The sequence below is a fragment of the Gymnodraco acuticeps genome, unplaced genomic scaffold, assembly GCF_902827175.1.
Source record: "Gymnodraco acuticeps unplaced genomic scaffold, fGymAcu1.1, whole genome shotgun sequence".
NCBI classification, from domain to species: domain Eukaryota; kingdom Metazoa; phylum Chordata; class Actinopteri; order Perciformes; family Bathydraconidae; genus Gymnodraco; species Gymnodraco acuticeps.
The window spans coordinates 3,618,764-3,683,750 of record NW_022990947.1 but is presented as its reverse complement, the minus strand read 5'-3'; the positions used below and the strand labels follow the sequence as shown (position 1 = coordinate 3,683,750).

The 64,987-nt window shown below is 42.4% G+C and overlaps 1 protein-coding gene across 2 annotated transcripts; it reads right to left on the bottom strand.

The window, feature by feature from the left end:
- Nucleotides 1-11,628: 11,628 nt before the first annotated feature.
- On the bottom strand, nt 11,629-35,945 carry LOC117558621 (transducin-like enhancer protein 1). Of its 2 annotated transcripts, XM_034234911.1 has the most exons (20): nt 35,211-35,945; nt 34,775-34,875; nt 33,717-33,780; nt 33,008-33,052; nt 27,558-27,621; nt 27,315-27,421; nt 24,008-24,224; nt 23,616-23,632; nt 21,360-21,473; nt 21,092-21,145; nt 20,745-20,894; nt 20,468-20,606; nt 19,755-19,954; nt 17,090-17,157; nt 16,254-16,503; nt 15,389-15,636; nt 15,000-15,147; nt 14,730-14,880; nt 14,067-14,143; nt 11,629-13,628 (listed from the first exon to the last, which is right to left on the bottom strand). In XM_034234911.1, the coding sequence occupies exons 1-20, from the start codon at nt 35,232-35,234 to the stop codon at nt 13,521-13,523; spliced, it is 2,346 nt and encodes a 781-aa protein (XP_034090802.1). In that variant the 5' UTR covers nt 35,235-35,945; the 3' UTR covers nt 11,629-13,520. The 2 variants fall into 2 exon arrangements, with proteins under 2 accessions (XP_034090802.1, XP_034090801.1); XM_034234910.1 differs by lacking the exons at nt 27,558-27,621; nt 33,008-33,052; nt 33,717-33,780; nt 34,775-34,875; nt 35,211-35,945 and having other exon boundaries at nt 24,008-24,225; nt 27,345-27,410.
- Between the last annotated feature and the right edge of the window lie 29,042 nt (nt 35,946-64,987).

Here is a 64,987-nt window from a genome sequence, read left to right as displayed (position 1 = left end):
CACCGCTGTCACTGGAAAACCTCGTACCTCCAGGTGTGGAGTTTTTAAGCTGGTTGTTTTCTGCTCGTGCGCACCTTTGATGTTTTCACCCACAGGTTGTGTGAAAGATTTGCTTCACTGTCAAACTTTTGGAAAAAATGTTGTTATTGTTGTTATTTTGTCTCTGTGTCTCCTGAACTTTTGAGCCTTGTCAGGACCGAAGGTTTTTTATCTGTTGTTGGAAAGAAATATGACAGTGAATCAGATGTGGCTATTCTTTGTGTCTCCCTCCCTCTTAAAACCATCTCTCCCTCCATCTCTTTCCACGCTTCACATCTCTCACTATCTGCTATTCCCCTCACTGTCTCCTCCTCCCCCCGCACTGCTTTCTCCCGATCCGTCCATCTATCTGTCTGTCTCTCTCTATCTAACTCTCCTGGTGTGTGTGTGTGTGTGTGTGTGTGTGTGTGTGTGTGTGTGTGTGTGTGTGTGTGTGTGTGTGTGTGTGTGTGTGTGTGTGTGTCTGTGAAGATGCGACAGTGATACATGATTTGCTGCAAGTATTTCTGTCAGAGGACATCAGATCATCAACTACACACACACACCCATACACACACACACTCGCTATCATACACATATATGCAGGCACACACACATATGCACACACACATATATACACACATATACACACACAGCGTCTGAGGAGATAAGGGAGTCTTTGAAGGTGGAAATTAGTTTTGGCGCCTGGCTGCTCCTGTCTTGCAGGTCATGTGACTAAATCCTCCAGTCACACCAACATAAACTGATAAGACAGCTTCTGTGTGTGTGTGTGTGTGTGTGTGTGTGTGTGTGTGTGTGTGTGTGTGTGTGTGTGTGTGTGTGTGTGTGTGTGTGTGTGTGTGTGTGCGTGCCTGTGTGCGTGTGTGTGTGTGTGTGTTGTGTGTGTGTTGTGTGTGTGTGTGTGGCAGTTCATTGTGTGTGTCTGTGTACATTGTGTGTTTGGTGTGTTTGTCCTGCTCGACTGTGCACATTTACCTGAGTGCATAAACGTGTGTGTGTGTGTGTGTGTGTGTGGGTAGGTGTGTGTGTGTGTGTTTATAGATTCCATTTATATAGTGTACGTCTCTTGTGGCAGGGCAAGGTAATTGGTGGCAGATAAACAGCGCTTAACACACACACACATACACACACACACACACACACACACACACACACACACACACACACACAACAAACACACACACACTCGCACAGTAATCAGAGGGGATTTACAATGTGTAGTTTGGAGCCTAATTGCTCTTCAGGTCCCTGTGAGAGTGCTGCCAAAGCCATTAGCCGCTGCTATTCTCAGAGTATTCAGTGTGTGTTGGGTCTCTTGAAAATGAGCGTGCATGTCACTTCACTGTATTTATTTATGCATGTGTGTGTGTGTGTGTGTGTGTGTGTGTGTGTGTGTGTGTGTGTGTGTGAGTGGTGTGTGTGTGTGTGTGTGGGGTGTGTGTGTGTGTGGGGTGTGTGTGTGTGTGTGTGTGTGTGTGTGTGTGTGTGTGTGTGTGTGTGTGTGTGTGTGTGTGTGTGTGTGTGTGTGTGTGCTTTGTTTCAAGCATGTGTGCTTGCTCTTCTGTGTGTGCCCTTCTTTGCTCTTATTGGTGCGCGCGTGCCCATAGCTTTAGTGTTTTTCTCAGGGACTTGGCTCTCCTCCAAGCCTGAAGAGCTAATTGGAATTAGAATAACATTCCTCAAAGGCCGCTCGTTTAGCGCCGGTGTTGAGTGCTAACGACAGAGTAGTGGGTGAGAGAGAGGCGGGAGAGAGCACCCTAACGATCTGCGCTAACAATGTTTTATTCTGATTTTTAATGAGGGGTAATCACTCAGCTGGAGAGGAAGAGCAGCAGAGGAAAAAAAGAGAACGTTGAGAGAGGGATGGAGAGATGGAGGGGGTGTAGAGGAAGAGAGGTGAGGAGGAAACAGTCATTATCTCCTCTCTGAGCTGTGAGTCACAGCCCGTCTTGCAGTGTCTCCTGGGGAAATTAGTGATGCACTAACTGCCTTTATTCAGAGTCAGTGCTACCTGACAGCACTGTGATGACAAACAAAGGCCTTTCTGTTTACCGTTTCATGTTATCAAAAGAACCAACTCTGAGGCAACCTTTATCATGGGAAGGCCTGTAGTTATTTCAATTTCGTTAAGCAGGTAGAGTTAAAGGTGTCCAGTCTGGTTATGATTGCATGACTTTCTGCCGCTGATGGGGTTGAGCTGGCTTCATTGGGAAAGCGTCAACATTCTCAAGGACATACTGAAACTGTTATAGCAAAATGTTGTCATCCGTAAGTGTCAAAGACGTGGTGCTGAAAGTCTGATGACAACTACACTTGAAGGTAATGCAGAAGATATTGGTAGTTGTGGCTGGATTTGTTGACCTCTAAATTGACCTCTCTACTGGTGTTTTGAATGAAGACAAGGTTGTGCACCACAGCTATTGCACAAGTAAAGTGACATATATCTCTATTTTGGCCTTTCAAAGGATCTCAAATGGTCAGCAGCACACATCTGTGTGACAAAAATCAACCTAAAGTGAATTCTATGTGAAAGCATTAACAATTTTTTGGTTTTGCTGAGCAAGCGAATCTACCGATTGGCATGTATTTGTTGACTATACAAATGCAGCTGCTTTCAGTCCATAAACCCACACTACTCCAATTGTATATTATTTAAATTCATACTTTTTGTATTTATTTTTGTATTAATCAAGTTTTTTGTTGTTATCCTGCTTTTTGTCCTCATCATTGTCCTGCTTGTCTTATTGTTATTAATTGTGTGGTTAGGCCAATGACCAGCAACAATTATGAAATACTTTTGGAACTTTTTAGTAAAACAAATGTCACTTATGTTTCTATACACTCATGGCAAAACAACCCAGATTTAACTTAGTTAGTGTTTGTTTAGGAACTCATTGCACCTGGTCAAAGTTCAGGAAAGGTGGTAAAAAGCCATGTTTACTGTATTTAATGCAAACCACAACTGTCCCATCTGACCAATGATTTATATATTAGCCAGTCGAAAACCATATGCCATTGTTCAATTAGACTTTTAAACCCTTTAAACCCCAATATCCCACGAGGAAGCCATCAAAAGCCCCTTTTATCGATGGACTGCAAACTCTTAAGATTTTCATTCAGTCCAACCGATTACCAATCAATAGAAAGCATGGAGGGGTTGGAGAGAGATACAAAACAGAAAGAAGCTTGAAAGAGATTAGATTTGCAAAACAGTGTGAGAATAACGGAAGCAGTAAAAGACAAAAGAGAGAGGACAGCCAAAGACAGAGGGACGTGCAAAGAGAGAGAGAGAGAGAGAGAGAGAGAGAGAGAGAGAGAGAGAGAGAGAGAGAGAGAGAGAGAGAGAGAGAGAGAGAGAGAGAGATGGAGTGATATGGCATACAGCCGTAGTGGAGTGTGAAACAGATGCTGCTCAGTGGAGAGTGAGAGGTCAATGGAGCTTGTAGAATGCTTAGAAAGGGCAGAGGCTGAATCGATTCACACACACACACACACACACACACACACACACACACACACACACACACACACACAAGCACAGCAAGCACACAAGCACACAAGCACACAAGCACACAAGCACACACACATTGGTCTACACTATCTGAGAGTGTGAAGTGGGAGGAGTGGGTGTGAGGAAAAATAGAGGAGGGAGTCGGGGGGACGTGGGTGATAGTGACAGGGGAGACGCAGAGGTGGAGATGGATCAGGAGAGAGATAGAGGCTGATTATGGCTGAGCACTGACAGAGAAAAGGGCCCAAAGGGGGTGACACACACACACACAAACACACACACACACACACACACACACACACACACACACACACACACACACACACACACACACACACACACACACACGGTCTTCAAGTAAACACATGAGCTTACACCCACAAAGTGATGGAGATGGAGCTGCTAGAATGTAATACAGTTAAAGCCCCCTTCTACAGCTGAACGTCTGCGCTCCTTCCCCTGCTCTCCCCTCCCTCCCCTTGTTCTCTCTCCCCTGACAGCCTTTCCTCTGTCTCTCCTCCCCTGATCATATTCAACTCCCATCCTAATTCTCAGCCTTTATCTGTCTCCAACGTCCTCACCTCCCCTCCTTCTATTTTTCTCTTTTTCCTCCTCTTTCCCTCCCCCACATCTCATCTGCTTACTTTATCATAGCTTCTCTCCCCATGAGGGGATTCTCCGGACCCTCGGAGCAGAAAATGGAGGCTAGTGGAGAGAGACAGCAAGAGATTAAAAAGAATAAATCACACTGGCAAATATGTTGCACAGACACACATGTACACAACATACAAAATGTTGTCTTCAAGGGTACAGAGTAAAAATGTATTCTTATTAGTTTAATCCCCTTGATAACTATAAATTGACTTAAAAAAAATGTATTTCTAAAAATCAACTGTTCACGTATTTCTCCTATGATATTTCAGGCATAGACTTTTCAACACATACTGCCAAAACGAGTCTCATCACAGTTTCAAATCTGCGCTATTTACAAATCCAACACAAACCTTACTTCTAACTTCTAACCGTTGTAAATGTGGAAAACTGTGTCACATTCATCAAGAGAAAAAGGGCAAAAGTAAAATCAGTAATGACAACCAATGTCTCTTAGGCTGCATGTAGTTAACTGGTATCCTTTGATACAAAGACCTGAGGAATCCAGTGGTACCAATCATATAAAGCTATAACTTGTCAGGAAAAAGGCTGAATGTTGTCAGTATAATATTGTACTGAGTCGTATACTCTGGGGACTCCCCAGAGTATACTTTTCAAAATAAGCAACCAATCATGTAATACTAATGATACCTCCTGTTCAGAATCAGAATGTATTTGTTCATATTTCATTTGTGATGATGAAAAACTATTCCGAAAATAACAGAAAGCAATAAGAGGTCAAATAATGTATGAACCTGTCCTTTTTTTCATGTGAATGTTTGAGTGAGACACTGACAAATAAAAAAAGAATGCCTTTAAAGTAACTATACAACAAAAAGAAAGAAATGAGTAATGTTTCACAGTCTGACAAAAGGACGGGATGGGGGACAAACAGAGTTTTATCAGAAGAGGAGGATTATGGAAATCAGGTTGTGATATGTGGTGCGGTAATCCTTGCCGCAGCGAGCAATCCCATAAAAAGTGTTAGTGAGATTAACCAGCAGATTAGCCACGTAGCCGTGCACATATTTAACTGATTAAAACCCTTGAAAATCTGGACTCTGGAGAGGACTCGCACCGTTTAGGATCTGTATCCGCTGTTAGCTGTTTCCTCTGGCATAATTATGGAACATTTTGGGTGTTGCCTTCCTGATTGTTGTATGTGTTTGTGTGTACTAGACACTGAAAGAATAAAGATAGAGGATTAGCATCACGCAGAGGGAGAAAAAAAAGAGCTTTCATTTCCTTTCTATCCTGATGATTTATGAGAAAGTTTCTTATTCCTTTATCTTCTATCTATTGTGGACTATTGATGTGGGACCAAAGAAGTGGGACAGTCAAACAAGTACAGAGAGGCATAGACGTGTGTGTGTGTGTGTGTGTGTGCGTGCGTGCGTGTGCGTTTTGCATTAGCTGTAATAGTAGGTAATCGATGTCTCTGATGAGCAGACCCTAGGTTATAGGCTAATGATAATTCTTCAAACCTCGGGGCAAGCGTCCCTGGAGTTGTGTGTCTGAAAACTGCTTGCCACTTTTCTGATCAATTCCAACTGGGTGAGACCGTGAGAGAGAAGAGATGCATAGTTGTCACAAATCAAAAGATCAGTTTAGACACAATCCATGAAGGAATTTAACTTTGTTTTGTCTTTTAATATCTACACAATAACTTTGTAATGACTGCTTTCTACATTATACTATACTTTGACATTCTTTACCATTATTTGTTATGACATATTTTAGGTTATTATTACTTGTAATGACTTTTTATGGCATGCTATACGGTGACTTTCTTTATGATATGCTCTACCAGAGTTTGTGACTTTAAGAAGCGAGTATAAAATTGAAGGTCACTAAGGAAAGGTGCACACAACAAAATACCTTTTCCATATTTTTTCCCCAATTAACTGTCGAGTTGTTCACTAACTTGCACTACCAAGAATAGATTTCAAAATACTGCTGCTGGTTTATAAAGCACTGAATGGTTTAGGCCCAAAATACATTTCTGACCTCCTGCTAAATGATGAACCATCCAGATCTCTCAGGTCTTCAGGGACTGGTCAGCTTTCTGTCCCCAGAGTCAGAACTAAACATGGAGAAGCAGCGTTCAGTTATTATGCTCCAAATATCTGGAACAAACTCCCAGAAACCTGCAGGTCCGCTACAACTCTGACTACTTTTAAATCCAGGCTGAAGACTTTTCTTTTTGTCGCTGCTTTTAATTGAACTATTCATATCTTAGACTGCACTGTAACTTTTATCCATGTACTTTTTTTCTTTTAATGTTTATTTTATTAGCTTTTCTTTTTAATGCCATTTTCTTAATCTCTTTCATTTTTTGTAAAGCACTTTGAATTGCCTTGTGTTGAAAAGTGCTATATAAATAAACTTGCCTTGCCTTGCCTTGCCTTGCCTTGCCTTGCCTTGCCTTGCCTTGCCTTGCCTTGCCTTGCCTTGCCTTGCCTTGCCTTGCCTTGCCTTGCCTTGCCTTGCCTTGCCTTGCCTTGCCTTGCCTTGCCTTGCCTTGCCTTGCCTTGCCTTGCCTTGCCTTGCCTTGCCTTGCCTTGCCTTGCCTTGCCTTGCCTTGCCTTGCCTTGCCTTGCCTTGCCTTGCCTTGCCTTGCCTTGCCTTGCCTTGCCTTGCCTTGCCTTGCCTTGCCTTGCCTTGCCTTGCCTTGCCTTGCCTTGCCTTGCCTTGCCTTGCCTTGCCTTGCCTTGCCTTGCCTTGCCTTGCCTTGCCTTGCCTTGCCTTGCCTTGCCTTGCCTTGCCTTGCCTTGCCTTGCCTTGCCTTGCCTTGCCTTGCCTTGCCTTACCATTAATGACAGAACATAATTCAAGTTGACATTACTAAACTATGATTTAGAGCGGTCACATACAACCGATATAAACTGTGAATATAAACTGATATCCTGTTTAATAAATGATTACGTCACTTATGTCTACGTAAACCCCACCTCCCAGTCACTCACCTTATTGAAGTTTGAATGGAAATATTTATATTATATATTTATTTTTATATTTATTATTATCTGATTATGAGAAACACAAATAAAATGCATGTCAATATATTTTATATATTTCAAATTACAAGGAAAAAAGTTCATAATGATTCTTAGTCTTAGTTGTAAAGAATACTAATTAATGATCATCTCATTATTATTCAGTGCAGATCTGCAGACAGTAATTACAATACTGACAAATAATCTAGTACGGTTTCAAGAGGAGCAGTGTTTATAAAACCCTATAGAAAACTAGGATTTATTTTCAGAAGGGGTTTTTCTACAGAGAGACAGCGCTCTCCCTAGAGTCATAACCATACAAACACAGTGACATTACATGTAACATTCAATTCTTCTCTGAACCTCTGCAAACTGTCCTTTTACAAGTTTTACGGTTACAACATGGATCTACATCAAGAGGATTCCCATAGCTACATCCTAATGTGATTGTGACACTGCACGATAAAGATGTGAGTTGGAGGCTTTGGTCTGGAAAGCCTTTGCCTCCTGACAGGTAAATATGATGCAGTATTCCCCGGTGTTCCTCTGACTAAATGAAGCTTGTTCTGGATGTTGTTCTTAATTAAGACTTAGTGAATCTGACAGGGAGTGTTCCAGCAGCTGCAGGTTCTCGGGAAGGGGGCTGGGCTGATGTTTAGTGTGTGTGTGTGTGTGTGTGTGTGTGTGTGTGTGTGTGTGTGTGTGTGTGTGTGTGTGTGTGTATGTGTGTGTGTGTGTGTGTGTGTGTGTGTGTGTGTGTCAGCTTCAGGTGGAGATGGATATTAAAGATGGAAAAGCCTCACACACACGCACACACATACACCTTTATCTCTGTCCTATTGAATAACTCTCTGATGCTTTCCATATTCCATGCGAGGGATTATTACAGTTTACCCACAATCCCCAGCAGCTGATTATCCTGCATGTTGACAGGACAGAGTTAGAGTTTTGCTATCGCCCTTATGCAGCAGCCAGCTGTGTGTGTGTGTGTGTGTGTGTGTGTGTGTGTGTGTGTGTGTGTGTGTGTGTGTGTGTGTGTGTGTGTGTGTGTGTGTGTGTGTGTGGTGTGTGTGTATGTGAAAATACTGTTGTGTGTGTTCATATACTGTTTGTATGTGTGAGAGAAAAGTAAAGATTTATTCTGCATTTATTTTTGAACGAGTGTGAGAGAAAAAGGGAGGAAATTATTTTCTTCTTCTGTGTGTGTGTGTGTGTGTGTGTGTGTGTGTGTGTGTGTGTGTGTGTGTGTGTGTGTGTGTGTGTGTGTGTGTGTGTGTGTGTGTGTGTGTGTTTGTAGCCATGCTCAAACAGGCAGGTGTTTGAGGTTGATACCTCCAGCAGCGCTGATCACCTCAGCATGGCACCTCACCTTGGGAGGGAGACAGCTCTAAGCTCATTAGCACACACACACACATACACACACACACACACACACACACACACACACACACACACACACACACACACACACACACACACACACACACACACACACACACACACACAGGTGCCAAATACATTGGGTTACCTGGGGAGGTTGAGGGAAAAGAGGAAACGGCAAATAGGCTTAGGGGAGATAGAGGAGAGGAGGGAGAATATTCCCTGAGAGAAGAGGAGAGAAAATCCATTTACCAAATAAAAGATAACCAGGTACTTGTGGAAAACAAAGAGAAAGATGAGTGAAGGAGGTGGTGTTGGGCCTGGAGGGACAAAACGGGGGAAAAAAATAAGAAAAGGAAAATCATTTTGGAAGACTTTGGCAGAAGGTAGGAGAGAGGGAGGAGGGAAACATAAAGGAGGCTGAGTGGAGGACGAGAGAAAGGAGGAGAAAGAAAAAGAGGAGGAGGAGGCTTGAAGACAGCATAACAGGATGTGATGGTTTTAAAGGCAGCTTTTATTCACAAAGGCAGCAGCTGCACTCTCATTATCCACCTGCTTGTATTTGTGTGAATTCAATTTAATCTGGGTGCATTGTAGCTTACCTCCTTCTCCTGTTCTACTGCAGGCTGTATGTACAAACCCAGGGAAGAACATCTAAACAGCATTAGGCCTACAGGGAAATTAAGCCTTACTTTCATTATGCTGGATGAAAAACAACATCCTCAAGGTTGAATGCAGCTGAAATAAACTAGAAAAAATCAATCAATTAATAGGTTTAGAGATCATCAGCAGAAACACAGGCGAGAATGCTTATGGGACATTTTATAAATAGTATAGCCTGTCATTCATCAAGTTAAAGACACACTGGTAAACACTTGTATGGTCACGATATCAAATGACTATCTAAAAGTTGTCGTTCAAAGTGAGGATGAATCCGTGTCTGCAGTGTTATTATGTTTTGGGTGTTTCGATTTTTCAGCAATAATCGGTACTCTTGGTTTGCTTTCACTGCTCTTATTAGCAAACCAACCTGCTCTAAACCAAACGATACAAAGAGAGAGAACAGCTGGTGAACATAGAAGAGCATTAAGCAGCCAGATTATTAACTCAGGAGTTTGTGGATATGTTTAAAATGTGGGAAGAAACAAAGACTCTAAATAAATGCTATATTTGCTCTGTGACTGCAGGAGATAGACAAATGTTTGCAAACATATAAGTAATAACTTTATGAGGTATCATTTGTCTTTCCAGATTGTTTCATTAAAACAATCTCTTTTTTTGAAAGAAATATGTATTTGTTTGTTTGGCGTCGAAAGGAGCCAGTTGAGATGGTTCGGGCACCTAGTTAGGATGCCACCTGGGCGCCTCCCTAGAGAGGTGTTCCAGGCACGTCCAGCTGGGAAGAGACCAAGGGGTAGACCTAGGACCAGGTGGAGGGATTATATCTCTTCGCTGGCCTGGGAGCGCCTTGGGATCCCCCAGTCAGAGCTGGTTTTATTATTTAAGTAAAGTTGGTTTTATAGTATCGTATTTATGTAATAATTCTAACAATATACCATGCATATACACCATATCACACACTCTTTGTTCATAGATGTATTTCCGATTAAAATGATTAGAATAAGAATGAATATAAATGACTCCTCTACATTAAAAACTAAGGTGTTAAAATGTCTTTTTAACATGAGCACTGCTTGAAATGTCACTACTGCATGTCCTGATGTGGTCCTCGTAAATGTAGAAACACAAGTATAGTCACATCCGTACTGTACATATAAACTGAGCAGTGGGACGAGAGCACCTTTTTGTGTGGCGTTGAGATAAATAGGATTAGGGATTTGGGAGATTTAGGGGGAATAATCCGCCTGTGTATCGGAGAGCGGCAGCAGCGTTGATGATCAAAAGAGAACACTGTGATTCAGAGCTCAGAAATCTCTGGACGGACTGAAAACTTGGAGTGACATTTCCTTCATTTCTTTTTCTCCAAGGATCAGCTCTTATGTTTTCACTGTGACTGCTGTAATTGCCACATAATCACCTCATACTGTACAACACTGTGTGTGTGTGGTTGTGCAAGTGTTTGTGAATGTACGAGAGCCGGGGATTCAGAGAATTATGTATTCATAGTAATTCATCAGATTTACAGTTTACATTCAGGGGAGAGAGAGTCTGTTTGTTGTGGGTGTTAGTATTAAGCAGGGGATTGGACTTGGTTATTCAACAGAGTGGATTTGAACAGCTGCTCTGTTCTGCTACTATCTATACCTCCATATCAATACCACATATGGTTGAAGAAAACACACAAATCTCACCGGTAGCTCGTCTTTCCTGCACACTGAAACAGCCCATGATGGTTGAGTGTACCCATCATATCATTCTTTGCCTTTAATCACTTAAAGCTTTTCAGGCTGGAGCTGAACCGGAGAGCAGGAAAACAATGAAGGCAGGTCATGTGTTTCCACAGGATAAACAAAGCCACAGTGTTACTGCACGACAGTGTTACTGCATGACAGTGTTACTGCATGACTTCCAGGATTGAGCAGTAGTCCGGTTAAAGAAAACGTTTTTGTAAATGCAAAAGAGCGTTTCCTTTTCGAGACTGAGGAATAAAAAAATAAAACAGTGTTTGATTCCTTCTGAAGAAACCTGATTGTCATGTCGCACATATCTCCAGCTAAGGTTGTGTGTGTACATTCAGATTGATAACACCTTAATATGGAAAGTAACATTACAATAGGGATTAACAGTTCTGATCTGATGCAGAAGTCTATTTACTCCTTTATGCTGTAATAAGAAATGCATTTTTTTCAAAGCCAGTTGAGGGCAGCTTTTATCCTCTGTTGGCAACTGAGCATTTATAAGTTCAGTCATACTTCCATGAGGAAGGATAAGGCACTAGTTCACTTTAACCATGTTTTTTTTAATGTCTTGAATCTAAATATATTTCTGTTTCCAATGTGGATTCTGAAAGCCTCCACCAGTTATCTGTAATGGATCTAAAAGATTTGTATCAATGTCCTAATGTGTCCAACCCAGAAAGTCAAAGACCACTCCAGTTACAAAAAAACACATTTATTGTCTAGATATTTCAATCATTTTAGATTAGCTAGCATTAAGACCATTTAGTATTTCTCCTGATTAGACGTTTCTTTTCCATGTAAAAGATGTACAAAAACAGTTTGTTATTTCTAAAGCATGTCCTGTAAGAAAAAAACATATATATACACATTTTTACAAACATTCAACAGAGAAGAAACTGAAAAAAAAACCAAACACAAGGTCATGACATTAATGAGTTTCAAATGTCTGCAACTCCTTCCTGAAGCTGAAATATAACTGAATCTCTCTCTGTAGATCCATCTGGACAAATAATTGATTGTTGCTTGTTATCCTCAATTTTGTAAAGACAAAACATGACAGTTGTACTTTTCAAGGCAATTTCACAAGTGTACCACATTCAAGAAAATTAACAGAAACAGTATTAAAAGAAAAAAAAAGGCAATTCTGTTTTTGAGATGGTTTTTTTGTGAGGATGGTAGCCAGGACTTTCCACTTGTTTGAACACAAGGTTAATTCACTTGTCAAGAGGATCTTCTTGGAAGTAGTTGGTCCCTGTTTATGAAGCGTGGTCAACCATCCATACAGTAAGACATCATGTGTTTGAAAGAGTGATAAAGGCAGGGGGGTCATAATGTTTTAAATTAATGGGGCATTTTACATTATCTTTTCCTTTTAATCATTATAGACTCAACCAATGAACCTATGGTGAAAGGGAACACAGGCAATTTAACTGCAGCAGGGGGTCAATAAAAAATATCAATTTGATTTGTAAATCAAACAGGAGACAAATTATCAATTCTGAGGGTCTGAAATGTTTCCTGGTCAATTCAGTAATAGTTGGAGTAAAGTTGGGGCCGTCATGTGCATCTGATGAAACACTGTGGTTCTCCTAAAAGCATAACAAAGTCGATCAATGCAATTTGAGGATTTATTAAATCGACTTAACTGTTTTGCACTAATTGCCCTCTGTAGCAACATGCTTGAAAGCTTATTTTGTTTGTAAGCTATTTATTTTGTGTATGGTGGTGGCGTCTAAAATGGGTAAGAATGAAAACATACTTTGCCTCATGAGGTTTAAAATAACCCTTCACAAAAAACAATTGATTGTAAAAGACTGATGTTAGACAGGTCAGCGGGTTCAGTGTGTTTAAACAGTGATGGTGTGTGTGCCCAGCATGTAGGTGGACAGCTTCCTCCACAGTGCAGTTTAGTGAGTGAGGTCTCTCTGACAGAAACAGTTCTTTTCAGACAGTGTAGGCGTATCCAAACAGCAAACTGAGGTTCTAATGTCAAAGCGGAGAGATGAACCGGCTGTGAGAGAGGTCTGTTTGCAGCAAAATACAAACCAACATGTTCTGTCCTCCTCCGTCTCTCTATTTCGGTCCACATTCTACTCTTTCCGTCTGCCATTTGTTTCCATATTCAAGCATCTGTTTTGAGTGTTCATTCTAGGGTCTCTGCCCGCTGTCGTCACACAGAATCAAGTGTTCAAAAATCTAAAGGTCAGTGCCGTGTTCTCCAGAGAGCTGGTCCCAGTCACAACAATGCATTTGGTTCAGTGATTGTTTGGTCCCTGTAACTGATTCCAGTGCAGCGTGTAGCAGAAAGCAGCAGAGACGATAACATCCAAATAGTTCCTCTCCTTCCATTAAACACCCAGCTGCTCCAGTTCATTCCCAGCTGATATGGAGTCATGTTTACATACACAACAGATATGTGCGTGTAAAATGTTTGTCTCCTTTCTGCGTCTCCTCAGCAGTTGCAACAGTAAACAGAATGTGCCATCGAGGTCACTCATGTTTATGATTTCCACTTGAAAATGTATAGAAACATATCGGATGTGTTGGAAAGAACAAATGTCCTTGCTCTCTTTTTCCGTAGTTTTAGTAGATGACCTCGTAAACAGTGGCCTTCTTGTCCCCTGAACCAGTGACGATGTATTTGTCGTCCACAGATATGTCACAGCTTAACACCGAGGAAGATTCTTTAGACTGAGGAGAGAGAAGGATACATAGAACGGGTAAAAAGGTTAGTCACAAATGAAGAAAGAAAAAGACTATTCCCTGCTTGACTGTTTGAAATACAGTACTAAAGGTTTTACAACTCTAAAAATGTAAAGCTATACTCTTAGTGGAATCAATATTGCTGAATGATTAAAAAGATCAATAGCTATCACAACAAGTTTAATAGCGTTGTTACAGGGATACAGTAAATGAGACAGGATGGGTTTCCACACTAAAAGTTATATTCTAATGCATAATACAAACAGCAGGCATGTTTGTAACTTTCACTGGTCAAAGTAGAAAATGCTTTTTAAGGACAACACACACCGGTATGGTTTCAAGTTATATATTGCACTGAATGCTTTGCTGGTGGAAGGCTTTTCATCTCCTTAATAAATTAATAAATGGTGTGATGAATGTACCAACCTGGAATATGCTGGCTCCATAGGGTGTTCTCCACGCATTCAGCAGGTTGTCCTTTCCTGTGCTCACAAACCATTTACCTGGGTAGAGAAAAACACATTAGCACTACCACAATATCGCAGGGGGAATAGAATAGAAATAATGAATTTCCTGCCTTCCTCTAGCACCAATTTCAACTTGTAATTTTAAAAGATGGTTTTCAAGAAATACTTTATCCACAACATTATGATTTTTTCATCAAATACTCAGACCGTGTGACTTTGAGGACTCTTAGAAAACTTTTTCCTCCAAAGTAAACAAAGATTCCAAAAACAGAGAAAGTAATGACATCCAGAAACTGTTTGTGCAGGAGTGTGTAAACGTAGTGTCTGGGTAAATGAGACTAGGATCATAATGCACAAGTTGTGTGAGAATTTTACAAACATATGTTTTGATATCGTTTTAATGTATTGAAACTCAAGGCCCATTTCCCTTTAATTCATTAAGACTTCTCTCTGTTTATTTGATTCGCCAAAGAGACAAAACGTTTTTTTACACAGGGAGAGTAATTGGTTCACTAATCGTCATTTTGTAGATGAAGTATTCCTTTCAGGTAGACTACAAAGCCATACAAAATGTATAAAACGAGAGCTAAATCGACTGAGATCCAGACAGCCAGTTGCTTACCACAGGAGGCAAACTGCAGGGAGAGCACACAGCTCTCATGCAGGTGGAGCTGGTATTTGTCAGGCTTGGTGACATGAAGGACCTCCACGTTGCTGCTCTCCATCCCCACCGCAAGCCACTCTCCTGTCGGACAGTAGCCGAGAGAGAAGATCTGGACACAAGAGACAGGAAATGTTACATTGGAACGGCTGCTGACATTTAATTCAGTCTTTCTGGAGACACTCATTTAAATGTTTGAAAGAGTAATTAAATAGAGATATGAGTGTGTACCTGCGATGTGAAGTCATGCTGCTGCAGCTGCCGTCCCTCTCTCAGATCCCAGGAGCGAACGGTGTTATCGAGGCCTCCAGTCCACAGCTTGGTGCCGTCGTTGGAGATGTCAATACAGCTGGCTCCATCTGTGTGGCCCTGGAACTGCCTGCAGTATACACACATACTTTCTCAGTTAAATAAATAAATAAATGTTTGAAAAAAGTCATACTGAGGAGGAGAGATTGCTTGGGCCATTGTTAACATCAAAGACTACCAAAATGTGAATCTCTAAGAATATTTGTATCAGCATCCAAACAGCCAGGGCTGAGAGTGTGGTTATAAAGGAGGGTCCAAAGTGTGGATGATGGGTGAATGGAGAACAAACTCAGACTGAAGATCTCTCTTACCTAACCAGTGTCTGGTTGTGTAAATCCCAGACTGCAATGTTTCCGTCGCTGCAGCAGGAGAAGCAGACCTTGGAGTCGGGGCTGATGGCCAGAGCGTAGCATGCCGGCGCTGATGATGTTAACTCCGCTTTAATCCTAGGAGTGGGCGTGGCCAAATCCCAGATTGACAGCGTGCTCGCCTCACCTCCCACTATCAGCGTCCGACCATCAGGCAGGAGACGACAAGAGCGGATGTAATTGTCTCGGTTCTGGGGTGGCAGACAAAAAAGTTTATATATTTAATGTTTTGCATAAAGAAAAGTCATTACAATCGTCAATTTTTTGTTAATACTTTTGATCAAAAAGGTTTCTCTCTCCGAGTCGATAAAGGCTGATAAACTTAGTCCCAGACCAAACAAATTATCTCTCATCATTACCAGATGAAAATCACAGGTAAACAATTAGGAATGCAGTTTTGCTTTGGCAAGTTCCCCTGACTGTGCTCATTACTGATGGATCAGTGGCTTCCATGGTCACCGTTAGAAGAGCCAATCAACACTGCCCAACATAAACAAATAAACAACCCAACCCACCAACAACAAACTGTGTTTTATAGTAGCACAATCTTCCCGAGACCAACTGTGTTTGACAGCGAGAGAGTGACAGAAAATGAATATACAAATGTTTTTTTAAGAAAACATTTCTTTTTTTTGTCTACAATATTGCATGTCAAGGTTGTCTCGTGTTAGTTATGGAAAACCAGGTTTAAATTAACATATTTGGTCATACTTGTTGCCTTTCAAAGGACATGCACCATGACTGAAGAAATGATAGTTGTTCTCGCTCCAAAAAGCTACTTTATACAGTATTATATATATACACTCACCAGACAGTCCAACTGCGACACTGGACTCTTGTTTCCGGGGTGACTAATGTCCCAGACCTTGACGCAACCCTTCCCTCCTGTGTAAACGTGTCGGGTGGGGTTACTGATGGTAACGGCGCACACCACCTCTCCATGGTTCAGTGTGTTGATCTGACGGGCGTGGCGAGGAATCCCTGGGCCAACCAAAGCATCCGGGGGGAAAGGTACCGGCTGCATCTGGCCATCCGCTGCCACGTGAAAAGAATAAGCCCTAAAAACACAAAGAAGGAGGAGGAGGAGAGACGGTTATACATGATGGAAAGATGAAAGAGATGGATAATAACAGAATACAGTGTAAAATAAAAAGAGACAAGAAAGCTGTGCCTGAGAGGAGGTTTACATAAAGGTTCATCCATGTGGCTTCAGGCAATAAGTCATCAAACTAACAAGCAACTGCAAACTAGCGCTTCACAATATTGGAAAATACTGACGTTGCATTTTTCCTTGATATATATTGCAACTTGAAAAAATACAGGAATAACAACAGTAAAAAAATGTGGCTTCATTTAAAAGTAAAATCTATCTGATACACTTTAAAGTGACATTAAGAAGCTAGCTTTTGTGCTCCATTAAACTTTAAAGTGTATTAGTCGAACAGATATGAAGGGTGTTGACATGAGCCACACCCACAAAGCAAAGTTAACGAGTTGGGCTCAGTGTTTAAAGACTGATTGGTCGAGTTGTGGACATCATCGTAGAGCAATGACACACAGAAGACATTAAGTCCACACAGCAGGTCCTGCGATGCGACCATGCTGGATGGATGTATGGTGCAGCCCTACCACATTCACACTTACGGTTTTCCGCCAGGGATTCCTGACAGACTGGGAGGCATTCGCATGTGAGAATGAGGATCAAAACCAACCTTGAGAAGAGAACACAGACATGTTATGATCACAGTGCAAACACACACCCATTGGCAATTGCAAAATGCTCACAGGTCAATATTAACCCGTGACACACACACACACACACACACACACACACACACACACACACACACACACACACACACACACACACACACACACACACACACACACACACACACACACACACACACACACACACACACACACACACACCACACACACACACACACACACACACACACACACACACACACACACACACACACACACACACACACACACACACACACACACACACACACACACACACACACACACACACACACACACACACACACACACACACACACACACACACACACACACACACACACACACACACACACACACACACACACACACACACACACACACACACACACACACACACACACACACACACACACACACACACACGTTGCCCAGAAACAGCTGTGAGTCTACTAAACCTATTTAAACAGCGTAATGAACACTATGCAAATACAGTCAAGAGAAATGAGGTGATTGAACGAAATGCAAACCAGCACTGTATACATACTGAAATAATCGCACAGATGAGAGAAAATACAGCTGTGTAACTATTGACACTTTCCAGTAATCAAACATAACCCCACCTCTAAACTTCCTGATCTTTTAATCTGCTAAAACATTAATATGAAGTAAATGTAATTCTGATTTTTAGTTATTTGAGTTCTAAAAAGGTAGATGAAGGAAAGAAAGGAAGGTGAAATGCATGTATCAGTCACTTTCCTGGAAGAAACTCAGTATGTAGACAAAATATGAACTAAACTGAAATAAAAGTTCATAAAGCAGAAAGGATGGCAAGGACACATGAAAATCTCTAACACACTGAACTTTTCCTCTCGGTGGAATAAGGTCAATCGTAAAAAAATGGAAAGATAAACCATACAACCGCTGTAAATCTGCCTTGAGCAGGTTACATGGTTTCATGGCTGAGATGGGAGCACTGTGCATACAACAACTGTTGCCCGGGTGCCTGAGTGTGAACAGGAAATAGGAAGCGACTGTTGAACACACTTATAAGCCAAGACGAAGGCCAAAGCAGAATGCATGACTTGAAAATCAACTCGTCTTGTCTCACCTTTACCATGCAACTTCACAGAGGTATGATATATCTTGAGTTCCTGCCAAAGCATGCTCCAGTGAAAACTGACTTCAAACTTAATACCTTTTAAATAATGATTTTGTTTTTCAGACTTGTACTTCATCTCTAAAAAAAGTTGTACTTTTATTGTTGTGTTTAAATATGTCCCTGTACACCAGTGGTTCTCAAAGTGGGGGGCGCAGAGGCATGACAGGGGGGCGCGAGAGACCAGGGGGGAAAATGGTTATTAAAATAAAATAAAAAAAAAATAATAATAATAATCATATTTTGAAAAATTATTGATTGAAAATAATATAATACAGTACAGTACTATTACGTCTGGTTCTCTGTGTTTCATTAAAGCTCGGCTCTGTGTGTGTGTGTGTGTGTGTGTGTGTGTGTGTGTGTGTGTGTGTGTGTGTGTGTGTGTGTGTGTGTGTGTGTGTGTGTGTGTGTGTGTGTGTGGAACGAGCCATTTTGTGTGCACTCACTCATAGAGAGAGAGAGAGCGCACCGGTACCGGAGATCGTAGTTGTTAGCTTCTGGTGCTAGCGAGCTACGCTAACGGATATACTGTAAGGAGTTTTTTCAACAACAAAGTGGAGGAGAGTCCTCTCCTGTCAGACTGAGAGACTCAGTGAGCTAAAGGACTCTCAGTGTTATCTCAGTGGGTCTCAAACGTTTTGGTCACCATTAATGTAAACAATTATTTCCGAGGCACACGTTTATATGATCATTATAGTTATAAAAAAATAAGAGAATAAATGAAAAACAGGTATGAAATACTATATGACAGTAAAACAAGAATAAAGTTTAAAAAGGTGATTTGTAAAATATCCATAAAGAAGTAGTAAATCTGTTTCCAGTTCTGTTTCAAATGGGTGTTGAGAGATGTCCATAGATCTCTTCATTTTGCTCTCAAAGTGCACCAGATTGATGCTTTTAACTTCAATATTTAAAAATCTTCCCTGGGGAGCTTGCCCCCGGACTCCCCTATGTGAGGTCCACACATCACCTATAAAAATAGCACTTTAACCCTGCTTACACCTATATGCCGTGAGCTGATTATCGAGCCTTCATTGTAACAGTCGCGGGTACAGTACACTGTGTATATGCATGGGGAATGTTGCAGTAGAAAATTCCACTGTAGCGACCGGTACATTAATGGGAAACCCTAAATGTTTGAGCACCCTCTATGAAACGTCAAGCTACCCCACAGCACCCCAAAATAAATCTCTGGCGCCGCCACTGAGCCTGACTATTTGTGTTGGGGGGGGCCCGACTTTTTTTTTTCTCCAAAGGGGGGGCTTGACAGAAAAAGTTTGAGAACCACTACTGTACACCAACAGAACAAAGACAATCTCACAATATTTCATGCAGCTAACAGAAAATCTATTTTTTATTATCATTTATTATTTAACTAAACCACAAATCATTTTCACTCACCATGGGTGAGCGGCCGTACGCTGCCACAGCGGCCGCAGCTGCAGCACTCATCTGAGGGGACATGTTGTGCAGTCCAGCAGCGTAGGCCGCGGCTCCGGCTGCTCCTGCCAGCTCCCCGTTCATCGCCGCTGCGTGGGGCAACATACCAAACGCACCCGGGTACGGGCCGGGTACAGCAAGAGGGGTCCTCAAACCTGCAGCTGAGGAGGAGAGGGGAGGGACAGACACATTAAATACAGGTAACAACCCCAATGATCCCATCACAAGTGGACGCCCTTAAGCATGTCTGTGACAATTCTTCAGGGTTCTTACACCGTTTCCAAAGTCAAATTAAAGCACTTTTCAAGCAAGGATTTCCAGCACCTGTACGAACCCTGATTCTTGTCCATACAGATGTATCTACTTACTCTAGATTCCAATTCTTTCCTTGGCTATGGTGCAAAGTGAACTCCAGCATTAGGTATTTCCGACCGTAATTGAGATTATTTGCAGGATCAGATGATGAGGTGATTAGATTTATAAACAACATCATTTTAGAAGCAAGCTAAAAGAACTACATCATTTAACCAAGACCTTTTGACTCTTAACAGTGAGGCTGAATTTTCCTAGAGGCAATTCAGAAAACAATACTTATTGCCTTCTGGCGAAGATAAGCACATGAAATAACACAACCTATCATATCATTAATTTACAAACTTTTCTACTAGACTTACTGGCTGGATGTGGCATCTCCATGGACGGGGGTTTTGATAGACTGGGCCGGATTCCAGGGGTGGAGCTGGGACCAGGGGTGGAGTCACCTCTCGGTGTGGGCGTGCTTGACTTTAACCCAGGTGTGCCTGCCTTGTCTCGCTGCCACAAAGAGAGAGACATTTAGAAACAAACAAGAAATGTAACTACTGACACATGTTTCCTCCTATCAATCAATTCATCTTTCTTCTATTCAACTATCTGCGGAGACAGCTGAAAGTGGGTCTTGTCCATTCCTACCATTGCCATCTCTTTGGACTTGAGGGAGGAGGAGCTGGCTGAGGACGCAGTAGAGGCTGGACTACTGGGGTCTTTCTTGAGAAGACGGGCTTTATCATGGCCATTTTCTCTTGGGGAGGGGATAGGTGTGCCGCGAGGGGAGGCTGGATCCTGGTGGAGGGACAAAGATTCAGTTAACTACCTGAAAACATAAGCACTGCACTAAATGATGATAGCAACAATCCCATGGACAACTGTGAATATATTGTGGTTCATTTAAAAGAAACCATTCCCCACAGACAACTGTAATACCTATACATTCATCCTACAGGAAACAACCACAATGACAAATATTAAAACATACTGACCTCATTCGATACATCCACCACTAAATTATCATCGCTTTTCTCCCCGTCGCTGTCCTGCAAACCACAACAATCAGTTAGCAGGAGGTTACAAGAGTTAGCAATTAAATATTCAAGTTGAAAAAATACCAACTGAAACATACACTAACATTTGATGTGTGATTTTGTGTGCAATAACTAAAAAATTGTTTGCAAATCAACACAGATAAATATTGTTTTTCTTACATCCCTTTGCACAAACAAACATACAGTCAGAAAAAAGAAATCTTACATAGTGGCTCGAGTCCTTGTCCTCCACCTTGCGTTTCTTGGAGTCATTTTGAAAATCGGGTCCGTTTCGTCGCTTATCTGAGTTCCTGAGACTTTCTGGCAGCGATGAGTTACTCTGCAGATGAAAGCAGAGAGGAGAGTAGAAGGAGAGTAGAAGGAGAGCAGAAGGAGAGCAGAGGAAATAAGAAAATAGATAAAGAAGAAAATAGTTTGGAGGGAAAAAAAGAGATTTTTTTGCAGAGGTGAGACAATTTTGCCATTTATAGTTCAGGTTGTGCTGTGTTGGGCATATTTCATGAACTCTCTAAACCACCTGATCCATCTACCACTAATTACAGCAGCTTTTCAGTCGGGTTAGAAAAACAGACTCTTACTTGCAAACAGGTTAATAGTTCACAGTAGCATGAATTAAGCAGCACTAACACTCCAACAGAAACCCCTTTTCTCACTTGACCAGAGCCAGTCCCACACACGCCTCTGAAGCTGACGATTACATTAAGTGGCTCTTAAAATCTATCAGTACTCCCTCTCATGGCTCAGTCAGTGTGTGTGTGTGTGTGTGTGTACGTACGTGCGTGTGTGTGTGTGTGCGTGCGTGTGTAAATGACTGCAAAAGCCTGTGTGTGAGTGTGTAACTAAATGCATGTGTGTATTACTTGCATAACACTCATGCATCCCTCTACACACACGTGCACACAAGTGCACGCTCCCAAAAACACACACGTGCACACACACACACACACACAGCTCCCCCCTCTGGCCTCCTGACCAACGGATCCTATTGTTAATGGATTAAAGCTTCATGTTGAGTCCATTATAGTCTCAGCCTGTCAATGAAATGTGCATCCAACATACACAAACACACATGCGCGTGCACACATCTAGGGACGAGCGCTTGGGCTCTGAGGGGGGGGAAAGGGTAAATGAAGGAGGAATAGCAGAGAAGAGCAGGGGAGGAGGGTGAGAAAAAGTGGGAGAGGGAGGGGATGAGATTAGAGGACAGAGAGCATGAGGGAGGGGGTGAGTGTGGAGGAGAAGAAAGGGTGACAAGAGACGAGGGAGGGAACGAGAGGGGTGGGGGGGTTGAAAATCTGTATTCTGCCAAAGGCCCCCTTCCTTCACGCCCTTCCCTCTTCCTCCCTCCCTCCCCCCCTTCATTGAAAGGTTTTAGTGAGCCGAGCACAGGAGCACTGACCCGCAAAACATAAGCAATTTCCCCCCTCCGTCTCTCCCCTGATCGCTTTTAGCATAGTCTCTCCCACACACACACAAGCTCAGTGTCATATGACTGCTACCCCCCCTCCCCCCCTCCCTTTCCCAAGCCCTCCCCTCTCAGTGGTGGTGATATTAAACACAATGAGAGTCTTTAAGCGCGGGATCAGGGGCGGTGGAAGGGGGGAGAAGGGGGTAATCTGCTCACTGAGGTGTTAAATAGGCACAACAATGCAGGCTAGGCTGGAGGAGTGTGTGTCTGTGTGTGTTTGTGTGTGCGCCTGCGTGGGTGTGTGTGCGTGACCATGCTAAAAAGCTCATTTGGAGGAGAAAAGAAACCTAACAGTTCAGAGCAGATCTAGGGCAGAACTAAACAGGCAGGCCAAAGCTCTGCCCAAGAGATCCCTAAACACACACACACACACAATAATATACAACTTAAGGATGAAAGCTATTTGGGAGAGAAACCGAGGTAAAAACCAAACAAAAGAACAGCAAAGGGCTTTTATGCATAAGGAGAAAGTGGAGTCACTGCAGGGGCAATGAAAGTAATACCATTAAAATGAATGGAGAAAAAGGCATGCCTCAGCAACAGGTGCAGTTCACCTGATATATTAGTTTGAAGTGCAAGTCTTACTTTTTATGTGGATACATTTGCTCTTTACATACTATAGAGCAGGGATTAAACTCTGTAAATATTTTTTTTTTAGGACTTTACTTTGTAATCTACAGAGCCAAAATTGTTTCATTATAACTTTGCACTGCAACATTTAATGCAACATTTAGACTAAATGTTGTTAACTTAGAGCAGACGGTGTATATGTTTCTCCGGTTTGAGTAAAGCTTTCTGATCCCATAGACGTCTATCAACTGAGCTAAAACAAACTAATCTCACTGTTGAGATTAAGTCAAACTGAATGCAAAATGCATCAAAGAACAAAGTCAAACTCCCCAAAACTGAAGTATCTCAATCAGAGAGACAGGAAGATACACTGAGTGCTTTGTCAGAACAGTAAACATTGCTACAGAAAGAGGGAGTACTTACTGTGCCGGGCTCTCGGTCTATTGCAATTGGAAATGTGTACATGGGGTAGAGGTCATAGAGTTGGGTGTTCAGCAGAGCAGAAAACAAAAGAAAGAAAGGAAGCATAATGAGTTATAAATGGAAAGTGTACATTTAATAATATCTTTAAACAAGAAGATCCAAAAGTTCACACAGACATAATGAGTTAGAAGCAGTCCATTTATAATAATGTGAAATACTAAGTAAAAACAAAAAATCGTTGAGAAACATCATTTTTAAATTGCAGTTTTAATGAAATGGATGTTGGATTAAAAGCGATTCGTATTAAATCATTTTGTTATTCACAAATTTCCAGGCCAGCCACCACTTTGTGTTTCATGTGGTGTTTCTGTTGGGGGGGGTTGTTCGTTCACCTCTCAGGTGCTCGGGTCCTGAAGGGTGCATGTCTGCTCCGGACATGTGGGGCTTTTTATCACCCATTTCTTTTCCCAACATGTGTGGAGGAACACCACCAAGTGCTCCAGATAGAGCCAGGAGACCAGCTGAACCCCCCAGCTGAGAGGGGTGCAGGCCAGCAGGGTGAGGGGTGAGGGGCACGGGGGCACCACCGTGGTGTTGGGATAGGTGTTGCTGCTTAGACACAGGGAGAAAAGAGGAGAAAGAAATGTGTGGTTAGAGGAAGAAAAGTTTCAGTTACAGTTGAGTAGGTTTGCCCAACTTTACGTAGATTCACTTAGAATTAAAGTGGTGCTTTTGTATAATTCTTGTGCAAGAAACTAAGAGTCACAAGTGTGGATTCAATTTACTAATTGATTAGTTGAACAAATCAAGTGTTTGTCGACACAGAATTTATTTTCTTCCTTTCTTCCGTTCTTACTGTTTGATCTTTCTTGGTGTTGTAGGCTTAACTTGAAATATCAGAATCAGAATTTCTTTATTCTTCCAACAGCGGGGAAATGTACCATACATCTAAACTAAAAAGGTTTACCACAAAAATGAAGCAGTACAGTTTATTTTCAAGACTTACAAATATTAGATGATGAGCTCACTGGAAATTAAAAACATGTTCACATTTTTAATAGATGCCACCATGCACACACTGGAATGAACAAGGCTTAAAAATGTTGTACTGTAGCTGCCTTAGGTCCAAGCCACACGAGGACGATAACGGTCATATCCGCTTCAGTTCTCTATCATATAGACGGTCCGGCCACACGAGGCCGACATGGAAACGCATAAAACGATAACGATAACGGGTCCCAAGGTGGTTAGATCTGTGAACTAAATGGCAACCGGCTACGTGCTCACTGCTTTTGTAGCAGGAGTACAGCGCCACTTACAGGCCCGGCATATGTACTACAGCGTCTCCAGCGCTTTCGAGCGGTCTCGTGTGAACGGACACGTTTCTGGTGCCTATTGCGTGTGGACGGAAGACTTTTTTGAATCTTAAATCTCAAATGTCAGTGAATGACACTGAGCCGCCAATAGGTAAAGAATCAATAGCACTCTGTATCTAATTAATAGAGATTTATGACCCTATTAAAGTCTTCAACAGATGGGACTGTTCCTTCAGTGTCTGGGTTCAAACCACCTCAACAAGCTGCTGCAGTATACAAGTTGGTGAACACATATTCTCCCCCCACACACACCGACACACACTCTCCCCTCCCTCTGGGGTCAAACACTGAACAATACTGACAGCTGGGATCACAGCCCAGAGCCTGAGGATGTGGTGGGAGAAGCAGGGGGGAGGGAGACAGGGAGGAAAAGGAGGAATGACGGAGAAGTGGAAGGCAAGGGGGGTGCGAGCTGAGAGCCCCAGCTGCTGCCTGCACTGTCAGGTCGGCTGAGGGAGTGAGGCGGCTGAGGAGAGAGAGGAGAGGAGAAAGAGAGAAGAGGGTCAGAGAGAGAGTTTGGCTGGCAGCCCTGCTCTCTCTTTCACACCAAATCAGGCGCTCGTCTGAGCGTGAAATGCCTTTGTGTTCCAAAACATCATTATTGCCTCCTCAGACAGTAGCCGCGGGAATCCAAGCTCACTGATTCGCCACGGGGAAGGGAGGAGGAAGGAGAGGAGGTGGAGGAAAAGGGGGGCACAGGAGGCAACTCAGCAGGGATGGAAGGAGTGCTGAAGGTCAAACCGACTTTTATCTCACCTAATTGACTAACCCACTCCTCCTCTCCTGAGCCCCCGCCTTCTCTTTTTCTCTCTATCCATCCTTCACTCTTTGCGTCCTGCCCCGATGAATGAAAGCAAAACAACGAAACAGTCTTTTAGCCTCAACCCCCATGCCTGCCTGTACACACACACACAATTTCCAAAGTTGGCTCGCTTGCCCAACAATCAAACATAAACACACCCGCACGTCACACTCGGTCTCACTAACATGCATACACAGAGTCTAGATAAACAAGGCAGGCACACACACCCTCACTCAACCATCCTGCCTGTTGTTTTCTAGGGATAACAGAAATGCACGCTCTGCTTCCCCCAGACGCACACACCAACAGATGCAAAAACACACACACATGGATACACAAACAAGACCCCCGATGGGAGTAAATGGAGGGGAAGTATTGGTGGAGGCTAGGGGAACCTGGTTTGTCATGGGATGTTAGTGTGAGCTGGTGCGTGTGCATGCATGTGTTGTGTGTGCGTGTGCATGTGTGTATGCAGAGGTAGGGGCAACACGCTTCATTACACTCATTTAACTCACAAACGGGGTGAATGACAGGCTGGCGTGGGAGATGGGAGGAGTGGGTGAAGAGGGGAGTGTAAGGGCAACGCCGTGACCCCCCCTTTTACAAACACTGAAATCCTGCAATTAAGACTCAAACAGCAACTGCCAAATTCATCTCCCCCATCACACACATAGACCCCCATCAGTCCAAGCCAACTATAAAGCCCACCTCACATTTAACTCTTCAAACCCACTGCCACTGTATTTGCTAAGCCAAAGCTATGAGGAACCCCACCACGTCCACCCCCCCTTTTCCCACATTCCCCTTCAGCTCAACCCCCTGGCCTCACCTTCCCGCCAGTCAATCCCCTATGACTGCTATAAAGTATTCTGAGCTAGCCCCCCACCCAAAAAGATACCACCAACAGCTCCTCTCTGCCTCACTTTTAACCTAGGCATCATCGCCAAGGCGGAGTAAGAAGTTCATGTTTTTGTAACTTTTTCTCGCACTCCAATACCTTCACAGCTCGAGCCTGAATAGCTTGCCATGCTGCTTGATTCATCAAAGGCTGAGGACAGCTTTTCAATAAACACATCTCATCAGTTAACCCACTGATTAATATCCTCTGTACTCTGCTCGTTCACCAAGAAAAACATCAGTTCAATCTATCAGTTTTATTTTCCAGACCCTTAGTCCATAAAAAGAGAAACTATCTGCATCCTTGGAGTTTCATTTTCCTACCAACCCTTTCATTGGTCCTGTATTCAGTATAGGCCCATGACCTTGAGATTGGTTTAGTGAATGAGGAATTTAAAATAACTTAATTCCTTTTAAATGTCAGCCATATGACTACGATGTAAAGTCCATGTTAGTTAAGTACCCAACAAGTGCCAATATTTACGTTTTAGTAGGGATTTTGAATGTTTCAGGTTAAATCAGGCCAACTAAAATACAACTCGAAATGTTGGCTTAACAAACCGCAAACGACAAATCTACTCATTGTGTCTTTAAGTAAGAGGTAAGTAAAAAGGGTATACACACTGTAGGTGGAAGGCCTGGCAGTCCACGTACCCGATGACAGCATTGAGCTCTGCCATGGTCACCTTGTTTGGCTCGCTCCACAGCTTGGACCACCTGCGTTGTGATTGCTAGAGCAAACATACAATGTTCATGAAGACCAAATGTAAAAAGGTGGATTATATCAGAACATCTAGTAGAAACAACGAGTGTATAAATAGCATTAAAATAACAAACAGTCTGTGGCTCAAAGTCACACGTACTTACCTCCTGTGAGAGGGAAGGGAATGACTTGTGCACAGATGGTGTTTAGTCTCTTGGCAATCTCAGTCTGATGTCGGGAGAGAAGAAGAGACACACGGAAACAAATAGAGACTTAATTGTTAATAACATAATTACATTAATTGGGAAAGACAGCTGTTCACCAACACCAATACAAGCGCACACACTGGACACACACACACACACACACACACACACACACACACACACACACATCAGTGGGAGCTCAAGTTTCTCTTGCCTGTTGTTTTTATTTTCTCTCTCTCTATCCTCTGTGCTCTTGTGCCTCTTCCCATCAGCACTTCGACATAATCTCATCAGCGACTAACTTAATTTGCTCTCCCCCAGTATCCATGCCAACACATCCGCCTGCCCCCCAACCCCCCGGAGGTGGCAACAATTGTCTGAAACCAGATACCCCCACAGTGGCATCAAATCAGATAAGGGGAGTCATATTACACATCACCCAATCAAATTGATACGAAGGAGGCCAGGGTGAAGAGGGAATTGGAGAAGCTATGAAATGTAGTAATGGCTCTTCAGACACACACACATCTCACATCAATAGATACATTGACACACTCGCTGGATGTGAAAGCTACAGGGGTTTGTTGCCGTCATGTAAAATCATATGAAAATAACGTCTCCAAGTGATCATAAAGATATTTGGAATCCCACAGCGAACATCAGACCCAACCGTTACTTCACCTGGTTTAGAAATAACTGACTACTATGGCAAGTTTCCCCCTTTTACAGTAATGATTTAAAGAACTTCCTCTTTCAAAGTGACTTCCGATGAATACACTGTTCAAGTTCCCTACTTGCTTAACTAGGTCTCAATTTTTAAAGTTCTTCTTGCCTTCCTGCCATCCCTTTGTCATGAAAAGGTCATTAAGGCCATTTTCTGATGAATGATGGGTTCAATCATTTCTGAAAATCTAACATTGTGGTGACGCCCCTCTTGTTGCAGTAGCATAATTACTTTCATTGGAGCTCCTCACTCACACACACATTTATCAGCTCACCAAACAACTGACCCCGCCACAGTTCAGCCAATTATGTACTTGGAAGAGCTAAATAAAGTATTAGCCAATTAGATTATTAGTATCTAAATAAACAAGTAACTGCTTCAACCTGAACCTATGGTACCAAAAAAGGATATTATAATAATGTAACAGGTTGGTTAAATATGTTGCCAAGTAAAACTGAGTAAAGCAAGAAGAAAAAATAGTCTTCTTGTTATGAAGACTAAACACGATAAATAATTGACTCTTTGTCCAGAATCAAAGAGAATATGAGATAAAATAGAACATGTCTAGAAATGAATTGATCATCTGAAAAATTAAAAGACTCATTCACACATCTGGGTTAAAACACTAGGACTTGTACTATCCGCACAATGTTAAGAGATATCTATGAATAACTGCACACTTGTTCGAGTGAAACGTTTCTATACACATAACCCCACAACAGGGTGCTGGTGACAAGAGTGGTGACAAGTGGTGTTGAATACATTATGTGAAATGTTACCACAAACATGTCACTTGATAAAGACAGCAGACAGTCAGAAGCTGTCCTTTAAAGTCTGGTGATAAAATAAAAAAGGACAAAACTACGTTGCACCAAGGAAAGTAAGTTTCTTTCAACATAATTAAGTATGGGATAATCCACTCCTTATAATTCATTCCCAAGCTTTTATCAGCGGTTTGTAGCATAATGTGTGTCCGTAAAAAGTGTGTGAGAGAGCCACAAAGATGAATGCACTCGGAGCAAATAAGTTGTTGGCAAATGTTGCATAGAAAAAAAGATATTGCTCAAGTTATTAAATGTTCAGTGTCTCATGTACACACACTTCTGAATAGATTCTGGCGCCTCTGATAATCAGATGGAGGCGTCTGCTGGAGGCATGGATTGTGAGTGTACCCCGTCCTAGTGCTTTTAATGTGTGGAGACTAGGGATGTTAAGATTTACATCGGTGCACCGGCTTAAACTTTCAAAATGCGAGTGCACCGGTTGAAAGAGTGCACATCGGCTATAGTTTCGGTTTAACTCGCGATGCATCGATTGTAGCGTCTTTGCATCAGTAAAAAAAAGATTCATTCATATAATATCCTCTCATCCTGTCAGCACTCAGCAGAGACGATCTTTGGTCTTTGCTTCGCCACTACGGAGGCCAAAAGTCACAGTTATCAACAAACATGGAAGTCGAGGAGAAAGAGAAACACAGCGCACCGAAAAATACCTACAATCAAATCGTTTGGCAACACTTCGATTTTTCAAGAAAGACTTGAAAAATCGCTCGCAAATTGTAAACGATGCCGTGCCGCTTTAAAGTACACAAGTAGTATGTGGAACTTAGCGACGCACATAAAGAAGCGACATGGGGTCTGCGGCTGAAAAGAGAAACCTGAAAGTTAGACATATGAGTTAAATCACTCAGTGAGGTGTTATATCAGAGAGAGTGGGGTTTAGATTACAGCAGCCTGTGACTGCCAATAATAGTTGAAATGTCTTCCTTACAATTGTAAGCAGTTATGAAATACCTGTTTGTGAAAGGTTATTTGTATTTGTTATTGTTCATATAGAAACCACTGCTTTCTGCTCACTGGTGAGTTAGCCTATGAATGAGTGTTAAGCACATCAGACTGGCAGTTGTATGTGCATTGCACTATGGTAGTTGTTATTTGCACATTGTTAATCCTGGGCAATGCATCCTTAAATTGTTTAATTGTGAGGTGTTATAAAATTGCACTGTACTCTGGAACACTACTACAAAGAACTTGTGAAAAGGTACAAAAAAAACGGCATAATGTGCAGTACTAGTAGAGAGAACCAAATATGTGAAGCACTTTTTTGTTAATTTATGATATGCTGCATTTAAGGAATAAAACGAAATCCTCTGTCGTACCATATTGAATTGTATCATTATTTTGCATTGTGTTGAATCTCACCGAATCGCATAACGTTGAATCAAATCCTATCGAAGTGTATCGCAACAGGGGTGAATCGTATCGCCCGGTGCTTCAAGCATATCGTTAATGTATCGTATGGTTGGCAACATATCGAGATGCGCATCGCATCGGCCTCAGTGATGGAGATGCACATCCCTAGTGACGCAGGACGCATACCTATCAACTTCACTGTAACTCAATCACATAATATCCAACTTATTAGATGCCTACAAAGCTCTTACTAAGGAGCTATTTCAGGCAGACTATAGGCGCATTTCACACCAAGTAATTTCCCCAGGAATAGTTCCCGGAACTTTTATTTCCTGGAACTATCTAGTAAATCGCGTTCACACCAGAATAAGTCCCAGAGGGAGAGCTAGCTGACGTCACTTTCTTCTTCTGCTTTGGGTTTACTGGCAGGCCGCAAACAACTTCACGGCGTATACTGCCACTTGAAGTCCCCGGCCGGAAGTCCCCAGAGTTGGGGACTGGCTCCCAGCAGCTTCTACTGAAGCCTTCCGAGTAAATCGCCAGAAGCGCCGACACCTCCTCATCTCCACCGCTCCCATGTTTTATTTTGTGTTGCCATAAGTTAGTCTCTCTCCGTTGGTGCGCAGGGCTAATGCTAATAATGCTAATGCGAGCAAATAAAATGGCGGCTTCACAAAAACTTTTAAAGAGTTTTACGGGGCGCGGTTTGCAATTCGCTCAGCCAATCAGAAATTGGAACCTTAGAACAGGGACTTGTGAAAAGGTGCGCAAAAAAAAGTTCTAGTTCCAGATCTTTTTGGTGTGAACGCAAAATCCCAGGAACTATCGGAACTATTCCCGGGAAAAGTACTCCGGTGTGAAAGCGCCTTATACCTGCAAGTCCATTCTCAGAATCCTAGGTTGTAAGCCTATAATTAGCCTTGTATAATGGCTCACCAATTAGGTCGTCTGAGAATAGTCTGACCAACTACTATCAGGTCAGCTCGGCTAATCTAACTAAGCTAACTGACCAAACTAACAAGGATCAAACAAATAAGGCCGTAAATACCCAAAGCTGCAATCACCAAGTGATCATGACAAGTCACAACAAAACTCTCCACCCCTAACACACTGCTCTTATCAGTAACTGGATTAAAATATTGGAGAAATGCTATATTGCACAATCCACAAATATAGTTGACAGTGGGTAAACAAAAATTGAAGTTTCAGAGAGAAGATGCAAGTGTGCACACATCATGTGACAACAGAGAAAAGGGTTGCCATTACACATATAATTGGAGCATGACTGCCACACACACACACCTCGTCAGCAGGAGGTGGGTTGTTCTGTATCCTCCGTACCCCCCAACCCACAGAAGCTTGTTGCTCTGACAACTGCAGCCCCAAGCTAATGACCTCCCCTGGAGCGTGTGTGTGTGTGTGTGCCCGCGTTCCCTCACAATGACAGAACAGTAGCTTCACATGGACATAAAACCAAAAAGGAGCCAAGAAAAAAAAGAAAAGAATCAAGGGTGGGGGTGTAGTACAATGAAGAGGAGACAAGTAAGGCAAAAAGAAAGGGAGAGAACTTGGGTTATAAAGATGGGAGAGAAACACAAGAGTAGATAGAGCACATGAGGGGAAAACTAATGGGGGGAGGGGGGGGGGAGTGTGAGAAAGTCAGAGACGCATCCCCACTCCTCTGTGAAGCAACCAGGCCAATCCACCTCCAATTTCCTCTGGTCGGACTGGTCGATAGCTGTGGTAATTACTGGTAAACGCTCTGAGCCCTGCACCTCTCCTGTGGAGAAATGTGTGTGTGTGCATGAGGAGGAGGGTGAGAGATTTTGCACATCATCCATTTGTCTAGACACTTAATCGTGAAAGATGTTTACCTTTCAATGAGGCTGTGTATGTATGTGCTCATGCATAAACATGTTTGATTTCCTGTGTTTGTGTGTACAGGACAGGATGTGTCAAATTGTCCTTGCCTTAGATTACAACAGGTATGGGTCCTTCTTGTATTTTGTGTTTGCACACTTGTGCATCTGCACTACTAAAGTGTGTGTTGGTGTGTTTTAGCTCCACTGTCTCTCCTCTGCCGGCTTCACCATGATCGATTCCTCTGCCCTCCCCAGCCCTGCCCCTCTAATGTAATAAAGCAGGCCGCTCCCCTAGACAGCACCAATCAATCTACAGAGCCATTCATCCTGCCTCGGGGCCCAGCCGGCCGGCCCTAACTGGGGAAATGGAGACAGAGCCCCATCGATCAAGAATAAACACACATCCACACACACACCCGGGCATACAGTAAAACACACACACACACAGACACAAACGAATGAACGCAAAAAATGCATTTGTGCACACACAAGGACACGTCAACAGGCACAAACACCAAATACATCAAAACCCTGCCATCAGAGAGAAAGAGGGAGGGAAGAAGAGAGAGAAGAAAGACAAACAGGAAGAATCAGAGAGTAGACAAGAGGCAGACATATAAGCATCCATACCTGTTTGTGCATTTCAATGTTGAGGCCATAAGACATCTCATAGTACTGGGGAGGAAAGAGAGTCAAGTTAGTGAAAGGAACTCTGAACCTTTCAAATTAAAAGCCTAAGCAACTGAGACGATGTGTCTCAGTGTCTCAATGCGTCCTTGGAACCACAAAGGCACGCTGATCTTCTCATTCTCAAAGAGTAATCAAAATGCTTTTTAAAAAGGACCCTGCATCTGAATGAAATGTGTTTAGAAAAGCAAAGTAGATAGCAATGTTGGCAAACTGCTGTCTTATATACTTTTTGTTTGTTTCTGTGTCAGACAGCAAAGGCTTTTACCCCACACTAACCCTTATTTGTTTCAGGTTGAATGGCTGTCAAAGTAAACTGTTATTTTACATAAGACAGAAGGGACATGTTCAGATATTTATCTTGTCAACCTAGTGAATTGTTACATTTGCTGAAATATTGGAGCTTAATTTAATGAAGATAAAAAAACTCCCTAATAAATTGCAAAGTTGTAGAACAGTCTAATCATGCACTCTAAAAGTCCTTTTTAAACATTCTTGTTGGTGTGTGTTTTTCTTTCGTAATATGCATGTTCCATTTGTTCAGACAATTATACAATATTATCTAGGTAATAGGTTTAGAGTTAGGAAGTTATGAAAGTTCAAAATTAGTTTCTTGGGACACAGTATCCCCCTCAAAGACGAATTATCTCACCATGACATAGTGTCTCTGCATCTCCGTCTTCTCACTGGCCAGCTTCTCACACTCCATCTTGAGACTGAAACAACACCACCAATACAACATTTACTTTGAGAAAAACTGAGAACTTTTTAAGTAAAGCCAATTTTATCCAATTCAACAGAGGCCCGCCAGCGTAAACCAGCACCTCACTTTCCCAAATTGAGAATGTATATACAGTATAGATACATATAATTATCAGCCTTTGTGGGTGGTTATTTAGTTGTTCAATTTAGATGTTTCTGTACAAACAAGCTTTATTGCTAATAAAAGAATATCAGTATGTATAATTTTTCTGAAACATTTACTCAAAAGAAGAACAAACAGTAAGGGATGTGAATCTTTCAACTGATAACTAGCAATGTTAAAGCATACAACTTTGAATACAGTTTATCAGATTCATTTTCTCACTGAAAAAAGAACTCACAAATGCAAAAAAAACAAAGCCAGGCACGGGGTAGGAAGTGAAACGGAGAAGGTGGTTCTTCCTGTCTTGTTATGAAAAGTAGTAGTATCTGTTGGCTGAACAATGATCTGTGTATGTGTAAATCAGGATGTGAAAAAAGCGCCTGTTTATAGGTCAATAGCATACAACTGTTACGGCCAACCCCACCACGATAACACAGAAACATTTAAAGTAGCACACACACATCAAGCAGAGGAAAACTGCACCCATGCTCAGGCAGTCTTTTCCTTACACACATAGAGGAAAATAAGGAGTGATTTATGAAACGCTGAGCCCACACGCCACCCTCTGGCTCTCACCCATCACCAAGACTTAGACCTACCGCAGTGTAAGCGCTAACACTGATGCCTGGGTCTGCTGCATGTGTGTACACTTTTGTGTGTAATCCAGGTTTATGGGTTAGTATGAGGCCAAAGCTGGGGTTTTGTTCATTATGGTAGGGGGGGTGACTGTGGTTAGGGTGAGGTTTAATGCTATAGGGTAGAGGAGAACAAAAAAAGCCATAATGTTTGTTGACCATAAAGACAGAGTAGCCTTAACTGTGAATGTGTGTGTTTATTCTACCCACCTGTGGTACTGTGCCTGAAGAAACTGGAACTCCTCCTTGATGCGGTCCAGTGATTCTGGGATGGTGAACTTGAAGGGCTGGCCTGGAGCCTGGTGGGGCGTCTGACACACACACACACACACACAGGATTATTATTATCATATTGCATCATTATGTGGCCTACAATGTTCGTTTGATCCTCTCCAGGCTCACATGTAGTGTCAAAGTCAACAGCTTTTTAATGATAGCAGTTATTAAACAAACACTACTATCAATCCCATGCTGCTTCAAGGGGTAGATACACAGCCCAATTAACAAGAATAAAGAGCCTGATGTAAGCATGTGCTTAGCCGGTAGGCAGTTAAAAGTAAGACAACAAAGAGGTAACGATATCTCCCTGGCTGTGCACCGCCGGTTACAGCCAGGTGAACAACTGTGAAAGTAGGAAGGGTCTTACCGGGTGTCGCCCCTGGGGAAACATAGTTATCTCCTGGAGGATGCAACGGTTTCCTTCTTTAAACCCCGCTTCTTCGAGGGATCAAATTAGGGCACAGTGAGGATATGGGGGGCTCCGGATCAAGGAGACGAATCCATCCGCCGCTATTATCGGGACCAAGTGTCATTAATTTCAAACAAAACCGACAGCCCCCACCGCTCCCTGCGAGTTCACGGAGCGTTTAATGTGAATCCCTGCTCCTCGCTGTGTTTCGGTCGCTGTTTCTCCTCCGCTCCACCGGCAGTGTGGTCGTAAATCAACCGGAAAAACACGGGAAACGGCTCATTAGCTGGAGGCAGCTAAAGGGAGGGGGAGGAGGGAATGAACCAGGTGAGAAATGATAGGGCTGGAGCCACCCCAGTTTGTTGTGTGTAGTATCCGGGGTATTCCGAGTACAGCGAGACAAATAAACAAATAAGCAGAAAGTCAAGCGAGTAGACCCTCCACAGACAGCCGCAAACTCCCGGCTCTCCTGCAGAGCATCAGCAACAAATCCTCACAAGTTAATTGCAGTGAAGAGTTCCCACTTGACTCGCGGCGGTCGCTCGTTGGCGGTTGAACAGTCAACAAAAACAGAAATATTCACTTCCCCACTCAGTTAGATGCGTCCAAATAGGTTTCACAAAAAAGAGGAAGATGTAGTTAGTTTAATAACAACTACTCTCACAGCGGCGGCAGCAGTCCACAGTCTAGCTCTGCTTTACCTCAATGGCAACTTTCTCACGCGGTTTCACGCTCCCCAGCTAACCGAAACTGTAGACCCGCCCACAAAACGGATCTGGACCAATCAGAGATGCCGCTCCACGTGGGGATAGTGATGTAGATTACAGAACTGACCAATAGCCGCTCTGTAAAGTGCCCCGAGTCTGTTGACCTGGTTGAGCAACGCATATTCTGACCAATCAGGACGTAGCAAGGAGCTGCCGTTCTGGAGGCGCGCAGGGCGGGCAGTGTGGTGTGTGAAGGCAAGTCTCACCTGTCAATCAAAGTAACGTGGGCTCAGGAGGAGCGGGATTGAAGATGTGCTCGTGCATGTACACGTGCCCACGCACATGCACGCCGATACACAATCGAATCATTCCCTCACACACACACACACACACACACCACACACACACACACACACCACACACACACACACACACACACACACACACGCACACAACACACACCCACACATAAACACACACACAAAATACTTTATGTCTTTAGTAGCTGCTGTGAACCTTCCTAACAAGTGTCAAGGAAAATCAACTCACTGTTCTCTCTCTTTTCCTCTTCTTTCTGTCTTTGTAATACTACAGCCTGTATAGTGTGCAAATTAATTTCGTAGGGCTCACTTTGTTTTACATCTCTAAGAAAATAAATGTATTCATGCTGCTCATTTGTTGCTGGATAAATGTTTTAGCCATTAAGTGCAGTTTTCACCTATTCAGTCTGTAGGGTGATAGCTCACAGGGATAAACCCATAACCCAATATTTTCATAGTAAATTGGGAGGTCCTGGTACAAGTTGATGTCACTTAATAAATTAATGCTGCATTTGTCTAATTGAAAATTACACTTCAAGCTAAAGAAAAACAACTTGCCTGGGGAAATCCTTACTTGCAGTTATAATGTAATGGTAAATAATGGCATGTTGGCATCCAAGAACATCACACGTGTGCATGAATATAATGGCACTAAGCCAATGTCAACACACAGAAGGTTTTTCAAGCTGTGAGCTCTTCTTCAGGCAGCATCAAGACGCTTATGTTGATGTTTGTCTAGAAAGTATAACTAATAAGTGGTGACATCACAATTACCAGCCAAGCCGATGTAAATACCAACAATTATTTGGGATTCGACACATTAAACACATACTGTAAATATCCAGGGATAGTGTTTTACTGTATTACAATTATTTCAATAATAATGTTTATAATAAGTAAGTTTGCCGATATCACAAGAGAGCAGAGTTAACCATAAGCCAGATGGTAGTTCATTATACATAAACTCTATACACAGAACTGTTGAGTCAAGTCCAATTAATTGATATGTCCTATTATTACAAATTATGAGATTGACTATTATGAGATCTTCCCTTGCAGATATCCCCCCCAAAAAAACACCTTTAACAAGAGGAATAAAATGTATGAAACCTCAAAAAGTGCTCCTCTTATCACGTCTAAGTACCGCTCGCTCACTGTGAAAACCCCTCAGCCCCGCGCTGACCTGTGATTGGCTTAGAGAGCTCAACCCCCGACCCCTGACCTCTGACCTCTAACCTCTGCATCGGCTGATCCAGTCCATATGAGAGACTCCTGACTGTGACCAGCCATGACCTTTTTCCCAGCTCTCACGAACAGACACACACACACACACACACACACACACATAAACATACAAAAACACAGGTGTTATTCGGTGGGTGGTACTGTTAATCACAGATCACAGTGGCTTGCACGTACAAGTGTGTGTGTGTGTGTGTGTGTGTGTGTGTGTGTGTGTGTGTGTGTGTGTGTGTGTGTGTGTGTGTGTTTGATCTCATGTTGTTCTTCTCTGTGTTTGGTTTGTTCACTATTATCTTTACCATCCCCTTCTGTTACCATTCCTCCTTAATCATTCTGTTATAAATATGATTCTCATATGATGGTAATGAGACAAATAATATGTTTTTGAGTAGATATACACTACCAGTCAAAAGTGTTTTCATTTATTTGAATTTTTTCTACATTGTAGATTTATACTGAAGGCAAGGCAAGGCAAGTTTATTTATATAGCACTTTTCAACACAAGGCAATACAAAGTGCTTTACAAAAAATGAAAGACATTAAGAAAATGGCATTTAAAATCAGTCATTAAAAAGAAAAGCTAATAAAATAAACATTAAAAGAAAAAATACATGGATAAAAGTTACAGTGCAGTCTAAGATATGAATAGTTCAATTAAAAGCAGCGACAAAAAGAAAAGTCTTCAGCCTGGATTTAAAACAAGACATCAAAACTATAAAAGAAAACATATGGAATTATCTAGTAACAAAAAAGTGTTAAAAAATCCAGAATATGATTTTTATTTTTGCTGGCTACTGCTGAATGCTGTGGTAGCCATGTTGGTTATTCACAATTCAAACAACAACACACAGCAATTATTTCAACATCTCTCGCTTGGCACGTTGTTACTTCAGTTAAAGATAATATTTAATCGCCCATTCACACATTCTTAGGTATGTTTGTATTTATGGTGGATTTAAATGAAAGTAAGAACCTTTGGCTAAAGACTCCACAGGCCAAACGTTTGAGAAATTGTCAGACTTATATGCATTTTTCACATTTCCGTATCCTAAACGTGGAAAAAGGAGGCAGTCCATGGAGAACAGTCCCTGGACCAACAGTCTGCGCAGTAATCTGCGTCATGGATATATTTATAATTATCTTAGTCTTTTCTCTGCATGTGATGTACAGTATCCTTAATTATCCCAAATCCTGCAATATTTTACCTTGATAAATAAAGGTTTTTTTTAATTTTTTATCCTGTGCTGCACCAAATGATTAATTCTTGGGTTTCCTTTTCCCTCATCTTGTCATGGTTCCAAATACATTTTCTAACCTCAGTAGTTGCAGATGCATTTGTAAAATCTTTAAATTGATGTTCTTGTTCCGACTTAAACAGAAGCTAAATAACTTCTCCACCATAGAGTGTAAATGAAAACAGAAGCAGAACCTGAGACAATGCCTTTGTTACAACTAAAACGAGGTAATCATTAACAATTTTAATGCAATGCTTTTCAGTTCTCTAAACAATGCTCTGGCACAGTGAACAACAATAAAGACTGTCTCCTCCTCACCACCACAGGGGAGCGTCAGCAGCGCAGTTTCACATCTGGGTACTAGTTTAGTTAATCTTATCCTGCATCCACCTGTAACATCTGTTCCTGCACCATCAGTCCTCTACTCACCTCCAAACGGCCCGTCAACACAAGATATTCTGAGACTCTTCACTAGTTGCACCATTTACTTGTAAGAGAAAGTTAAACTGCACAGATACATAGACAATATGAAAAGTGCTCAGATGTTTTGCTATTAAAAAGTGAAAAGGTAGTGTAGAAATGTAAGTTTTGGCATATTACCTTGATCAGTGTACTCAATGGGAAGGTTGGTTTTCCTATTCAAGAGTTGTGGAGGGTTTATTATTTCTTACCAAGTAATAAAACCAACTTCATACTGCATAAAGGACCTTCATTCAACGAGTAGCGACATTCTAATTCACACTAATACAAAACGTAACATTTATGGCTGAAATTAGTAAGAGAATGAAGGCCTTGGTATGTAACATGTGTGTCACTGTCCACACTGTCTGGCAACACACCTCAAATCTGATCGGACAGATACAATGTTCTTAGTGATACTTTGTGTTTTGCTTTAGTGATCAGACAGCAACAGTCACCACACAAATAGGTAATTGTACATGAGCTCAGTGGCCTCCTGATTTCCTTAACAAATAGCCCATCCCCTCATTCACTTCAAAAGTCTTTCTCTCCCCAAGTCATTTGTTTAGAGTGGAGAAGCACACAATTAGCCTCTGCTTTGGATGGGGCACAAGAACCTGCCATATATAAGCCTCATTTGGTTTGCAAATGTCCCATTTATTTCCGATTTTAGTGGCTAAAACAAATAGCTGCGCTTTGTTTATAAAAGAGGAGGGGGAGAGTGGTGGAGCAAGGGAGAGAGAGGAGTGACATGAGGGAGAAGTGGCTATTTTAGCTGTGCCCCGGTCATCTTGCCTGTAGAGGAGAGAAGAGGCTCTCACAGATAATGGCTGAACAAGCAGCTTTGTGTGGGACGACAAATGGAGTGATTCCACTCTCTCGTCCCACTTACCACAAGAAGAGCGTTCATGTATGTGTGTGTGTGTGTGTGTGTGTGTGTGTGTGTGTGTGTGTGTGTGTGTGTGTGTGTGTGTGTGTGTGTGTGTGTGTGTGTGTGTGTGTTACAGAGAGAGAGAGAGAGAGAGAGAGAGAGAGAGAGACACAGAGAGAGAGAGAGAGGAGAGAGAGAGAGAGAGAGAGAGAGAGAGAGACACAGAGAGAGAGAGACACAGAGAGAGAGAGCTAATATGCAAACATGTGTTTTGTTGGGCTTTGTGCTATTTAAATGTGTGTGTAAGCGCATTTGGTTAGTTTGGTTAGTGTGTGTGTGTGTGTGTGTGTGTGTGTGTGTGTTTCTTTTTATGTATGTGTGTGTCAAGAGGGCTTTTTAAAGAGTGAATTCATAGTCATGAGGTGGTGTGTGTGTCAACAGCAGATGATTTGCGTGAGGGTTCAGGCCAAGCCTTCCCATGGAGCCCTTGTTTTGTTTTGACTGTTTTTGATGGACAACCAAGGACATCATTTGAATACCATCAACATGGCCTGTGAGACACTTTCTTTTTGTGGTTGAGGGAGAGGTGGAAGCGCTGGTTGGTTTCCTCTTTGGAAGAATTTGAGTCACCTTGTGCCAAATCCAATCTTCTAGTGCCCCAGTTAGAGGTTCAGTGTGAGGGAGAGCAATGGTTTATATTCATCCTCATCGGGAGGAGGAGGATGATGTTCTTTGGCAGATGTTGCCTGAATCTGTTACCTGTTCATGTAGACGTACGCCTCACATTTTAACATATGACAGGATCACCCAAAGATCAAAAAGGCCCTAATCTGAAGTGTCAACACTAACTGTTGCCAAGGAGGACGAATGATGCCAACAGACCAAGTTTATTTACTCGTTAAAAAAAAACGCTTGATAAAGCCTGCATAGATTCTGGATTACAACGAGTAAGAAATATTTAATTTAAGAAAACGTTTAGCTTTTTTCCGGGAAAAACATATGAAAGCAGAGTACTTGTTGATGTTTTGAGCATTTGTTACAGCCCGGTTCTTTGGCTGCAACAAAGATGAAAGACAATACGAGTTTAAAAGTAACAAAAACACATTATTCACAATATAACCACACTTAAAAAATTAACAAACCTAAATAAACATCAAAGTCAGTAGTCAATCATGTACAGGTGTTTGGCAGCAGACCTTTGTGTTCAACAGAGGAGTGAGAGCCACAGCGTGGGATGGGGTTGGGGGACCTTTAAAATATAATCCTTTTTTTGGTGATAATCTTAGATTATTTTAATATAACAGTGACTTTAAAGCTACGGTTTTTTTTGTTGCCACTTGAGGCTTATCAGATCATCACTTCATTATAATGTTGTCCCAGATGTGCTTGGTGCTGATGTTCACTGAGCTCATGTGAATAACAGAATAACAGCCAACATTTTACAACACCACCTTTAAGTTTGTCACATGTAGTCATTCAGATTTTTGACATTCAATAAACAGTTCACCTCGTGAAAATGTGCAACTTCAGTGGCTATTAACTCACTGCAACCTTGTTGGATTTAACTGCACTGCCTGCATGTTTGAACCTTCAGTAAATCACTGCTGTCACGTCCCTTGCGTCTCCACTGCTCAGTGTTGGTCTACAGATGACATCATGCCCACAGTCTCTGGTTTCAAGCCTTTAGAGAGCTGTGATCACTGAGGAAAACTGAAGCAACACAGATGATGGAGATAACATGTGTGAACATTGTTTAAGTCTGGACTTCCCACATAACGGTTCATGCCAACTCTATATACACATTTTTCAAATGAAAGTTGGGATGCAATGTGTATTGAAGCAGATAGAGCGGATATTTAATGAGTTGATATTTTAGTGTTCACCTTAATTTTGGTCAAAATCCTAACTGTGATTACGATCATGTTTTTATTGCTCTTTATTTTAGACATAGTGAGGGTTTTTTCCTTATTATCAGCAATGCTTGGTTTTAGCAATGTAGGTTTTGATTTGCCCCTGTTTCCTCTCTTGATGCCTTTCCTTAAATGGACCTTTTTGATTGTGGTCATGTCCATTAATCACTGTGTTTTTATGTAAAACCAACTCTAATGTTTGCAGGGACTGTTAATAATACTTTATGTGCAGGGCTTATTATAATCATAGAAGGTAATGATTAACATATTGTTTGCAATGTCATGGGTTTTTTTTTCCGAAGGACTAAAGTGCCTTGAAGTGCTCACAAAAAAAGATCACACTTTCAAGGAAAAAAAATACTACATTGTAGAGAAATAATGCATTAATAAGGGATGATTTATTACTCAAAATGTATTTTACATGTAGGGGATTTTTTCATTCATGGTGACTGTTATCTGTGGGGAAAAAATAGCCAAGACATATTATAGTTCAAGGGTGTCCCGGATCCAAGCCATGAGAAACAGGTTTTTGGCATTTGTTGAAGCCGCAGTATGGTGTTCATTCCCAGTTTGTCGAGTTCTTGTATAATTTATGACTGTGCATTAAACAGCCTCGCACCAGGCAGCCCATCATGTAAACAGATCAGGGCTTTTACAGGCAGCTTTCCGGCTGTTTAAACAGAGGAAAGGAAAAGGGGAGAAGGAGGGAAATTAAAACCTAAATGGAAAACATGTGTGACTGTGTGTGCATGTGTGTGTGTTTAAATGTGTGTGTATGGGTAGGTGCAGGGGGTGTGCAACTAGACGATGTGGAAGTGACACAGTGTGAGGTAAAAATGCACATATTAAAACTTGCAAACACATACAACCACACACATACAGACTAGCACACATGCACACAGACACACACACACAGACACATACACACACACACACACACACACACACACACACACACACACCACACACACACACACACACACACACACACACACACACACACATAAACCTACGTACCACAAACCTCCAATTTTATCAAGACCAGCTGTGAGTGGAGTCGTATCAAAGGCAACATGTGGAGTTGTGGTGCTGCAGAGACGATCAGGTCCAGATGGGTTCAGTCTGTCTGACAGACCTGCTCCCCTCGGCCATGCTTTGTTATGTTAGCCACTGATCGTTTCTCCTCTTTGTTGTCCCTTTGTTTTATCTTAGGGCTTTCCTGTTTAGTGAACTCAAATAGGAAAAGCAAGAGGTGACATGCAACAAAAGCGATAAGCCGGTTGCAAAACCACAATGTGTGTTGTGTACGTTGGCTGAGAGCCACAAGGACATCCGTCTGCGTCTCTGATCACAAAGACAACAAGCCAAAGTAGATGTTGTCAGGAGAGAAGAAGTAGTGCGTAGGTCATGTCATCTGGATGTTTTTTTGAATGGTTGTGGTGGTTAATCTGTGTGTCCTAACATGTGTAGAGGCAGTCACAGCCATGATCTACAGCATATGGTTGAGCAAACGCACATACGCACAGGCACTCGCACGCAATTTGACACACACAAACAAACACCAGTTCAAAGAGTTGTGTGGGCAGAGCTTGACTTATGGTATATATCACAGTGGATAAAACATAACAAATCACTTGTGCTGAAAATTGATTCTAATGGAGACATAATGAAGCTCTGTAGACATCGTACAGCAATTAGCACATATGGTCACATTCCACTTGATTCTTGGAAGAGGACACAATTACCATGAAACACTGTATAGGTGCATGTCGAGGAAAAGGAAAAATATGCTCTCAATTTGTAATGGGGACACAATTGTGCTGCTTTGACAAATGAGGGACTCAGCTATTTTCTCAGATGAAACACGATTCATTCGAAAAAGCATCTTTGGAATGGGTTTATTTTTTATTTTCGTGTCAATTATGTAAAGTTTGTAATAGAGGCTTCTTGTTTTTCAGTAAAAAGGGCTGAGCGAATTAATAAAATAATGTGTTTACTTCAGCTACATGTCCACTCATCACCTCAAATGTGGCATGAATGAAATCCAGACCAAAAACAGCTCTGAGTGAAACAACTGAAGAGCTGCGTAGGTTGGGGAGTGTTGTTTCTCTGGGATGATAAAATAAATACACATTATGAAGGGCCATTTGAGTGGATCCATGAGTTTGAAGCCTTATCAGACCTGTAAATATTGGTTTAATTATATATTTAATTCAACAGGCTTATGACACAGATACCATTTTTGTACCTAGCTCAATGCTTTACATTCAAAGCAAATGGCAAGAAATGGGTTTTATTGACTTTGCGTCAGATTTGTACCTAATAGGCTATTCAGAGAAAACCCATGTTTTTTTTTACACATGTGTCCTATTTAGGGACACATCTGTCTGTATAATTATAGAAAATGAAAACGCCAAAGCATCCTCCTGTGTAGCTCAGATCAGCTGAGGCTGTTGAGGCTTTAAATAACAGCTCATAATTAACATTTGTTAAACATTCAATGATGTGTTAAGTGCTTAACATAAGTGCTTATAAGGTGCTCCAGCAGGTGCACAAGAACTTCTGAACATGTGAGATCAAAAGCCGAGGCTTTCCATTTGATTTGAAATGTTCTCTGACTGCTTTGTAAGGTCTTACACATCTCGGTTCACGTAATACTATTCCTATCGTATATCGTGATTTTACAGCACCTAGGAGTGTTCAAGGTCTAAAGCAACAAGTCAAACTTTATACCACTGGGGTTCTTTGATCTGGGTTTTTGATCTACATGTTTGATCTGTCTATTCTTTTTGAAGCACTCTCCTCTAGTTTTCCTTCTCACTTTAACAAGGATAAAACAGAAAGCAGAATTGTAGCTGCCAAGTCGCACAGCCGCAAAAACATCAAGTCTTTTATGTTGAGCGCAGAATAAAAGATTAACTTGATCTACTTCTGCAGCTTCTGAATTTAAGACAATATTGCCTGTTTAACGCATTCTCTTTGTTGGTGTGTGCCTGCATGAACACTTTGTTGTTTCTGTTGCTGCTGCGGCTGAGTGTGTCCTCAGCGTTGGTGTGTTTTGTTTGTGCAAGGCTGCTTGCTTTTGGGTGTGTGTCAGGGAGGAGGTGAGAGAAGTGCATTCATACAATTATCAGGTGGATTTGAACTATCTACGGCTGGTCCTGTGTGTAAAAAAGGAACAAAGATGCCTCTCTAGATACACCAACTCCCAGTTTGTTTAACAGCCATGCAAACAGGCTGGGGGGAAATACCCACCACGAGTGATAATCAAAGGCTTGTTATGGTCATGGGAATGCAAATAGACGTGTGTGTGTGTGTGTCTGTGTGTAGACACACTTCTTTGTGCATATAGTGATGTGTGCGACAACTAATGCAAATAAAAGAGATAGGGAGTCTGTATGTGTGTGTGTGTGTGTGTTTGTGTGTATGTGCTGTCCTCAGCTGCCGTACTAATCCAAGAGACAGGCTTAGACACTGAGACTCTTGCGACCCTTTAAGTAAGCACTAATACTGTTAAACCACAACTGAGCTCTTACACACAGTGAGAGAGAAAATAAAGATAGAAGAAGCTTCAGTTTCTACACACACACACACACACACCTCTAATCAACCCCTTACGAATTACAAACTATGCCTCCTAGTTGTGGTGGTGTTGAACAAAGAGGGTCCAATGCCTCATTACCCTGCTTAAGTGTCCTTGAGCAATACGCATAAAATAAAATGAAGAAATTGCATTTTATGTAGCCTAAAAATAATTATTTTTATAATTATGATTAAATATATATCAGTCCATCACAACCACAGGATGAAAACCTATACTGATATATTGAGAGGATATCATTTAATCATGTGGTTTTGTTTTAACATTGCACTTTCCATTAACCCTCTGTTTATTGCGATTGTTAATAAAATCTTGCATGCCCACAACAATTCTGCTCATGGGAATACCCAAGAGTAGTTAAATGAAACAATTATCTTGGTGCCTGGTGCCCTGGTCACACATATGCAAATAAAATGTGCCCCCCATTTACCTCCATATTATGCAGGCAAAGGGGCTAAAAAAACGTTTGCTTCCAACGGCAAAGCACATTTGCATCTGTGCTTTGCATAGAGTTCAACTTTGGTGATTTATGTGTGTGTGACGGTGCCAGAGATCTTTTTTTTTTTATATGTAAAAAAACATTGTATATGGACTATGGGGAGACAACAGTGACAGTGCAGAGATGAAGGAAGGACAGAGGTAGAGAGGGACGAGGAGCAAACCAATGAGGAGAGAAAGAGAGAAAACTAAGAAGATTTACTGTAACTGAGTTATTCAACACTGATGTTAAAGAGGCTTATGATTCCAGCAGCGCTCTCCAAAGGCACACATGTATGTGCACACGCTAACACATACAGTATGTGTGTGTGTGTGTGTGTGTGTGTGTGTGTGCTGTGTGTGTGTGTGTGTGTGTGTGTGTGTGTGTGTGTGTGTGTGTGTGTGTGTGTGTGTGTGTGTGTGTGTTAAACACTTCCTGGGGGAACTAGGGCCTAATGAGAGGCAGACAGACCAAAGTTGCAGGCAGACTGTGAGTTAGCATGACAACGTGGTAATTACTTTTGTTGCCCCTAAAATGCAGATTTTACTTTATCGCAAACTCACATCACAGAAGAAAAATTCAAATGAACTCTTGTTTGTCTTAGACTGGCATTTGCATAACTGCCAATAGGATCAGTGTGAAACAGACTGAACTAAGAACAAGCCCATGGACTTAAATCCATGAAAGCTCACATAAAATGTGTTTGCAACTTTATGTGTAAGCCTCATGTCTGCATAAGCACACACTTTAAGTCACTTTTCACATACTTTTAACACTTTCCTACTGCCCCAAATGCATTCAGTCATCAAACAACTTCGGTCTGTCTTCAGTAATAACAGCTCACACACTTCGGTGTCCACTGCAGCAAAGTACAACGCCAAACAGAAACAGAACAAATTATTTAGGTCTATTTCTATATGTCACTGGTATTCACAGATCATATGTATGGGATGAGGTTATGGCTTTTTTGGGGGCGGGGCGATCTGCCTTTAACCACCTAGCAGCTATTCTTTTTAACCTTTATGAACTTTGCTAACCACTTTACAGACTCCAAGATCAATGCTAAATCTATGAGAACAGATTAGCATTAAGGCAGCGTGTAATGGCTAGCCCTGTATCTATTCGGATCTCTGATGTAAATACAGCTCATGTCCGTGTTGGCATAAGACTGGCCAGGGCTTGTGCTTAAAGCCATTATAAAACTGAGGCAGCTTTAACAAGGTCAGCGCATGCGGGCCAATAATAAGACTTGGAGAAGGTCACATGACATAAATGGTGAAAATGACTGGACAAAACAAGACATGCAGCTCAAAGGTGGCACACAGGAGCATGCACCTTAACTATATTTTCACGAGCAGGAACCACGCCACAACAGTCTGATGTTTGTACGTTTATTGAAGTAACATGTGAATGATATGAGGGGGGGTGAAGGGATGATCTGGGAGGACGAGCTATGGTCCGTGCAGTGGGAGACTCAGAGTGGGGGTTCCGTCTCCGGCATGATCTGCGTGGGCTGATTACGGGCCCCCCAGACGATACCTGGAATTAAGGTGTTAGTATACACAGTATATAAACATGCACCGTTTAAATATAAATGGTGACGGGCAGAGGATGTTGGGATGAAGGGATGAGGGATGGAGGGATGTAGGGATGAGGGATGTGGGGATGAGGGATGTAGGGATGAGGGATGGATGTAGGGATCTAGGGATGAGGGACGGAGGGATGTAGGGATGAGGGATGGAGGGATGTAGGGATGAGGGACGGCGGGATGTAGGGATGAAGGGATGTAGGGATGAGGGATGTAGGGATGAGGGATGAAGGGATGTAGGGATGAGGGATGAGGGATGTGGGATGTGGGATGTGGGGATGAGGGATGTAGGGATGAGGGATGAAGGGATGTAGGGATGTAGGGATGAGGGATGTGGGGATGAGGGATGTAGGGATGTTGAGGGGAGGGAGGGAAGAAGGGATGGATGGATGGATGTATCGCTCGGTGTGAGTCGGAAGGGGAACTGTATGGGTAGAAAGGGAGAGGGAGGGTGGGTTGAAAGGATGGAGACGAGCAGTGGCCGGAAGTTTTGCCGAATATAAATAGGGGTGGCCGTGGTCAGGGGTGGACTGGGAGGAAAAATTGGCCCAGGGATTAATTGACAGACAGGCCCACTTAATGCGCAGCATGTATCGGCCGGCCGGTGACGAAAAACAAAAAACCCTATGCATTTAATGCAAAAAACCCTATGCATTTAATGTTATTTTGGACAATTATTCATATAGTAATCACATTACCTGAGCCCTTGAGTTGCCTAGAGCAAAAATAGTTACAGCATATATTTAGTGATTTTAATGTTAACAGATCATTGATGCAATAACATTTGGACCCAATTTGCCTGACTTGACGCATGGAATAAAACATGGGCATAGGAAGCATCCTCAATGTGGGTGAGACAATTTAACAGGGGGTGTGGGCAGGTGGTAGACCTTACCTCCTCTAGGGGGGTCCGGGGGCATGCTTAAATGTTGAAGTTAAATGCGTCAATTTGGTGCACTTTGAGAGCAAAATTAGGGACTAAATATATGGATACATCTCTCAACACCCATGTGAAACAGAACTGTAAACAGATTTACTTTTTCTTTCAACATTTATTTGAACAGCAAGTGGAGGCAAAAGTGACTGCACCCAAAACAATAAACCTGCTAACTAGCCTAAACTCAGTAACAGAATGTGGGCAACACGTTCTTCTCCACCGGCGCGCAACCTCTGAGTCAGACGTCACTTCCCCGTTTTCTATCCTACGGTACAGGCACTCCCCCTGAACCCCCGTTTCCCTGCCAACCCCCCCCCCCCCCCCCCCCTCTCCTATGCAAGCCCCTCCCTCTGAACCCAGGGCTTGCCACAATACTGTATACTGTATACACAAACTATACAAAAACGCCTTTACGCTTTGGAGCTTGTTTATCCATCTGTAAGCAACTGCCAGCTAGGTCTCTCAGTCACTCACTCCTGATCGTTCACTGCGCAGTGACAGCTGCTACGGAGCTGATGTGTGAAAGTGAAACTATCTGATAGCCTATCAAAACGGCCCAGCCCAGCCCAGTGGGGTGTGGGCCACACCCCTGAACACTTACAAATGTGGGCCGGTAGGATTTAGGAAAATAAAAAAAAAAAATATATATATATTATTATTTTTTTTAAATAAAAATGTGTTGGGCCCTCCGGCCCACGCACAGCACCTGCCCACTGGGGAAACTCCCGGTATTCCCAATGGCCAGTTCGCCCCTGGCCGTGGTTCGAGGTGGAGTTTTAGGCGTGGCCATGCTCCTGAACCTATGTTAACATTTTAACCTCATTTCACTAGCAGGAACCACGCCACAACAGTGTGATGTTTGTACGTGTATTGAAGTAACATGTGAATGATATGAGGGGGGTGAAGGGATTATCTGGGAGGACGAGCTGTGGTCCGTGCAGTGGGAGACTCAGAGTGGGGGTTCCGTCTCCGGCTTGACCTGCATGGGCTGATTACGGGCCCCCAAAAGAGTCGGATTAAAGCAGCTGATTTAAGCGTGTGCGTGTCTGACGTCGTTTAGATTGTTGTGGATGTAAGCGTGGTACGCTTGGGATGACCAGCGGCCGAGGGACTAGATGGTTGGATAAGAGATGCCCGGTCTAGCTGCTGTGGACGCTGCGCCGATGCGGGAGAAATGGCTCTAATAATGTTCTGAGAATGCCCCCAAAATGTGCGGGATGTTCTGAAAGTGTTTCTGGACCAGAAACGTGTGGCTTGAAAATAACATGCCCGGAACGAATGACTACATCTTCACTTCTAAATTCAACTAAACATTACCTTGAGGAGTTAGAATGATGCGCGCGCGGTTTGCCCAGCACCAGGCCTCCGTTACACTCTAAAGGGAAAATACGTTTATGCCGTAAAATGTTAGGTTGGGTTGTGGGGGCGGGTGCTCCTGGTATGAGCGACGCCGCGGAAAGAGCAGATGTGAATAGGCGGCAGTTAGAGAGAAGCAGCCTATAGTTCATTGAAGTTATTACACACCATCCTGCCTCCCTGCGGGTGATAGACGGTTAAAGTCTGAGGCGTTGCGTGATGGAGAGGAAAGTGAGGTGGAGTGCTGAATAAGCATGCTGAGGCCGGGTGGGAGGGGGCTCCGCATAATTGGCAAGAGAGGGATGCGCGTGCTGCGAAGATGCGGCAGTAACGCTCGGACTCCGGAGCGCCCCGGTATGTTCCCTGGTTGAACTGCTTGATGCGGCTTGGCTAGCGAAGTTTATTTTATTATTTTAATTATTTTTTCCAGAGAGAGAGACCGGAGCGTCTGCTCACAGCGAGGGTCAGAGAGAGAGAGAGACCGGAGCGTCTGCTCGCTGCGAGGGTTAGAGAGAGAGAGACCGGAGCATCTGCTTGCTGCGAGGGTCAGAGAGAGAGATACCGGAGCATCTGCTCACTGCGAGGGTCAGAGAGAGAGAGACTGGAGCGTCTGCTAACTGCGAGGGTCAGAGAGAGAGAGACTGGAGCGTCTGCTAACTGCGAGGGTCAGAGAGAGAGAGACCGGAGCGCAGGGTCGGCTCTAGAACAAATCGAATGGGGGGGCAATCATTTACCAAGGGGGGGCACACACTGCCGTCAACAACCAACACACAAACACCAACGCAACTTCAATTTAAAAAAACATGCTGTAAAGTCTATTGTCTTTCACACACATTGCAGGGGTGTAGTGCTATTGTATACTGCACCTATGACTTGGGCATACATGCACGGTTGTGGCACGACCACTACAACAGAAACATATAAGGACAGAGGGTGTCGTTTTCTCATACTGATATTCTGCACAAACTGTGCTGTTGTATTTGCTGTAAAGTGTCTTTACTGTAGGTTATTTTGTATTATACTGTATATACAGCACTTTGGCTCGACCAAAAATCGTTGAAAAATGTGCTATATAAATAAAACTTGATTTGATTTGATATGGACATAGGCCATCATATAAAAAGTGTGCAAATGTATTTAGTATCCTATCCATGTGAACATGTTTTAGGTGGGGGTGGACCTAACCTCCTCTAGGAGGGTCTGGGGGCATGCTCCCCCAGGAAGATTATTATTAAAATATTGAAGTTAAATGCATCAATCTGGTGCACTTTGAGAGCAAAGTGAAGAGATCTATGGATAGCCTACATCTCTCAGCAACCATACAGAACTGTACACAGATTTACTTTTTCTTTATGGATATTTCACTAATCATTCCCCTTTTAAACTGTATTCTTGTGTTACTGTCCTATAGTATTTCATACCCGTTTTTCATTTATTCTCTCTTTAATAACTATAATGATCATATAAAGGTATTCCTCGAAAATACTTACATAAATGGTGACCAAACTGTTTGAGACCCACTGAGATAACTTACACTAAAGTGAACTATCTAAACACTGAGAGAGTCCTTACCTCACTGAGCTGAGGTTATAAGATCCTCTCAGTCTGACAGGAGAGGACTGTCCTCCACCTTGGTGTAGAAACAGCCCTTTATATCCGTTAGCATAGCTAGCTAACCAAATGCTAACAACATTCCACGTTACCGCTCGCGCACTCACAAAATGCGCTCGTGCCACACACACACAGAGCTTGAATGAAACCCATGTACTTGTACTGTACTGTATATCATATTATTTTCGATGGCTTTACTGTATAATCAGTGTAACAGATGGACAGATTGCCACTGGGCTTTCATCTAAACACTCAGCCACGTAATGATAACAAAAAAAAGGTCGGGGGTCATTGGTCAAGCAACACACCAATCAGAGAGCAGCAGTGAGCACACCTCAGGCTGTGTTTTATATTTGTATTATTTATTTCTGATGTATTTCACACAAAAAACCTTTAGTGGAAACGTTTTCACTTAGCCTATATGATTAAAAAAAAAAAAACGGCAAAGTGGCAAGGCTTGCCCACCCTGCGTTGGGGGGGCACAGTGACTCATTTGGGGGGGCATGGCCCGCGAATGACCACCCATGACGCCGACCCTGCCGGAGCGTCTGCTCGCTGCAAGGGTCAGAGAGAGAGAGACCGGAGCATCTGCTCGCTGCAAGGGTCAGAGAGAGAGAGACCGGAGCATCTGCTTGCTGCGAGGGTCGGAGAGAGAGAGACCGGAGCGTCTGCTCGCTGCGAGGGTCGGAGAGAGAGAGACCGGAGCGTCTGCTCACTGCGAGGGTCGGAGAGAGAGAGACCGAAGCGTCTGCTCACTGCGAGGGTCAGAGAGAGAGAGACCAGAGCGTCTGCTCACTGTGAAGGTCAGAGACAGAGAGACCGGAGCGTCTGCTCACTGCGAGGGTCAGAGAGAGAGAGACCGGAGCGTCTGCTCGCTGCGAGGGTCAGAGAGAGAGAGACCGGAGCGTCTGCTCGCTGCGAGGGTCAGAGAGAGAGAGACCGGAGTGTCTGCTCGCTGCGAGGGTCAGAGAGAGAAAGAGACCGGAGCGTCTGCTCACTGCGAGGGTCGGAGAGAGAGAGACCGGAGCGTCTGCTCACTGCGAGGGTCGGAGAGAGAGAGAGACCAAAGCGTCTGCTCACTGCGAGGGTCAGAGAGAGAGAGACCGGAGCGTCTGCTCACTGCGAGGGTCGGAGAGAGAGAGACCGAAGCGTCTGCTCACTGCGAGGGTCGGAGAGAGAGAGACCGAAGTGTCTGCTCACTGCGAGGGTCAGAGAGAGAGAGACCGGAGCGTCTGCTCACTGCGAGGGTCAGAGAGAGAGAGACTGGAGCGTCTGCTCACTGAGGGTCGGAGAGAGAGAGACCGAAGTGTCTGCTCACTGCGAGGGTCAGAGAGAGAGAGACCGGAGCGTCTGCTCGCTGCGAGGGTCAGAGAGAGAGACCGGAGCGTCTGCTCGCTGCGAGGGTCAGAGAGAGGGAGACCGGAGCGTCTGCTCGCTGTGAGGGTCGGAGAGAGGGAGACCGGAGCGTCTGCTCGCTGCGAGGGTCAGAGAGAGAGACCGGAGCGTCTGCTCGCTGCGAGGGTCAGAGAGAGAGACCGGAGCGTCTACTCACTGCGAGGGTCAGAGAGAGAGACCGGAGCGTCTGCTCGCTGCGAGGGTCAGAGAGAGAGAGACCGAAGCGTCTGCTCACTGCGAGGGTCAGAGAGAGAGAGACCGGAGCGTCTGCTCACTGCGAGGGTCAGAGAGAGAGAGACCGGAGCGTCTGCTCACTGCGAGGGTCACTGAAGGTAGAGAAGAAGAAGGGATGAAGGGATGTATATGCAAGGGGATCTTTGTGAAGCCTGTGAGCACAGGGATGAGAGAAAGGTTGACATGAGCTGCGACATGTCAGACACAGAGAGCGGCACGGAGGGTGAAGAGGTGAGGTGAAGGTGAAGGTGAGGTGAAGGTGAGGTGAGGTGAGGTGAGGTGAGGTGAGGTGAGGTGAGGTGAGGTGAGGTGAGGTGAGGTGAGGTGAAGAGGCTAAGGTTAGGGTTAGGGCCCTATCACATGCCACAAGATTAAGATACACCTCGGTACAAAGGCCTCCACCACAGCCATCACGATCAACCCAGCCAGCAAAGAAGTCTCGCCTAGCACACCTCCCTCCCTCCGACACAGCCACCAGCAGCCCATGCACCATCACTCACCCCCACCTACACAGCAGCCAGACCCACTGTCTTGGAAGACAGACAAAGACCATGGCACTGCTCCCCCTGTCTTTACATTTATAATGAATAGTTGGTTGAGAAAGTTCTGATATTGTCAGGGTTCGTACAGTCATTAAAAACCTGGAAAAGTCATGGAATGCAATATTTTTCCCAAAGTTTTGGAAAAGTCATGGAAATATAACTAAAGTTGCATCAAATATAATTCATATGTTATCTAATCGCAGAAATAGTAATACTATAATGATAATAAATACTGTATCGTATAATGAAATGTAAAATGGCAACTGTGGCTGTATTTCGCTGGTGAGAGATGTTTACAATCACGCCCTCTAGTCTATAGGAGCTACTATTTGATATAAAGATGCCAGGGAAGTGCAGTTTCAACAATGTATGGCTTCTAAAGGATAAGCACCAATTGTGGTTATCAAAAGACATTGACCCAAGACGTGCTAAATGCAAACTGTGTTGTAACATATTCGATATTTCGAATATGGGCGAGGCAGCGCATGCTAGCCACATGAAAGAGTCATTTTCTTTGGTCATCTAGCCTCATTGAAAATCATTGGTGAAAAAGTGTATGAACCCTGTATTGTAAATATTGAGATTTTACAGTTTCTTATGTTAACATAAATAGTTGATTGAAAAAAAAGTTCTAATGCTCAATTTGTATTTGTACACATCACATGAACCTCAGTATGGAATATGAAGTCATGAATCAGTCCTGATGTAGCTTTTCTGTGGTGAAAGTAGAGTGATAGAACTATTTGTTTGGACAAATGCACTATTGCTGTAGGTGACTGCCCCAAATGGCAGAATGCTTACAGGTTAACTAATATGATGAACATTATAAAGATTATACCTGACAGTATATTAGCATATTGATGTTAGCATTTAGCGCGAACTACTGAGCTGCTAGCATAAAGACTATTATTTTGTCGTTTTAGCATCAAAAAGCTGAAATATTACTTTTCTGTCAGCCTTCTTGCTTTGAGGCAATTAGTTGTATCTAACATTTACTATGAATCAAAGATAAAGGTTTGCTGTTATTTTTGGTCGTTCATTAAGCAGGTCAGCAGGAGCAGATAAGTCTGAACTGGTTTTCCTGTTACTCTAATTCTAGGTTTTTGTTTTATTGTCACACTACATCAGCACATGATGTGTTAAAACACAGCTGATAAATGAAATTAATATAATGTTTTAACTTCAGATGACCTGTCAGTGTGTTCGAAGTTATCAAATGTGGCGCTCTTTCAAACGTAATAATTCAATTAACAGGCTAAATCGTCAAATCGGGCTTACAGTCTAAAAATACTTAAGTGTGACCACGCCTCAAGGAATAAATAGAAGAGGCTGACAGAGATTCCCTTACAGCCCCTGAAGCATGGGAAGTACTCAAGAAAACCAGATATTCAGAGTTATTCAGAGGACTTTGAAAATATAAATTCTTATTTTGGTAGCTAAAGAAGAAAGTGAGGAAAGAAAGAAAGTATATTTAAATTAGCTATCAGAAATAGGTAAAATATTGTTTCATAAAATATCCCTGACTTGCTGTTTATCGTGTCATCGAAAACAACATCACACATCTATGTTGTAAAAAGGAGCATGGAGACTCGTAGTAAGTGGAAAAAGATGATTATGAATGCCTTACAGTGATGTATCATGCTGTGTTATTGGTGTGACATGACAAGAACATCAAGTCGCTCTGTATGTTTTCTGCAAAGGTCCTTACACAGTACACACCAAGCCGATTTTCGGCATCGATAGATGTCGGTTCGTCGATGAACGTTGCGTCGCCCTACTCAGATTGGTGTGTCTTGGGGTGTTTCTCAATGTCGAGGACGGCTGCTCCAGAGCCACTATTACATTACATTGCATTTAGCTGACGCTTTTATCCAAAGCGACTTAGAATAAGTACATTCGACCAGGAAGATACAACCTTGAAGAAAACAGAATCATATAAGTACATCAGGTTTCATAGAGCCAAACATTTCAAGTGCTACTCAACTGGCTATAGATAAGCCAGTCCTTTATTAGTATATAAGTGCTTTGTTAGCAGTTCTTTGTTAGTAATTCTATATTCAGTCTGCGCCGGAAGATGTGCAAGCTATCTGCTGTCCTGATTTCAATGGGGAGCTCATTCCACCATTTTGGAGCCGGGATAGCAAACCCACGTGTTTTTGCTGGTGGGAACTTGGGTCCCCCTCGCAGCGAAGGTGCAGCGAGCCGTTTGGCTGATGCAGAGCGAAGTGCACGTGCTAGGGTATACAGTTTAACCATGTCCTTGATGTAGGAAGGGCCAGATCCATTCGCAGCATGGTACGCAAGTACCATTGTTTTGAAGTGGATTCTAGCAGTTACCGGAAGCCAGTGAAGGGAGCGGAGGAGCGGTGTGGTGTGGGAACATTTTGGAAGGTTGAAGACCAGACGAGCCGCTGCATTCTGGATGAGCTGCAGAGGTCGGATGGCACATGCAGGTAGACCAGCCAGGAGGGAGTTGCAGTAGTCTAGGCGTGAGATGACGAGAGCCTGGACCAGAACCTGCGTTGCTTTCTGGGACAGCTGGGGACGTATCCTCCTGATGTTGTAAAGGGTGTATCTGCAGCAGCGGGTTGTAGCAGCGATGTTTGCAGTGAAGGACAGGTTGTTATCTAGGATCACACCCAGATTCCTTGCAGTCTGAGTCGGGGAAACAACAGAGGGGCCGATGTTGATTGTTAGGTCAAGAGTGGGACAATCTTTTCCCGGAAGGAAAAGCAGTTCAGTCTTGTCAAGGTTGAGCTTGAGGTGATGAGCAGACATCCACTGAGAGATGTCTGCTAGACAAGCAGAGATGCGTGCGACGACCTGGGTCTCTGAGCGGGGAAAGGACAGAATTAATTGGGGGTCATCAGCGTAGCAGTGGTATGAAAAACCATGCGGGCTAATAACTGATCCGAGCGAGTTTGTGTACAAGGAGAAGAGGAGGGGACCAAGAACAGAGCCCTGTAGTTAATTGACAAGGGTCGGACTCGGACCCTCTCCAAGTTACCCTGTAGGTGCGGTCTTTGAGGTATGAGGTGAGGAGGGAAAGTGCAGTGCCTGAAACTCCAAGTTTTTGGAGAGTGCAACGGAGGATCTGATGGTTCACCGTGTCGAATGCAGCAAACAGGTCCAGAAGGATGATGACAGAGGAGCATACTATGTCATTGAGTGCCGCCGAAGGACTGTTCCAATGTCCAGCATACTTGGAATTCTACCGAGGCCGGCGTACTTCGTAGCGGGAAATTTCGAGACTTCACATGTGTAGACTCTGCTGTCTTAAAATCCCCACAATGCTTTGCGCACGGACCAATTTCAAAAATGTTGGCGGAAAGTACAGCTCTAAGTAGTGTGTCAAAACGTTTTGATTTGGCTACCAGATTCAGTTCATTAGTAAAAGTACAAGGAAGGTTTGATTTCTATGGATCGATGCAGAAAAACAGATCAGCTTAAGAAGTTTTTCTAGGAAAAGTAAGGGGACCCAGAGGTAAATGTACCTATGCACCGCGTTTCATGAATACTGGATTGAGGAGTGGCAGCGTGTTGACTGTCCAGTGACCAACAATCACATGAACACACATATAAACAGATATCAGACATCTGACTTTAGAGACGACTTTGTATTTCAAATAGCTAAGGTCAATGCAACTGCAACTGTAACACAGTTAAAATTAGACAATAACATGCGTGTTAGTGTTTGTACGTATCGGCAAACATTTCTGCACTGTTTGGAGGACATAAATACCACAAATAAAATCACACCGTTTCCACAATTATTAACCAATCAACTGTTGTTTTCTGCAGAAGAGCAAATTAATAAATCTTCCACTTGTTTAGAAAGAAGATTGAGAAAGTTAAGAATGACAGCATCATTCAATCAAGTAACTGCCCCAAATGACAGATTTGTATTTAATTATTTTTGCATTTTACCCCTGTACTCTTATTTAACAGAAGGCCTTGCAGGAATCGGGTGAGAGGGGACAACATTTCAGAGGCTGAAATTGAACCAGGGATCATGGCTTCCAAGGCATTCCACAACATACTGTATCTTTGGATGACATAAACTTTGGTTATTTAGTTTATACTGTATGATACTTCTCTCATACAACCCACATTTTGGGAAATAGACTTCAGATTTGGTGTAAGCTTTGAAGAAGGGATGGTTTCACTAATGGGCTAACAGTTAGTTCGGCATTTGAATTAATTAATGAAATGAGAAATTCAAATGAACTCTTGTTTTGTAAAAACATTGTGAGGAGTAAAATGTTCAGTCCACCATCTGATAGCTGAAAGCACTTTAGAGGGGTCTGATGGTCGAATGGTTAGCAATGATGCATGTGACACCAGCAGTACCCATATCAGTGAAATTGCTTTTCCACAAACAAAAGAGTACCAAGAAAAGGTTCAGCTCACACAACTGAATGTCTATGCATGACAGAAATCACCATCCCTACACTCACAATTTGTGAGCTTAAAATGATTTGTTTTTACATGATTCTTTGCAGTTCTAACAATCAACATTTTGGAATCCCAGCTTGCAGAACTTTTTATGTAGTAAGGTCTGTCTCTATACAGCAGCAGAAGCTCATGTACTTTTACTCATGCACTTTATCATGTTACATAGAGGCATATAAGAAGGCACCAGCAGTGCCAAAGCATCAAAGATTGTAAACTAAAGGTAATGATTACATTGGAAAAGTTGCAGATTGTACATTAAACCAAATAGGTTTAAAACAAAGGAAAGGGTTTTGCTTTTAAATGTATGAACTTATACACTGGAGAAGAACAAAAAAACGTGTAATCGTCCTATTAGGCAATGAATCCCAGGTCATGGTTATTTCTTAAGAACAACTGATGGTAATCTTATGACAGCAACGTTTCTTATAACAATGTCCACAACTACAGAAATTAAACACATTTATCCGCGCCACCAGGAAAGCTACTTTTTTTCTGCAGCTGAGTCTGTTGATAACAGTGTTTCTGAAAAGTATCCTGCAGCCCGGCGAGGTGGTGTTTATGATGATCTCTACCACTAGCCTGTTATTGCTTTTTAACACAAACATTAATGTTACATTTTTAAGTGTTGCCATGTTTGGTTACGTTTAGGTATGCAAAATAAGCAGTTCTCAAGGAAGGTGTTTCTATCAACAAATTATGATTCTTTTTAATCCTTCATGTACACAACGTGCAAAGGTTAACATGTGAACAATGCTGCTCCTGTCACAGCCACTTAGATATTATGTAAAAGAAAGGAATAACATGATGAGCCTTATGTCAAACAAAGACAGAAAGGGATGACGTCAGAGTCCAAGAAGATATGTTAGAAAAATAAAAATAAACTAAGAAATCCCACTTCAGTTTAAAACATTAAATGGAACATAACTCAAAATAACAATTTCTGATTAGTAACACAATAGTTTTTACTTTTTAATGTTTCTTATCAAACACTAAAGCAAAGAAGCTGCAAAGAAACAAAAACATGCAGGATGATTCACTTCACTGCAAATCAGCTGGCTTCATGAAGGTGTGTATGTGCACGTGTGTGTGTGTTTCCCATTTGTGGGTGGGCCCATTAGCCCACAACCTCTCAGAGTTTATGGTTCAGTGGTTAAAGAAAACATTTTCCGAACCTCAACCACACACACACACACACACACACACACACACACACACACACACACACACACACACACACACACACACACACACACACACACACACACACTCACACACTGACCACAATTCACATAACCATGCAATCTTGCCAAACTATATATAAGGTCACACACACTGAAAAAATACCCTGATCGAATGACACATCATAGCAAACATTGCTCACATAAACCAAACCCTGTGTGCGTGTGTGTGTGTGTTTTGTACTAGTCTTGCTTTATTGAAGTTTTATGATGAAACATGAAGACTGACCCTAATTCAAACCATATGACGGCATCAGTGTTTGATCTCCACAAGCCCTCTGAGTCACAGGGGGCTCACGGTGTGTGTGGTCACACGTTCACTTTACACATGTGATGGGTTAATGGTCGTACGTACACACACACACACACACACACACAGACAGAGAGAAAAATATGTATTTGGGCAACGTTATGTTGATTGAATCAACAAATTACTGTTTTTAGCACATTTTAGTTCAATTGAGAGGGGTGCACACAATTGTTTTCTTGATTTCACTACACTAGGGCAACCCGGTAGCTCCCTTGGTAGAGCATGCGCACCGTGTACTGTCTGTGTCCTTACTGCAGCGGACCCAGTTTGAATCCGACCCTGCAGCAATAGGCTGCATGTCCTCCCCTCTCTATCCACATCTAATTCTGTATGTCAGAAGGCAATAAAAGATCAAATTCACTACACAAAAAAAGTCACTTTGTAAATCATATTGTTCTTTCCTGAAATCTGTTTTATCATGATGACTCTATGTGATCTTTGGATATGTTCAATGCACCTAACCTTATTAACCATCTCCTCTTTAAAATAGTTTCCCATTTTCGGGAAATTATTTATGAAACTGTGTTTGTTCCATCCAGTCTGAAAGACTAAGAAGCAAAGTGATCCTTAGATTTGTTGTGGTTTTCAGTTCAGCTTTGTGTAGAATTATCCTTAAAATCCCCCAAAATAATTTGTAAAAATAAGACAGTCCCAGTGAAAATGTGTGCAGTGTATGATTTGCTCATACTTTCTATCTACGAATGAGGATGTAAAGACAGGCAGCTGTGACACAATCACCATTGTTAACATAAGGATAAGGAACTGTAAGGTCACTATACAGTCAAATGTCAAACAAACCAGAACTAGTGCCATCTCAGATCTGTGTGCTGTTGTTATTGTTTGTTCAGAGTCTGATGCTGCTGTTGACCTTTGTTCATATCCTGATACACTGCCCTCACTGGTCATGAGCTTATTGCATCTTGCATAGCATTCATATCTTAGGATCTGCTCCACCGTATTCTGAAAGATCACAGGACACCCAAGCTATGGTAAATATATATCAGAAGCTTGACTGTTGCCCTCAATCTAGCATATTTTATATACTATGATACGATTATAAAAATATAAAAATAACAGAACCATATATCTGTGACATTATTGTTAATATTGAGGAGCTTCGCTAGCAGTGCTTTGTTTGAAGTATATAACTCCAAGGCATAATCGAAATGCTGCTTAATGTAAGGGAGTTTGTCTGTAATTTAGCCATGTTCCAGCTCCTATTTTTTGTTTTAATGAGACTTTTGATGATGTTTTTTATTCTAATACTAATAGATGAGGATGGAGGGTAGTATGTTAATTATTGGAGCACAAAATCTTTAAGACGCAAGTATCTCAAAACTACTCCGAACACAGACATTTTAATATGTAAAATGCCTATTTGCAAGCAGCGCAAGCACGTGTGCGGGTGTGTCCAAGCATGTGTGTGTGTGGTTCGTGTGTGAGGTGACTAGCCCTGGGCTGATAGGGAGAGGCATGTGGTCACCATTTAGAAGGATTAGGACTGTCAGGGACATCAACCACGACTAATTATTCTGTTAGTACACTACAGGGATGTGTGTGTGTGTGTGTGTGTGTGTGCGTGTGTGTGTGTGTGTGTGTGTGTGTGTGTGTGTGTGTGTGTGTGTGTGTGTGTGTGTGTGTGTGTGTGTGTGTGTGTGTGTGTGTGTGTGTGTGTGTGTGTGTGTGTGGCTGCAGGCAGGGAAAAGATGGAGGGAGAGTAAAGCTGGAAAAAAGAGAAAGATGGAAGACAGATGGAAATGAATAAAGCCAGACAACAGAGAGAAGGAGAGGAGCACTGAGAGCTACTGTTAATACCCAGAGAGAATACACTGTCTGTATGAAAGATGGATTGATAGGAACAGAGTAGAAAAACCCTGTGGTGAAATGAGATGAAGGTATGGAGATTGGAAAGAAGAGTAAGAGGGAGATGTTAAAAAAGGAGGAATTAGAGGGAGAGAAGAGCGGTGACCTACCTCATGCCTTCATGGATGACTGCATTTGTATCCAAACATCCCAACATGCACTGCTCTGCCACTCGGGGCAAAATCTGCCTGCAGCACCCAATCAGCCGTGGCCTTTTACCACCTCGCCGTGGGGCAGAGTGTGTGCAAGCTGAGTAAGTGAGTGTATTTGTGTTTGTGTGTGTTTGCATGTGTGTGAGTTCAAGCGTGAGGGCGCACACACATCTGTTAATGTGTGTGCGTTTATGGATACAGAACTCCGCACTACACTGCCTCTCTGATTTATCTTCAAACAGACAGCTCAGCCATCTCGTCTCCCACACCTCCGCTTCTCTCTTCCTCTTTCCTCTACTCTCCATCTCTCTGATGCTTACCGCCAATCCATCCATCCTCCAAATATTTCACCTCTCCTCCCTTCCCTTAATCCATCTCTTCTTCCAATCATTTTACTCCTCTAGCCATTTCTCCATGCTTCTCTATATCCATCCCTCCATCTGCATTTACTTCCCTGCGGGGAAGACAATTTCCTGAATCCCACTGAAGTGGAAATATTTCACATTTAATACTTCCCCCACTCTTGTGGTGTGCCCAAGCTTCAGAGGAAGGGGTTCAAAGGAGAAGAAGGTGTGAGGACTGAAGAGAGATTTTTGATGAGTAGATGGATGGAAACGTTGGTGGCATTACCTTTATCAAAACATGTCTGTCAGTCTGAATCTTTCAAAAAGTAATTTCTCTGGAAGACTAAGAAGCTTTAATGTTTTAGCGTGCTAATAATTTGATATTTTTGGTCACATGTAGAGTAAAATAGACGGTAAAGCTTAGTTAGTGGCTTTCACACCTTTCACAATGTTTCTTTTTCATTGTTCATAACCATAGCTTTCATTAGCACCATCTGAATATCATGTGAAAAAACAGGAAATTACACTTTAGATGTGAAGTTTTTGTCATTTCTCGAATCACTGACAGAAGATTACCAAGAAGATATGCTTGTTGCTAGGTAATACGAACACTTTTAAAAGTAGATGAATGACTGTGGAGCAGCTGGCAGGACTTGATCATAACAACACATATTTGAAAACACTCAGGCCAAAGATTTTCACAGCATAACAACAATAAAAAGTGAGAATCTGTCATTGGTTGGAGTGGACTTTCTTTAGAGTCTCTACACTGATAGTGCTGAGATGGATCAGACAACTATTACCTTGACAGCCATCAGTCAGAAGCGAGACACATGGTGTGGGTGTGATAGTTATTAATGAGTGCATGGGACTTACAGCGTACATCCATCAACAGTCACAAACATAAATGAACATGCAACAGAGGAGCGTAAGGGAAGTGATGTCTTACACAATAAAGTGACAGCAGCTTTCTGACTAAAAACACTTCTCCACCTTTTTTTATTTACTCTTACTTCTCAGAAAGTTCCATCCCCACCTTCCCATCTCTGTTCTCTTCCATTCGTTATTTCCCTTCTGCTTCATCACTCCTTCCCTTCTCGTGTTATGTAAACATGAAAATAATGCGATTGGTTGATTCTTTGATTCTTATTTACGGTTGCAACCACAGACTTTATGTATACCTTCGAGGGTTAAGCTGAGTACAACCTGAACACTGACAAGAGTTTTACTCCACAAAATTGTTAAAATTGACTGTTACTGCCAGATAAACATCTGCATCTAATGCAGGATGAATGGCAGTCATGTGGAGAACAGTCACATTTCGCTTTATGATCAGTTCAAGCTAAATACAGTAAATAATTGCATCTTCTTCCTATAAGTTTGTTCTTAAAGCATGCTGGGAGCTATAAGCAATCAGCCAAATTCAATTCATAGGGATATCACCAGAAAGTACAGCCATTTATTCTAGCTGTACAGGGATTTCAAACTACCTCAAGGTTCAAACATGAACTGCATATTGGATATCCTTTTATGAAAAAATGTACATTAGGAAGTGCAACACACTTCAGTATTATATGGGTGAAAAGACTGCAGAACACAATTAAACATTCAAATAGAGCAATAGAGAGTCTGTTAACCCTATATTTAGCTTGAAAGCCTTTTTGTTTTGATTTTGTAATCTTATTTACTTTTACATATGGTGTGTGATTTAACTCCTTTTTTGTAAAAGGGTTATTACCAGAGCACGTCATATGTTTGATTTAGGTTCATAACTGATGCATTATGTTTTGACACACAAACTATGGATGCAGGTCTGTATCTTGAGTTTGCTTGATTTCCTTTTGGCTATGCTTGCCTCTTACTCATTCAGTATAGGCTCAATGTTTGATTAAGTCAAAAGTGTATTCACTTCTGTAACATCTTGAGATCTGGTTTGATGAAGATGGAATGGGTATTACAATATATTTATCACAAGGTTCAGCCTGTAAGGTATAACACAATATTAATACCATCTGATTTTTGAAATCGACAGTCTGTCAGTCCCGGGCAGCGTTTAAAGCCTGGTGCGTACTGCTCTCTGTTGGTCAGTATGTTGTATTACACTACAAGTGAATGGCAGTCAACTGGGTTCCTATCCCTCAATGCCATTCATCAGTGTGTTCATGCAAACAAATGTGATAATGATGAACGCTCATTGCTCCCATGTGACTCCCCTCACTTAATGTTCGTCAACAATATGCCTCTATCTTGTTTATGTTTGTGTACTACTTATTCTGTCACATGCTTGCCGTAAATAAGAAATGGGAATAAAGAACACACAGAATCAAAGGAAAAGTATTTTATTTTTATCTTTTTCGATGGTGGATTTGGATTTGAAAGAATGAAAGGGAGAATAGAGAGCTAAACGATGCAGAGAAAAAAGGGAAACAAAGACAAAAAGCGTAGACAATTAATGTCAAATTATGGGAGCATGCATGGAGCATGCCAAGTACATTTGCTACCAAAACTGAAAATTAATCATCATCTTGCGGCTGTCAACGGATAATATTCACATCTAATTGGGACAAAGTGATAACCAATGGGGCATTTCAAGTGTGTGTGTTTGCTATGAGAGAGAGCATTTTTATATTCTCTTTACAGTCGAGAGGTTACAGCAGGTGGCATGTGGCACATTGTGGATACTTCTACTTTTTAGACCAACTAAATATCACTGCAACAGATTTCAATGCATTAATTAGCACCTTGTTAAGTGCATTGGAGAAAATAAATGTATAAATGAGTGGCATGGTTAAACTGAAAACTGAATCATTTATCTATCTACTTATTAATAGTTTTCTTGGTCTTTATATTGTAATTATATCAAACTGATTACAAATACACAATCCGT

What these genes read in the sequence shown, in the direction of transcription:
- LOC117558621 (XM_034234911.1), bottom strand. Translation starts at nt 35,234, where the DNA reads ATGTTTCCCCAGGGGCGACACCCG. An exon ending in GGAATCCCTGGCGGAAAACC is followed by an intron (nt 16,504 to 17,089) that starts GTAAGTGTGAAT and finishes TTGTGTTTTTAG; the next exon opens with GGCTTATTCTTTTCACGTGG. An exon ending in AGCATGACTTCACATCGCAG is followed by an intron (nt 14,881 to 14,999) that starts GTACACACTCAT and finishes TCTTGTGTCCAG; the next exon opens with ATCTTCTCTCTCGGCTACTG.